Raw genomic sequence first — 72089 nt, forward strand, 5'->3', positions numbered from 1 at the left:
GAAGGAGGGGAGGAGGGGAGGAGGAGAGGAGGGAGGGAAGGAAGGAGGGAGGGAAGGAGGGAAGGAAGGAGGGAGGGAAGGAGGGAAGGAGGGAAGGAGGGAAGGAGGGAGGGAAGGAGGGAAGGAGGGAAGGAAGGAGGGAGGGAAGGAGGGAAGGAGGGAGGGAAGGAAGGAGGGAGGGAAGGAGGGAAGGAGGGAAGGAAGGAGGGAGGGAAGGAGGGAAGGAGGGAGGGAAGGAAGGAGGGAGGGAAGGAGGGAAGGAGGGAAGGAGGGAAGGAAGGAGGGAGGGAAGGAGGGAAGGAGGGAAGGAGGGAAGAAGAGAAGGAGGGAAGGAGGGAAGGAGGGAAGGAAGGAGGGAGGGAAGGAGGGAAGGAGGGAAGGAGGGAAGGAGGGAAGGAGGGAAGGAGGGAAGGAGGGAAGAAGAGAAGGAGGGAAGGAGGGGAGGAGGGAAGGAGGGAGGGAGGGCTCTGCGGCCTCCACACTGCAGCCACCCACACATGCTTATCCTCCCAGGGTGGCGCCTGCACTCCCCTCCCCACCCACACTAGACCCCAAGCACCTCCCCAACTCCAACCTACTTCTCAACACCCCTCACCAGCCCTGGGATCTGCACCTGGTCCTGTTTCCACCCACCCAGTTTCCAGGCACCTCCTTCTCTCACATCTGCTGGCAAGGCCTTGAGTCTCTGCCAAGCCCCCTGTTCTGACACTTGCTCACTGTCACCCCTCAATGTGGGCTCAGTCAGGTCTGATCTCAGAGAACCTTCTAGACCCGTGGTTTTCAACCTGTGGGTCGTGACCCCTTTGGGGGTCAAATGACCCTTTCACAGGGGTCACCTAAGACCATCGGAAAACACATATATAATGACATATTGTTTTTGTGATTAACCACTATGCTTTAATTATGTCCAATTTGTAACAATGAAATTGGGGGTCACCACAACATGAGGAACTGTATTAAAGGGTCGCGCATTAGGAAGGTTGAGAACCACTGTTCTAGATGGTGCCTGATACTGGCATTGAACCACTCCTGGGCAATTTCCCCTCAATGTGTATATCCAGATACATATGTTTTATTTCCCAACTGGGTTCAAACTCCTCTAGAGCAATGTTCTTTCTGCTGCTTCAGTTAAAATTCCTCACAAGACCTCAACTGTGCTGGGCAGAATGGACAAATGCTCTTTATGTGAATGGATAATTCTTTTTTCCCAAAGACAGGAAAGCTGGTCTTTATTGAAGCCTTAGAGACAAATCTCCACCATATTGCTGTCTATGAAAAGATACAAAACAGCAGCAGATGGCGGGGGCTGTATTTATACAACATGCAGACTTTGGGTTACTTTAACGGGCTGTTTTTTTGAAATTTCTCATCTTCACCACATAGCACTTTGACCCGGGGTGAGTGGGAGGCCCCTGGTGGAGGAGCCCCCTGCAGAGCGGCCCTGGGTCCGGCTCCGGGCGCCCAAACATCGGCTCAGAGGCAGAGCTGCTTGCGTTCCATGATGTAACTTCAGGGTGGAAAGGAGTCCCCACCTAAAATCCCCAGTCCCTCCCACCCAGCGGATCACACCCCTCCCCCAGGGCATCCACTGACTTTTAGAGGTTTTTCTCTTTAAAAACTTCTCTTTGAAACGCAAGCTCCCGTAGGAGCTGCAAGATCTTAGGTTGTTTTGAACAAGGGCCTGGCAGGCAGGGAACAGAGCTGGACTGGGGGTGGGTTATGTGTAGAGAAAGGGGGCCCTGATACATGGACTCAGCCTGACAGAGACAGACATCAGGGGTGACGGCAAGCCTTCCACTGGCTCCGGGAGTGAGGGGGAGAGACCGGGCTCCTCTCTGACAGACGAGGTGGTGAAGGAGCCACATGGACACACACAGTGCGCAGGCCCAGGAGACCGCTGGGGAAAGGGGAGGGGCTGTGGGCTTACACAGCCGCTTGAGAGACATATGGTGGTCCATGTACCACCAATGGGGCGAAGGGGCACCAGGAAAACCGCTGCTGCTGAATGGCTGGGGAAAAGATGCACAAAATGAATTACATGTTAAGGCAGGTGCTTTTTAAAGTAAGTCACAAATTAAAGGAGTAAGGGACACATAGTAGGGATGAATGTTTCATTTTATACACAGCTGAGCAGGCACCTCACTGATATCTTTACCTTCCAATCCCCTCTTCAACCTCATAAATATCACAGAAGGAACATAACCCTAGGACTCAAACAGACATTAATATTAATATATACAACATACACACGTAATATGTAACCTGTATGTATAAAATAATGTTTCCATAACACATCGCGTACATAAATGATCCACACACGCATATAACAGGACCAGGTACTATGTATAATGTACAAATATTATACATGTGTTATATGTATTATATATACCTCTAAGTAACATGTGTCCATAGTATATCATGTGCACATACAGTGCATAACACATGTGAATGTAACAAACAGCATTATAAAATATATAAACATTATATACACTACACAATGTACATGTGCAATATACATAATGTACACATAAAATAACTATATCCTTAATGCGCACACATAACACATACATGCAACATGCGTAGACGTGTATAGCACAAACATAACACATATGATGCAAATATGTGAGAATATGTAACATAAAATAGCATGCATACATGTGATACATAGTGTACAGGCATAACATGCACACAACGTAATGTACATACCTTTTGGCATTTCGTTGTTATACGCACATGCAAAACATTGAGGCTGCTTCCCGGACCACCTGGGACCAGCTACCCTGGCACACATACCTCCTGGCCCTGCTCATATGAGCTTCACTGAGTGGTGCACCCCCACCTCCAAACCTTCCTTGGGTCATTGTCCTGTGCCACTCGGTTTTCCAAGAGCCTGCCCTCCACCCCCGAGGGCCCCTCCCACACATGCTAGGGCGCCCGTCTTTTCTTTTGGAAACCACAAAGCCTTCTGTGGGAAGTTGAAGCAGGGCACTTACAGTCCCACCGTCATTAATGAATTACTCCTGTTAGCACTTGCAGCAAGTGTTCTGTATTGTGGCCAGGGAACATAATAAGTGTGCCGAAAAGGAAAATAGTTTTAATTAGAGCTGCTAAGAACAGGGCCAAGAAAACTGAAGCTGGAATAGGGTATGGGCTGAAGGCTTGCAGCCCACCTGCCTTCTGCCTCCCAGCTGGGGCGAATTGGTGTGGGGGCCCAGAGGACTTCTCGGCGGATGGGGGCTCAGGACCGCCGCAAAGCTGGACAGGAGGGGAGGGGCCATGCTCTCTCCTCCCTCCTGAGGCCCCGTAAAAGGGGTCAGAGAATAAGGCTCCATTATTGTGAATGTTTTTGTTCTCAATTTACTGCCAAAGGGTGTCTCATCCTCTCTCCCTAGTTCCCTCTTCAGTGCCTGAGTAAAGGGTGTGTTCTTAGTTGCTTGATTTCTGTTTCCTGAGCATTTCAGCGAAACCATTCCCTGTTGGCACACCCACCATGAAAAGACAACATTCTGAGTGCAAGTTCTCCCTCCTGCTCTTAAATCCTGGAGTCCCCTGGAGAGGGGGTGTGCACTGCAGGTGGCATTCAGGACCACAGGGCCCCAGGAAATCTTTGGTAGAGGCTGAACAGGCTTCCAGGCCTCCATGAAAGGCACGGGGGAGGGGATATTTATCAACATCAATCAATCACTTGCATGAGGCATTAACTAACGAGGCAATCAGGGGAGTAGGGAAAAGGGCCCTTTGGCGGTAGGATCAACCCTTCCGCGCTGAACGAGGAAGACATTGGTGTCCTGCTCATTGTGGTCCTAAGAACCCCCTGAAAAGTCAGCACCGCCTGGTGAGCTGGTTCCAACAGAGCGCTGCACAGCCCTTGTGTTCAAGATTCACTGAAAGCTAAAGTTCCACCAAAAACGTGTTTGATCTGGCTCATCAGACTCCAGGCTGCCTCTGGTGATTTTAGTTGCTCTAATTTAATTAACTTTAAAACACCCGGAGCATATTGGGAAAATACAGTCCCTGGTCACATCTACGAGATTGTTAGCAACCTACCCAATTACAGGAGGGGGTCCCGACCCCTCGCACCTGGTAATTAAAATTGCTAATCACCAGCAATTATCTGGCTCAGCTTTGGAGGCAGGAGAAGCAGTCTGACCCTTTGCCCACCGCAGGAACAATGTTTGCTGTCCATCGCCGGGCGCTTAGCAAAGCTGTCCGGCCCCTGCCTATTAAGTGCCACTAATAGGAAATCAACAAAAGAGCCGCGACATCTGCGGGGACGTCCGGGCCCCAGGTCTGAGCACACAGGTGCTGGCGTGAAGCTGCCAAAGAACTCGCCCCGAGCAGGAAAATTTACCAATAATTAAGCGCCTGTGCTCGCTGCAAAGTTGGCAGCTTGCACCCAGCAGCCGGCCTCCCAGCCCGTGATGAGGGCCTCACCCTCCTCGGGGAGTGAAACAAGAGGCGGCCTTTTGTCACCGAGGGCTGCCTGGTCAAAGGCATGGACGGGGATTTTTTTTTTTTTTATCTTCTTTTCTTTTTAATGAATCTTCTCCGTCCTTGAGCTGAAGTGAAAGATGTTGTGTAGCCTGTTCTGCTGGGAGGCTGGGCTTTTCAGCCATCATTCGCAGAAGACAGATGTTGTGTTTTCAAGTGCTGGGTTGTTGAAGGGGCACACACACGAGACTGGCTGTGATCTGCTGGTGGGACGAGGTTCTGAACTGACTTTGGCTCCTAAAAGGGGACTTCCAGAAGCTTCAGGGGGGTCAGCACCCCAGCACCAGGCTTCTGAAGTCCCCGCCTCTTCATCCTAATGCCATCTTCTGAAAAAACGCTCCCTCGCCCCATTCAGCAAGTTCACACGCACACTGCGCGCTCCTCCTTGTCATCTAAGGAGGACATGGTCCCAGAGAAAACCATGTAGTATCACCAAGGCCGCTTGTAGAAGAAATCGTGCTCTTGGTTCTGAGGTGGACAGCCGGAACATGCTGGAACTCTGGCTTTGAGCCGTTGGGCACTGAGAAATAAACAGCTAAAAACGGTTCCCTTTTTCTTAGAGCCAAGATGCTTGGTCTCAATGCCATGGAAAGGAGCGTCACATGTGGCTGAAATCAGGGCTTAAGAGTCAACTGTCAGAGAGGCTCCCACCTGAAGAGGTCATCTCCCACACCCCGTCCTCCTTCCCGCACTGCACATGCGCAAACCATTCCGGGGTGTCTAGAAAGAGAAATATCGGATGCTATGGGCCGAAATCTTCATCCCAAAGCCTCTAGCCGCCCCCTCCAAGACATTGCCCTTTCAATGGACAACTTACCCAGTGTATCCCCAACCACATGTCGCGTGGCCTTCTGATTTCTAAATGGCACCACTGTCCTTCCAATGACAGAGCGTAGGCACCTTAGGACCCCACTTACCCCTCCATCATCCTTTGTCCCCTTACCTACAAAGGTTTCTTTTTAAGTTGTGTAGATTTAGTTTCCATGATACCTTCCATCTGTTAAACCATTTCTCTCTAGTCCTACGACTTCCTTCCTGGCTAGGCCTGATCTCTCCCAGGCTTCACGATGGTCTCTCCCAACTGACCTGGGGGATTCATGGGGTCTCCCCGATTGAAGACACCCTTGCCAAGAGGCTAAATTCTAAACTCCTTGGTGTCTGGGACCTTTGAACTCACGAGTCCTTTCTCTAAGCCAATTGCCGGTCACTGTAGGCAGCCGGTGAGGCCAGGACCCCAGGTCCTCAGCCATGTATCCGAAGATGCCCACAACTCAAGGACCCAACGCCTCAGATCTGCTTACCTCCAAGAAGACCACGCCCTTAGCTGCCCACCTGCACGTCACAGGGAGGACAAGCCAGATGGAGAAACAGTCACGTCGATGTTCAGGCAGCACCAGCCACGCCCGGTGCGCACCAGGGAACGGCTGCTGAAGAACTCCCAGAGGCACGCAGGGCAGCCGCCCAAGACCCACGGCAGCATGGTCTTCTCCCGGCTGGCTTCCTCTGCCTTCGTAGAGCTACGGACCTCTGGCAAGTTGCTTCACCTCTCTGCAGCGTGGTTTCATCCTCATCTGTAAAATCTTTTTGCAGGATTATTGTGGAAATTAGAAATAATACATGTAAAGGAAATAACACAGTGCCTTGCTCTTCAAACGTGTTCAGTAAATGGTGGTTGTGGGCATATATCGGCTGGCCAAATAGTTCCCAGCCCGGTGGGTCCTCTGCGGCTACCAACCCCTGTGAGTACGTGCGGGGGGGGGGGGGGGGGTGGAGACAAATCGATAACTATATCTATACCTGAGATGGTTAATTTTATGTGTCAACTTGACTGGGCTAAGGGATGCCCAAACTGCCTTTAACGTTATTTCTATGAGGCTGTCTCTGGAGGAAATGGGCATTTGAATCTGTAGACTGAGCAAAGAAGATGGGCCTCACCAACGCGGTGGGCATCATCCAGTCTGTTGAGGGCTTGAATGGAACACAAAGGCGGAGGGAGGAAAATTTGCTCCCTGCTTGCACTGGGACACCCATCGTCTCCTGCCCGCTGACATCGGTGCTCCTGGTTCTCGGACATTTTGACTCCGACTGGGACTTACATCATTGGCCCCTGGTTCCCAGGCCTCCAAATTTGAACTGGAGCCAAACCACTGGCTTCCCCGGAAGAGGGGCCAGACTGGGCTCAGACCCACCGTGTACAGAAAAGAAGCTCGGGGGTGCTCCACGTGAGCGAGCTGCCGCGGGTGGGTCAGCCTCACATTGCGGATCCTGAAAGATAATAAACCGATGTTAAAGAACCACTGATGCCTCTCTTGACAGGCTCTAAAAGGAGCTCAGTGACCTTGTCTAATTAGCCCCGTAATAACCCAGAACTAAAATAGCTTCTTCCCACAGACTGGGTCTCAGCACCGTTCTCTTCCCCTGCCCGTGACGGAGATGCTGGGAAGAAATCAAACGCCTCTGGCCCTTGAGCAAATGGCTCAAGAAAAAAACTAAAATGCCTCCAACTTCTGATTAAGAAGATATATGTGAAAGTCTTGCCCCGCTGTCCCTAATGTGCGTCTCTCGCATCCTGACTTAGATTTTTCTATCAGGCCATCAACAAATGTGCTTTTTCTTTCTGGGGCGAGATTTGACACTAGTTCCTCGGGGACACAATGGACCAAGGGTTTAATGTAAAGCAGGAGTTTCCTACCCATCAGTCCACTGGATCCGTAGGCCTGCGTGTTTTCTGGAGAGTCGCTGTAATGGCATCACAATCACAATTTCATGACTTGGTGATCCAAGCTTTTTTCATTGTGGTAAACACACACACACACCACAAAATGTACCCTCTTAACGGTTTTGAAGTGTACGTTCCACTACACACACCATTGGGTATCAGATTTCTAGAACTTTTTCATCCTGCAAATCCAAAACTCCGCACTCCTTGCTCATCTCCCATTCCCTCCCCAGCCACTGGCAACCACATCAGGCTTCGGTTTTTAAATCAACAATAAGTATCTAATGAAAATATAGACAGAAATAAAGGTCTGACCAAAGGAATTGGGGCTGTGAAAAAGAACCAGGATCCTCCCTGGGAGGGAAGGCCCGGGAGACTGGGCGGCAAGCCCAGGCTAGTGTGCGCTGCGTCCTTGGACTTGAGAGCTTGTGCGCCCTGTAAGCTCATCTTTCATGGCTACTGCTGCTGGTCTCCTGCACAAGAGGTGACAAATACTTGTAAAGTCACACTTTCCATTAAATCAAGTCAGTGTCTTCCGAGTAATTCTGGAACATTCTAGAACAATTTTCTTCTATTGGTTGGATTGCTCCCACATCACTCACAGGCCCGAGTTGATACGATAACATTTGGAATTTGCATAACACAGGGTTCACCATCCCTTGGCCTGGGATCCTGTTGCTGAGTTCAAGGTGCATGCGCAGAAGGAGCAGGGACACAGCAGCAAGTGCCTCAGATGCTGGAAGTCCCGGCACAGGCTCGAACTTACACCACAGACTCGTTTCTATCTGGGGTATCGACTTTGAAGGCATTCTTTCCCCACAGCAAGAACTAAACAACCATATTCATGATGTAGTTCTTATATTGAACAGTTGATACTTCTCACCAAGAAATCCACAAGGTTAGCAGACATTTAGGCAAAATCGCTCCTCGAGGGAGAACACCGCAGCCAGGAGGGGGCGTTTTAGGTGGAGGCCCCAGCAATGCACTCAGGTCTTAGTGTCCCCAGCAGAGACCATTGCGTGCAACAGAAGAAGCAGCGGCGAAGTTCTTATTCAAATGGGGCAATGCAAAAGTAACACAAGGAAATTTGGAAATCTTATTGCTGAAGGAGAGTTCACCCCTGTCCCTCTCCCATCCAAACTGTGAAACGTGTGCAGACACCCTGTGACAGGGTGCAATCCCCCACCAGGGAGAAACATTTGGTGGAGCCAGGACACCCAGGCTATGCCACAGTGTGCCACCTGGACAGCACATGACCTTCCCAATCACCTTTGGTGGCTCCGAGGAGGCCAGCAGCACTGGGCCAGAGCAGACCAGGGCTCTCAGCTGGCCGGTTCCTGCTGGGGACGCTGGATCACGACGCCCTCCACTGGCTGAGCCGTCCTCTCATCACTCATCAGAGGCTGCAGAGAAATCACTTTGAACACTGAGGCGAGGCGCTGGAGGCAATTCCCTGTGATTGATAGCGCTAAATATGAAACCGCATGTACCTCATCCATGAAGCATGGAATCAGAGGCGTATTGTTAGTGGGGGAGATGAATGGAACTTGAGATAACCTTGGCAAATTAGGCATATGTTAGCGTTAAGCTTTGTCAGTAAGCAGGCTATAAATTACAGACATATTGTAACTCCATAAACTCTTCTAATGAATTGAATGACATTGGTAATTTAATATGGAACATGCCAGCTTAACCCTTTTAAGAAATTAGCCCGAGGTCTCTCCGATGCAACACGCCAAAACGCGTTTTCCAAGCTGGTGTTTAACATCTCTTGAGAGAATGTATGCAGCAAGATATAATATCTTCTTAAAAGTTTCTGCATATTAAAAACAAAAGTTCAAGACCTATAGGCAATTACATTATTTCATAGTGAATTCTTTCCTGAGTTTCTGCCCCACACACATAATCACCATAGCCCCCTTTCCCCTCTAAAACAGTCACACTAAATACATGGAAGCCATAAGCCCCAGCATGCAGTGCATTTCTGGGTGATTATTGAACACATCGGGGGGTATTTTGCACTCTGTGGCTAAAGGCTCAGAGACTTTAACCAGAAACGGAGGCAGTAATTCCATACAAATGCACTACCTGTGGTGTCTTGTTGCAATAATGAAGTGGAATTTATAAATAAAAATAAGGTGCCAAGAAATCCCCTATGCATTTCCCTGGCCATTACTGACAGGGGTATGACATCAGTGACAGCTAAACTGGGATTCTGAAGCTATTTCAGAATTTGCTGTATATTTTAGTAAAAGTTGCATGTAGAAATAACTGACAAATCAGTGTTGAGCAAAGGAAAACTTTACATTCAAATGGGAAAATTAAAGGTAATATGCCATTATTTAAAATGTATTGACATAGTAAAAAGCATTCTTTAGTTCTTATTCAAATGGAGTAATGCAAAACAGCACAGTGGATATAATTATTGTATAACAGCTACCACTCTGCTTCCTAATGTTACAAAACTAAGAATTTTTAAAATAAATTACCCCTATATAGGTGTATTTTCTGTCTTACAGAACACAGATATCTCTTACTATAGATGTTAAAGGGAAACTTGTTTCATTTTTCTTTTGTTGTGGAGTTAACATTTTTGCAGCCATTCCTTTCTGCATAGACCCATGGCACGCGATTCCAACCAGACATCCAATACCTTCAGATTTTACATAGCAGACCTGCAATATTATTTCCTCTGGCTCTAGTAGAAGGTGTTCATAGAACATTTCTCTTGAACGGAACCATATCATTTACCCTAATAAGAAAAAAATGAATAACAATTATAATCGTATTTTACATATTCAGTTGCACCTTTAATCTGGTGATCTTCAAGGACCTTGAGAAAAATATCATAATATTATCTTTCAGTAATGTATGAATTGTAATCATTAAAGAGTCTGAATTATTTACCTAAAAAAAAGTGTAATTCAGGGCATACAATCTATGTACCTGTTATCTGCCAATCAGGCAGAAAACAAGGAATAAAGTCTGAACTATAAAACGTCCATCACTGTTGTGGGGTTGGATACATTCTTTTGTTAAACGGGACTCTAAGTTTCTAAGCAATGTAAACAGACTTTATTTCAACCTTCTGACAAAATAGCGCCTGGCCTTTTCAGGGGCAGGTAGTCACGTGGGGTATTAACATGCAGAAAAATCCAGCTCTGCCCAGTTGCTGGCTCTTTCTGAATAGAGACAGAATTGAGAGGTGGGAAACAGTGGACTCTCCTTCTGGAACCCTCATGGAACTTGCTCCTGCCTACTATGCTGCTCTTCGCAGCCAGATGTGCCTGCAGGAACATAGGGGCAGATGCTCTGTGGTTCTGATGACAGAGACAAACACAACCACTGATGCTCAGACTTCATGAATCGTCTCAGTCCACAAGTGTGGCCGCAAGACCTGGGAGGGGCATTGGCTTGTTTTGTTTGGTTATAGAAGCTTGTACATGGTTGTGAATGGTTGTGGGTGATTGTAAATGGTAGTAGTAGGTGTTGATGGTTAAATATGGTTGCAGTCATTATGCCTGGTTGTAAATGATTCTAACAGTTCTTCTGGTGTGAGCAGGGTTCATCTTTGCTACTTCAGGTAAATGCGCCTCCACAAACACTGTATTTCCCGACATTGGCCATAATATTTATGCCAAGCCTTTATCACAAACCTTACACTCAGCGATCTAGTGCTACATGACCAACCATCCCAAAGGTCATGGCTTAAAATAACAACATACTGTTATTTCCAAGGTACGGGGGTTGATGGGCTCAATTGGAGGGTTTTGACTGGGGATGCCCCTCATGGTTGTTTTTTTTTTTTTTAATTAAATCTTTATTGTTCAGATTATTACATTTGTTCCTCTTTTTTTTCCCCCCCATAACTCCCCTCCTCCCAGTTCCTGCCCCACCCTCTGCCCTCACTCCCCACCCACTGTCCTCATCCATAGGTGCACGATTTTTGTCCAGTCTCTTCCCACATCTCCCACACCCCTTTCCCCCCCAAGAATAGTCAGTCCATTCCCTTTCTATGTCCCTGATTCTATTATAATCAACAGTTCATTCTGTTCATCAGATTATTTATTCACTTGATTCTTAGATTCACTTGTTGATAGATGCATATTTGTTGTTCATAATTTGTATCTTTACCTTTTTCTTCCTCTTCCTCTTCTTAAAGGATACCTTTCAGCATTTCATATAATCCTGGTTTGGTGGTGATGAACTCCTTTAGCTTTTCCTTATCTGTGAAGCTCTTTATCTGACCTTCAATTCTGAATGATAGCTTTGCTGGATAAAGTAATCTTGATTGTAGGTTCTTGGTATTCATCACTTTGAATATTTCTTGCCACTCCCTTCTGGCCTGCAAAGTTTCTGTTGAGAAATCAGCTGACAGTCGTATGGGTATTCCCTTGTAGGTAACTGAGTTTCTTTCTCTTGCTGTTTTTAAGATTCTCTCTTTATCTTTTGCTCTTGGCATTTTAATTATGATGTGTCTTGGTGTGGTCCTCTTTGGATTCCTTTTGTTTGGGGTTCTCCGAGCTTCTTGGACCTGTAAGTCCATTTCTTTCACCAGGTGGGGGAAGTTTTCTGTCATTATTTCTTCAAATAGGTTTTCAATATCTTGCTCTCTCTCATCTTCTGGCACCCCTATAATTCTGATGTTGGTACGCTTGAAGCTGTCCCAGAGGCTCCTTACACTATCCTCGCATTTTTGGATTCTTTTTTCATTTTGCTTTTCCGGTTGGATGTTTTTTGCTTCCTCACATTTCAAATCATTGACTTGATTCTTGCGCTCCTCTGGTCTGCTGTCGGGCGTCTGTATAATATTCGTTATTTCAGTCCGTGTATGCTTAATTTCTAGTTGGTTCCCCAATATAACATCGAGGGTCTCATTAGTTTTCGTGTAGATCTCATTAAGTTTATCGGCAGCTTCTAAACAGTTCTTGAGAGACCTTAAAAGTGTGGTTCTGAACTCTATATCTTCCATTGACAATTTTGTCCTGTTTCTTTGTCTCCGCATTTTGTTATGCTTCCTTGGTGCACCCCCTAGTGGTCTTTGTTCGCAGTCTTATAGTTAAATCTTGATTGTTGTAGCTAATTCCAGGGAGGGTTTGACCTCCAGGCCAAGTGGCTATGAGAATCAGCTGTGTCAGCAGTGAGAGAACTTCTGTCCTCTAGGGAGGTGCTAATCTAGCCTTTGCCTGAGGCTATCCGGCAAATGCCTCTGTGCAGGGCTTGGGCGGGGCGGGGCGGGTCGCACAGGATCAACAGGGTGGGCTGGAGAGAGCAGTTATGGCGGCTCTCAGTCCTGTCCCCAGGGGCTCTGCCTCTCTGAGTCCCAGCACCCGCTGCAAAGCTGGGAGAGAAAGCTGCACTCGCTCTGACCGAAGCCAGACAGTCCCGCTTCTCCCGTTTGAGTCTGGGTCCCCAAAGACTCGCCCGGATCTGGAGCTCAGAGTCTGCGACTCCCTCCCGCTTGAAAACGCCAACCGCGCCCTCCGCTGCCAGCCCGCTCCGCGCACTCCGCACCTCAGAATTTGACTTCAGCACTGCGCCTCCTCTGAGTGTCCGTGTGCGTTTCTCTTTCCTCCTAGTTGTAGGACTTCCACTCAGCCAGCGTTCCTGTGGTTCTGGGTGATGTCCCTTCCGTTTTTTGGTTTCACTTTTGAAGTAGTTGTTCAAAGCAGCAAACTCCAGCGTTAACCTATGCTGCCATCTTGGTTCTCCCCTCGCCCCTCATGGTTTAATCAGATGGTGGCTGATGCCAGAGTTGTCCACAGGCTGGAATGTATGTAAGGGCTGGGCCGTCTCTCTCTCCACCTACTCTCCCCCAATCTGTACATAACTGGTTTGGGCTTCCTTACCAGATAGCAGTCTCTGTACAGCCATTTCCAAGAGACCAGGTGAGAGTAGGACATTTCTCAGGACCTTATTCTATTGATGAGAAAAGTCACAGGCCAGCCCAGATTCATGGGGGTGGAGGAGTAGACTCCATGTTGTGAACACAGAGGAGGAAAGATAGATGGTAGCATCTTTGAGACACATCCACAATCAGATTTGAGGAAACAACATTGGCTACTTTTCCTAGTTCATGTCTAGAGCAAAATTAAAACTTTAACTGAGTCTGGAATGGAAGTTTGGGGTTCATGAAACAGTTTCTATATTTCTCTCTATTTTGAGGAGTTCCATTTCAACAGAAGACAGAAAGCATTTCTACACTGGTATGTAACTCAATAAAAGCTCCATCTCAGAGGGTCTGTGTCTGCCAGGTGGCAGAGATGTTGTGCACTCTTGTTCAATTTGAATAAAATAGGAGCTTTTGCTAAAAGGCTCTTGCTAGAGATGGTTTTTATATTGGATAATGTTGCCAACAACTGAGGGAAAATAAACAGGTTTGTAACGAACATGCATTGAGCACTTACCAGGGACTGGAACCACACTAAGCACTTTATTCAGATTCTCTCCTTTCATCCCCACAGCCCTGAGGGGAGGTAGGCGCTCTGAGGCTCGGAGATGCTACAGACAAGCTGCACTGCCAGTGAGAGAGGCACAACACGGCTTTGAAAGGTGGGCCTCTGGCTTCAGAGTGATGGTTTGAACCACTGGGCCCATGGCCTCCGGATGAAGATGCTTGGTCTACACTGGGCCTGGCCGCTGAGCCCCCGAGGAGCAGAGAAGGAAGGTCTACTGCTCGGGCCCCTCAAAGGCCGCGTTGCCTCAGTGTCTCCAGGGCTTCGTCTGCACGTCTGTGAAGCATTCTGAGTTGCTCAAGGTTTAAGGCATTATTTTTCAAAGATGTTATTAGAGCTCAAAAAAATCCACAAACTGAAAAATATTTTGGATGTGAGGTGCCTGCTGAGCTGGCGACAGCTTAGGGCCTCATGCTCCCAGGTCTGATCCCCTCCCAGGGAGAGGCTGTGGCCTTGAGTGCCCCACTGCACATTTCCATGTAGATCCGTTGGTGGGTGACAATTGGGATGATATCCAGCAAACCCGACCCTGAATTTTTCTACAAACACAAAATATTTGTTGCATGGTTTTTAGCATCAACTGGATTTTCCAGCAATGCAATGACGTTGTAAATCAAGGGGAGAGAGTACTTTATTTTATTCAGGTCTTTATCAAGAGTTGTTCACCAGTTTGGACAATCATGCCACAGATGGAAAATCCCACCATTGCTGATGCACTTGACACACCGGCAGATTGCATCTGTGTACCGTGTACATTCCTGGGGCACTCTGTGTGCGTAAGTATGTACATGATTACAAATCTATCCGTTAGCCCTGCAAATATCAAACAAAAGTGTTAACAACGGTCAGCTAACTATTGCTCTACTTCTCTTAAACTCAAATGGATTCATTTAAAGAAGGTAGAAGGGTTTGTCCACTTCCTTTTGCCCAAGGATTTACATTTTGAAATATATGCTATTATAAGTGAATGTCTTTTTATTAAACTTTATTTTTAGATTATTTTATTTTATTAAAGTTAACTGCAATACTGTGTTTCACGTGTGTTGGTTAGTCATATTAGCAATGACTTTCATTCCAGGCAAGGGGAAGTTACAACCTGCTTGTTATAAAAAATGGTGATATTGGTTTTCGATGGGGTTGGCATAATCTTGCTTTGTAACGCATCCAAATTACTAGCTAATAGATGTGTTCAATAAGGCAGCCCTCTATTCTCTCAGCAGAAAACACACATGCTTTCCATGAAAAATAAATAAGCCTTTGGATAAAGCGAGAGGCCATCTACAGCCAGCTAATGCCTACACTGAAGACCTGCTAGCTTAATGAAGCCATCAAAGTTTTGCGTTCTGACCTGAGCACACAAGGGCAGTAAATAGCAAGAATGTTGACTTTTAATACAAGCCGCAGCATTCTCAGAACAAGGAGCTCTCAGAGGCCTCAGAGCACAGCCAACCTCGTAGCTCTTGTCCTTGGAACCATGGCATCCGCCAGGCATTGGAGATGACAGCGTAGTAAGGACTGCTTGCTTTTTGAAAGAAGGCATCGATCTTGTTGCTTAACCCCCAAACATTCCTTGTTTTCAGCCAAACAACAGCAAAAATTATTTCAGAAATTCTTAGTAGCCTCACTTCTTGAGGATGCTTCACCTCAGAGACTACTATTGAGTTTCTCTCTCTCACCCTCTCACAAGGAGAGGTGGACCTTGCTCTGCTATCGGAACTTAACGGTACAATGTGGTGGATTCCAGGGCATGTTTTCAGAAGAGAAAATCTTAAAACACATTCAGAAGTCAAATCCGTGGGCAACAGATAGAAAAAAAAATGAGGGGGTAAAAAAGAGTGACAAGATTTGGTATAAAAGATGTTTTCAGTTAAATTTGAAAAAGAAAATGGAGAGGTTACCAAATATCAAAAAGTTGTTTGAAATACTCTCTGGAGGTGACCATTTCTATGCAACACAAGTAGAGCACGTCATCTCTCCAGAGACAGAATTCAGCCGTGGGCAATTCGGCCCGTTTGAAATGAATAAAACTATTGAAAAAAAAGACCGTACCCTTTTATGTAATGATGTTTACTTTGAATTTATATTAGTTCACACAAACACTCCATCCATGCTTTTGTTCCGGCCCTCCGGTCCAGTTTAAGAACCCATTGTGGCCCTCGAGTCAAAAAGTTTGCCCACCCCTGGATCAGATCCTGGAGGGCAGGTGGCATCCAGCCCTTCTAAAGCTCTAATCATTTCTTAAAATCCTTTAAAAGAGTGACCTGCCTCAGGGGCAGCAGGGAGCTCTGCCAGGAGAAGGTTGGACACCAACACCTGACTTGGTGACCTGAAGAAGCCCAGCCAGGCATCAGGGCGGCTCACTGAAGTCTAGTCAAAGAGCCAGCTTGGAGTCAGGTGAGGGTCAGGAAATTGTGTGGGGAGAGGAGGAGGGGATCGAAAAGACAGACCCTGACCCAAGAGCCCAATAAGGAGTACCATTCCCAAGCCCAGAGGGGCCTTGGTCAACCAGCTTTTGCTCATTGAGCTGCCAAAAATGGTATCTGGGAAGTAACCTGACCTCTGACTCCACCGCATGGCTACCCAGTAACAATACTTGAGCTGTCATTCTTCTAATCTGCACACCTACCAGGGGTATAGGTATCAGTGACCCCATTGTACAGATGGGTAAACTGAGGCATAAGGAGCCCAGGTCCTTGCCTGAGGTTGCAGGGGATTTGAACCTGGCTGTCTGGCTCCTAAACATCGCACCCCCTGCCTCTCTCATACACATAGATGCAGTGGGTGGTTGAAAGGGGGTGCAGGGAGCTGAGGGGGTACAGAGTGGGAGGAGGAGGAGGCAGGACTGCAGGAAAGGGAAGGTGGGGTGGTGTACCGGCCCACATCTGGGGCTGTGGGGCCTGATGTGTAGGCTTTCAAAGAAGCTGCAGGTGTTTTTACTTCAAAGCACCTGACCAGGTGTATTATTCAAGGTTAATGTTGTGATGAGGGAGATGTCATCATTGCCACCACCACTGGGACTCTGCCCCTATGACAGCCCAGTTCAATGGCGCCTGCTGAGCTAAGGAACCTTGGTTACTACCTCCTCTATCTCCTGCCCATCCAGTGCTCCTGTGCTTCCTGGTCTCCTTTGTGCCTCCTCTCCCTCTCTCCCTCTCTTCTACATACAGTCTGAGAGGGGAGCCCACTCCCAAAACAAGGAGTGTTTACTAGCCAGGAGGCAAGGCAGGCCCCACGTGAACTTGAGGCTGCCCTCCCATCCCAAAGTAGGCACGGCCACTTGAAGCTTCTCCAAAGCCAGTGGGGTCAGAAGCCGGCAGCCTTTGGCATGCATGGCCCAGCGGGTCCTCCAGGAGCACACACACCTGAGCTAGCCTCACCCCTGACAGCAAATCCTAGTGTGAAATTTGTAGTGCAGAGAAATACACCTGAAAACATAAGAAGACCAAACTTTCATGAGATTTCACTCCCTAAAGTGAAAACTTTCAAATCCCTCCTCCCCAGTAAAAAAAAAATCCTGTAAGATAATCTAGGTTTTTGGTCATGTAAATATTCACAACATTATGCTAAGTCAAGATTACCTTTCCTTTGGGGTCCAGCTATCCACAGAGTACTTCCATTGGCGATTGACAAAGAAAGACCCTGTACGCATGGCCTGGGCAACAGGTCTCCCTTCTCTACGAAGTTCTTTCTCCATATAAAGGAAATGACTTCCTGGGAGGCAGAGCAGTTATTGTGCGATTGTCAGATTTGTGTCCATCTGAGGAAATAGCATCTTTTTTAAAGATTAAGATTAATTTTTAAAATTGCACTCCATTATTTCAAATAAAAACTTGAAGAGACACACAAATGGAACAATCGGTGGTTGTTCAACTTGCAATAGGTAAGCACAGCGTTTTAGGCAGCAGACGCCCAATTCTATTTCCTGTTGTCCTCAGAATTTCATTTCCCAAGGTGTGCGTGTGCTGCATGAATAGAGATTCAGAGGGTGCATCTTTCTACTCATGCTCCAAACATCAGGTCCTTTATACTTCAGTGATGGCATTGGCCTGTGACCTGCTAAGCTTTTGGCACGAATTTGATCTCAGAATAAAATTAACCCTGATTCCCCCTCCTAGTGGAAATTGTATGATCTTCTCCCTCCACTTTCTTAATGGGCTCTTCACTACAAAGCCTCAATTGAATGACCATGTCGGCCATCTCCAAGATTTGGAATTAAATGTTCCTAGTGTAAATCAATAGAAAGGAAATCAAAACTAAAAGGCAGAGTTATTTTTTCAGATCTCTTTGTGCAAAACAACTTTGCATTGAACCTCTGGGCCACCTGGAAACCCCAGAGCAACTTTGCATTCCACTTTCAGGTACACTAATGCAATGCAGTAACTTTCATGAACAGACATTAACGATGAGATCTATTACAATGGAATTATGAGTCTTGCCCATTCACCTCCAAGAGCTACTGGATAACAAAATTAGAAAATTCCAAATCCTAAGTGTTCAGTCTCAAATGGAAAGAGAGGTCGCACCTGCAATAGTCTCAGCAGCCTTTCCTTGCTTCCTGACTGAAATTACCATAGAATTTCATGTTCAGATGAATTTTAAATGCTCTACATTCTCAATTAAACAAGGGGAGATATAAGAAAATCCTACAGTCACATTTAGAATTGAGTGGAAGGGGTCTTTAGGAAGCCAGCCTTTCCTCCCTCCAAGACATCCACTCCAAGAGCTCTAGATTGTCCTCCAGCAGAGCACACCAGGTAAGGACCTTCACCCATCTTTACTCTTCCACCCTAATCCTATGCCTTCAGACTTTCCAACTCGTTACTGCATTCGGGAAGCCATTTTCTAAGTTAGGTAGCTCTTCGGTATCAATGGTTGGTAAATTATTTCTATCCCTTCCAAAAGTATTTAATCTTGAAATGGTACCCTCAATGCTATAATACTTTAAGCAAAGGAAAAACTCTCTAATGGTAAAAATTCAGGCACTGAGCCAGTAAGACTAGTTGTGCCGTCATGGGTTTAAGGAGCTGCGTACTGTGTCGCCATCTATGGTTGGTTCAGTGAACTGCAGAGTCCCTGTTGAATTTCTGTAGTGGTTACTGGGAGTCCATAAATGATATAGCAAAACTACTATTCTGTTCTGAACATTTATAAGTCGAAAGATACACATTTTACTTCCACCCTTCCTTGGAGTTCCAAAGTACATAGGCTTTTATTTATGCTGTATTGTTTTAAGAAACATGAATTCTTACTTGCAATGAAGCATAAGCTTTGGTGAGTGGGTGCTGGGGATGTGTAATTTCAGTGGGAAAGGAAGCAGTAGACTCAGGGATTCTTTCAAGGCTGTGGGTGTCCTCCTCAGGAAGTCAGCAAATGAGAAAAATATTTTTCACTCAATCATTGCCATATTGACAGCCATCAGAATGAACGTCTTTGCAAAGTTGATCTCATCTGTAGAACATTAGAATGACAGAAAGATCTTTGAAATTTTTTTAACTGACCAATTCTACCTCTTTTTTGGAATCTCTGAGACCTAGAATGCACTTACCTAAATGAAGAACAGAAAAGAGAACTTCTATGGGAAAACACAAAAGAATGGAAACAAATGAAGTGGTGATTTTAAAAAGTGTATGTGTATATGTGTATACGTGTGTGTGCATATGAATATGTGTGTATATGCATATATGTGTATATACATGTATATATAACAGACACATACGTGATTGGATCTGCAGGTTTTGAAATAGAACTCCTTAATTCCATTTCAAAAGTGATGTTCATTTTGTGCCCAAAGGGTAGTAATTTATTTCCCAGCAATTTTAATAATCCCCCAAGGACGACTTCAGGTTAAAAATATATTTCATGTTAAGGTAGAGGTCTTACCAAATGTAAAGTAAAATTTTACTGCCAGTTCACACATTCAACCAAAAATTCTTTTAAGTTAATTATACATTATCCGAACAGGTATATATACGTTCAGTCTCTTCATATCTGTACACATTCTCTAGCACTTTTGTTCAGATTTTTTTAAAACCTTGATTAATTCACTTTAGCATGAAGCTAACCCTACACCATAGGGCTAAAGTATAAAACAAGTGACATTCTCAAATGGATGACAAAAATGAGCAGACTGGAGATCATTAAGTGCTCATTAGCTGCATGTTGTCACGTTAACTATGGGGTGTAGCACCAATTTTCTCTTCTTTGTCATGAGGCAACACTATCCCCTTTTTATGGAACAAAACTCTGGGTGAGATGGTACCCATAGCGTGCCCTGATTCTGCTCTGTTCACTTAGGGTTCTCTGAGCTTTATTTCCATTGCCACAATTTTAGAAGTTCACCAAGAGAAGGCTATTGGTAACAGCAATGAGTAATTGAAATGATCAAGTATCAGAAAAGAAATTCTTTCATACCATTCAGTATACACAGCTGTTAGAGCCATGGGTGTGAACAGTCGTTCTATTTCAAGTCATGATTTTAGAATCTTAAAGATGGTCATGTGGCCTAAACATTTAGGATTCCCTGTTTTAATTCTTAGTCACCCTTAGTCCCAATAGGACTGATAACTGTGAATTTATGAATTCACTCCACAAAGAATGCCAAGATATTTAACCATAATCTGCTTTCAGCAGTGACTGGGAAAACAGTGTTTAGGCGTAAGCACATGTTTTAGTCAGGGGTTGCTGCTAAGCGTCTTTAAGGTTTCTTTGCCCTGTTTATGTACTTATTCCCTCCAGTTTATGGTGGTCTTAGAAAGAAAGAGAGAGAGAGAGAGAGAGAGAGAGAGAGAGAGAGAGAGAGAGAGAGAGAGAGAGAAAGGGAGGGAGGGAGGGAGGAAGGAAGGAAGGAAGGAAGGAAGGAAGGAAGGAAGGAAGGAAGGAAGGAAAGAAAGAAAGAAAGAAAGAAAGAAAGAAAGAAAGAAAGAAAGAAAGAAAGAAAGAAAGAAAGAAAGAAGGAAGGAAACCTGCATTTAAGCACAGCTAACAGAGGTCCTACTCCATAGCATTATGTTTTGCAAGGATTAGGTATAGATAAATGTTTCTAGTATGATTTTATGTCTAACCCCTGATCAATTTTTCTCCTAATTTTCCAGTTAATACTTAATCCTATGCAGGCAACTTTTTCCCTTGAATTTTAAGGTGATTCCATCTTACATCAATGCATTTTGTTTCTTATATCCCATTTTGACAAAATTATTTCTTAAAGCAATATTGGAATCTTAATTGGAATTGAAGAGACTATATAAAATAGAACCCAAAAATATGGAACTGGTCCCAGTGAACACATCTTGAGGAGCTCACAGTTGGGCATCTAAACTGACCAGCCATCGCAGAGGGATTGGATTTTATTGCATGTAGCAATGTACAACCAATCTGATTTCCTGTAACAGAAATACTGAAACAGGATCCTCCCAGAAAACACACTTCATAAAAAGACAAAGAAGATGAATGAATAAATGAATGAATGAATGAATGAATGAATGTTTTAAGGGATTTCCTTACTCGGGCAAACCTTCCCCTGTTGCTTCCTCAGAAGAGGCAGCCCCTCCCTTTGGCTTTTCACTTTTGTTGCTGACCCCTGGAATTCCCAGTAGGGGGATCTCAGGAATGTGAAGTTATTACAGCCCATTGAGGTCAAGGGTGGTGTTTGCAAGCGTAAGTAGAAAGGGCCACTGGTGGCCACCCCGTAGTGGCCTCCATGCTAGACCCAGGTCCCATTCCGCCTTTTAAAGCATCAGCATAGCAAGTCTGTAATTAATCTGTAAAGCACCAGAACTTTGTGATCTGACACAGTTAATCGTTCCCAGTTCCTCTATTTAAAGCTTTCTGAAGACAAAAGTAAAAAGACAATTATACAGATTGCAGAGACCAGAGAAAGAGGAGCAAGAGAAAGAGAAGCTCAGAGAGCCAACAACAATATAACATAAACAGCTCAGTAGATAATAGTGCAGCGTCCCAGCTAACAGAACGGTTTAACACCTGAATACATTCACACGCCTGATTAAACACTGACAACATACACCATAAAGGAAGATTATAAGTTGTAATATGTCTTTGCAAGAAGCAGCATATTAACCACTGTTTGTATACTTCTCCAATTACATTCCTTTAATTCTTTCGCTTAGAAAACAGTTTACATTATAATAGCCAGCATCACTTCTGTTTTTGAAACAATTGATTATATGTATATTGCCAAATTATGGGTCTCCAGGGTATTTTCATAAGCAAAAACAACCACAAACGTGCTTTGAAAACAATCTTTAATTGGGGCATCTGGTCACCTCTTCCTACTACCCCAAGGCCTCCCAGTCCGTCAGAGCACTCCATCTTTTCCTCTCAAGTTTTCTCAAAGCAGATTTGCTTTATGGACTCAGAAACCTGAAAAATGTGCATCTGCTGCAGCTCCCTCCCTGGCCTCTGGGTTCTCTCCCCAGACCCCAGCCCTTCCAGGCTGTCAGATCTCACTGAAGGAAGGACCGTGAGCTGGTGATCCATGGGTTTCTTCTGTGGCCAAAAGTGCCTCAGAATCTTCCATACCAGAACCCCCAAATCCTGCCAACTGCATCCGGCCAGCAGAGAATCTTCCCTTGGACTTAAACATGTCAGAAGTCAAGACATAGCAGCAAAGAGCAGAGGCCCAGAGACAAAGCACCTATGAGGATCCCTGTGGACAGGCAAGGGCACAGCCAGGGGGAGACAGAAATGACCCCAGGGGGCTGGACTCAGCCCAGCAAGCTGGCACCTGAGGCTGGCTACCCTCAGGGGATTATGCGGAAGCTAACACTCAGAGGGTAAATCCACAGCTAGTAGGTGGCTAAGCTAGGAAGTAAGTCAGCCTACTGGTATGTGCCTCCAGCTGACCTCTTAACCACAGTGTGCGTTGCCTCTCCAAAGCTTACCCGAGCTGACACGTGCCTCCAAATGCTTTTAAGAGAGCATGCACGAACTTCTACTTTGGTAAAATTGAAGCAGGTGTGATTTTCCCTACACCTCTGGTTAAGCGCAACAAAAGCCCCAGGCATAACATACAAAACACATGTGAGAAGTCTCCAGAAGGTACAGAGAAGGCAGATGGACCCCAGCACCCAAGGAATAGCACAGCAGGGAGTCCCTGGGTTCTTGGTTTGCCTCATGAACTTGAACAGGGTGCTGGAGAAGCTGGCAACCTGGAAATACCCATACACCCAGACAAGAAAAGCCTGCTCTCACCAGCCAAAGAACCCGAGACCAACAGAAAATGTCTACACAGTAACAGCTCTTCTCCAGCCAAACACCACCGGAAACAATGAGGTCCTGCCCCAGCTGGCCAGCAGAAGTTGAGTGAGGAGCCTAGATTGTGTTGTACCATCACTGGGCTGTAACAATTCCCTCCAACCCACCCTTTTTGGTAATGGTAGAGTAGACTCTCTCTCCAATTGACAGGAATATCATGGCACCAGAGTGACATCAGAGCCTGCTGAAGGGCAGTTCTAAAGGAGATCCAGAGTCTCATTACATACACAGTGTCCAGGTTTCCATTGAAAACCATCCATCACACCAAGAACGAGGAAAATAGCAAATGGAACAAGAAAAGACAATCAGCAGATGCCAAGATTGAAATAACAGAGATGTTAGGATTATCTGATAAGGGTTTTAAAGCAGTAATCATAAAAATGTTTCAACAAGCATTAACAATCATGCTTGAAACAAATGAAAAAAATATATAGCCTCAACAAAGACACAGAAAGTTTCAGCAAATAAATAGAAAATATAAAGATAAAGCAAATGGATATTTTAGAACTAAAATATTCTGTATTTGAAATATTTTAAGACTTAGAAAATGGACTCAATAGCAGAATAAATACAGAAATGAATCAGTAAAAAAAAAGGGGGGGGGGTAAAACAATAGAAATGCCTTAATGTAATTGACCATATTAGTGTGCTAATGAAGAAAGTACATTACACACACACATGCACACATAATTTAACAATTCTCCCCAAATTGATGTACAGGTTTGACACAATTCCCATCAAAGTCCCAGCAGTTTTTTTTGTATAGCTCCAATAATCAGGATAGTGTAATATTGGTGAAGGCATAACACATAGATCAATGAAACAGAAGAAAAAGAATAGAGAACCCAGAAATAGCCCCACACAATTACAGCCAACTGATTTTTGACAAAAAGGCAAAAGCAATTCAATGGAAGAAAAATAAACATTCCAGAAAATAGTGTGGAGCAATTGTAAACATAAAGGCAAAAATAAATAAATAAATAAACTTTGAACTAAACCCCACACTTTATCTAAATCAATCATAGATTTAAATGTAAAATTATAAACTTTTAGTAGATAGGAAAAATCTTCAAGACCTAAGGTTTGGTGCAGAATTCTTAAACATGACTCCAAAAACATAATCTACTAAAAAAATCAATATCCTAGACATCATAAAAAAATAAAAACAATTTTTTTTCTACCAAAGACCTTGTAAAGAGGAAGAAAAGACAAGCTACAGACTGGAATAAATTTTTTGCAAGTCACATATCTAACAAAGTATTTACATTTAGAATATATAAAGAACTCTCAAAATGCAACAGTAAAAAAAAATCTAATTGGAAAATGGACAAAAGACATTGTTGTCTGCAAAATAATGATACCCCCAAAATGTCTATGCCCTTAGGTCTATAATCCCAAGAACCTGTGAATATTTTGAGCTATATGGCAAAGGGTACCTAATGTTGCAGATGGAATTAAGATTGCTAATCATCTGAATTTGAGATAGGAAGATTATTCTGGATTATTCATGCCTGTACTAGTCAGGTTTCTCCAGAGAAACAGAGCCGTGTGTGTGTGTGTGTGCGCGCGCGCGCGCGTGTGTAATAGATTAGATAGATAGATAGATAGATAGATAGATAGATAGATAGATAATTATAGATAGAAGATAGATAGATAGATAGATAGATAGATAGATAGATAGATAGATAGATGATAGATAGATAGATAGATAGATAGATAGATAGATAGATAGATAGATAGATAATTTATTTGAAAGAATTGGTTCACTTGATTAAGCACTCTGGCAAGTCCAAAATCTATAGGGTAGGCTGGTAGGCTGGCAGGTTGGAGACCCATTGAAGAGCCACTATTGCAATTCAAGTCTGAAGACCATCTGCTGGCAGAAGTCCCTCTTGCTCGGGGGAAGTCAGGCCTTCAACTGATTAGATGAGGCCCTCTCACAATATGGAGAGTAATCTGTTGTACTCAAAGTCTATCAATTTAAACATAAATCTCATCAAAAAACACTCTCACAGAAACATCCAAAGTAATATTTGACCATATGTCTAGGCAGATATGACCCAGCCAAGTTGACCCATAAAATTAACCATCACGGAGCCAGTGTTATCACAATGGTCTATGTAAATGGCTGAGGAAGGCAGAAAGAAGAGAGGGAATCAGAGACGGCACAGACTTTGAAGATGGAGGAGGGGGGCAGAGTCTAAGGAATGTGCTGGGCTCTGAAAGCTGGATGAGCAAGGAAACAGATTCCATAGAGCTCCCTGAAGGCACTCAACACTGTGGCACCATGATTTTGGCCCAAAGAGACCTAATTTAGACTTGTGGCTTCCAGAACAGGCAAGATAGTAAATGCAGGCTGTTTTACATGGCTATTTAAGACACACCTGCCCAGGGTCGATCTCTCTGGCTCTGCTTCCTATTCCCTTACAGGGAAAGGCCCAGAGCTTCCTTCCACTTGCACCCCAGCTTTCTCTGGTTGGGCCTAAGTTGAAATTGGAGGTAACAATTAGAAAAGTTATCAGTGATTGGACAGGTTTAGACCGTTTGGGGCCAATTGTTGCAGGGGTTGTAGTTTAACTACCTGGATGGCTACTGCAAATAGCTGTACTTCTTGGTCTAGTTCCTTGGTCTATGGATAGAACATTCACTTCCTGGGTGGTTTCTGTAGATGCTAGTTTTATCTCCTGGACTGGTTACTGTGGATATGAAAGGGTTCCGATCAGGTTCACCAAGGTGTGCTCTTTTAACATGGGGCTTATCAGCACAATTCACCACAGCTAAGATTTGGAAACAGTCTAAGTGCCCATCAGCAGATGAGTGGATTAAAAAACTGTAGTACAATCTACACAATGGAATACTATGTGCTGTAAAAAAGAAGGAATGCTTATCATTTGCAGTAGCATGGATGGACCTGGAGAGCAGTATGCTAAGTAAAATAAGCCAGTTGGAAAAAGATAAATTTTATCACATAATTTCACTCATTTGTGGAATATAATGAACAACAAACTGATGAACAAAAACAGAGCCAAAGGAAAAAAAATATTTTAGAATATAATAGAAGTAATCCTGTTATTTGCAGATTTTTAATATTTCCTACAACTTTTGTGATATTATACTATGTTAGTACAGTTTTGGTAATATTATTATATTTAAAATCTTTTTCTTGAAATAGTAATGTTTATTGCATGTAAGTGGTTATTTTGTATCTACAATCCGGTAATAGATTTATTTTGTGTATTGTAAATAAATAAATAAATAAAACACGGGGTTTATTTTAAGCTGAAGGAAATCAAGGCATTGCATGTTTAAGAAAACACTTTTATCTCTCCCTTCAAGAATTTAAAAGGGGGCCTTGCCCATTATTAGAGTTATTACCAGAAATAGCTTTTTATGACCTAGATAAATAGCAGGGAAAACATCTAATTATTGAACATCTCTTCTTATCATCCTATGAATTACCCTCATCCGCTCTGAAGCCTCACGCACCTTACCTCACTCCTTAGCTTAGAACATCATATATACCTCACTTTACCGTTCTGTCCCTGAACCTCTTATGTATGTGGGGTCTCTGACTCTCTCCTATATGTAGGATTACTCTATGAACATATGTAATTAAATTTAGTTATCTTTCTCTTGTCGATCTCATGTATATTTAATTATTAGACCAGCTGAAAGACCCTAGAAGAGTAGAGGAAAATTCTTCCTCCCCCACAGACGGTAGTTTCACTTCCTGGACTGGTTACTATAGATGATAGTTTCACTTCCTGGACTGGTTACCAAGGAATATAAGTTCACCACCTGGACTGCTTACTGTGGATGGTAGTTTCATTTACTGAGTGGTCACGGCAGTAGGATCAGAGTTCTACTTTCATTCATGGTGCCATTGTTTGTGTGTATTTTCACTGTCTTGACTCTAGAAATTTCTTTTGAGAGCTAAAGCTGCTGGTCAAAGGATCACACTTGAATTACAAGAGTCCAGGCCACTGGTCGGTATGTCATCAGACCATTAACTCAAGTGGGACATGGAACCCATCATGCTCAATATGCCAAATGGACACTGCACACATTTGTATTGTGCTCCATGATCATCCCCTGAGGTAGACTGGATTCTACTACATCTATTAGGAAGAAACTTAAATAAAAATCTGCAGTGGTTCCCCACATCAGCAATAAAAAACAAAAAATTAAAAAGCCAAAAGATCCCTGGTGGGCCAGTTGTCTTTAGGGTCCTTACCTGATTGTAGAGAATGCTGTTGTTCTTGTGCACTCCCTGTGATCGGGGCTGTCCACCTGAAACCCCCCTCAGCCCACAGAAGAGCCTTGACCTGGGTGGACCAGGTACCCCACTGTGAGCTCCATACATAGAAATTGGTGCTGGGATTGGATGTGATCCAGGTGAGCTAACCATAATGCTTTCTTTGGGGCTTTTTCACTGTGCTTTTGAAGAAAACTCTAGAATCTCTAGGGAATGGAGCAGTATGATATCATGGGACATGCAGTCATGGTCATTTCTTGTGATGAAAGTCTACCACCAGGGAGAGATTGGGGCTGATGCTGAGAAAAAGGGGGAGGAGAGTATGGGAAGCCACCACATGCCAACACTGTCATGAGAGTGCACCAAGGAACACGGGAGGCCGATGGACCTTGAGCGTTAGCAGGGATTACACTAGGCATCGATTGTTCGTGTGGAGCTAGCAGTGGCTGGAAGCAATCTCCTGACCTGATAGCCTCCAAGTAAATGTTTACTGGACCTTACTGATCTTTACTGACCTTTGAGACTGTCTGCTACTTGTTTGCCGTGCTTTACTGAGGGCAAGATGTGTATCTACAACTGAATAAAAAGTGGACAAGGCCAGGACTCGGTGTGTCTCTTCAAGAAAGAGACTCCACCTGGCCCCACCCCTTAATAATTCTTATTTTTGTCTAGCATTTTAATTTGTGCATCAACCCCTCCTTCAGATTCTGAACCTCACCGTGCAGGTTGTGGCAACAGAGTAGCCTGAGGAGAGAATGGGAAGGCCTAGGGCAGTGGTTGGCAAACTCATTAGTCAACAGAGACAAATATCAATAGTACAACGATTGAAAATTTCTTTTGAGAGCCAAATTTTCTAAACTTAAACTATATAGATAGGTACATTATTATTAACTTAATTAGGGTACTCCTGAGGCTTAGGAAGAGCCACACTCAAGGGGCCAAAGAGCCACATGTGACTCGTGAGCCACAGTTTGCCGACCACGGGCCTAGGGTATCAGCCATTGCTCTTCAAGGACACCTGGAACTAATGCTTCCAGCATTTGTCTTGTAACTCAGTTAGCTCTCTGCCCTCCTTCTGATACATCTCTTTTCACCTCAGCAGATTTTGTTTGGTTGTGCCACTTGCACTTAGAGCCCTGGTTAATATCCCACCCCTTCACCTCACGGTCTGCATAACTGAGGAAGGCACCAGACTAGCCAACTGAAACAAGTAGAGGAGATCTTCATTACCCAAGGGCCCCCACCAGACTCTCCACTTCTTCCCAGTCAAAGACACTGGGCACGACCCTCCCCACACACAGGACAAGACCCGGCCCACTTCCTGCTGTGATGTCACAGGTCCCTAAACATTCCACAGTATCCCGGAGACTAAGGTGAGGGGCGCTGAGGAGCCTTCAGGAGGAGGTCCTCCTCCTTCAGCTGAGGGAACATGGCAGCGAATAGAGGAGCGACCCTCTTTGTCCTGCTGCTGTGCTGCTGTCACAAAGCTGAGCAGCCGGTTAACACGTCTTCAGGTACAGTCGCAGTGGATCGTGTGGCAGGTAGGAAACACGCTCCTTCCTCCCTGGGGCCTTCATCAGGCAGGTGGTGGCTTTCTGCCACAGGTCCCTTCTCCCCCATCTCCCCACATTTACCACTTATTCCCGGGGGAACGGAGTAAGTTCAAGCCCTTTTTAAAATCTGGAACTCCATGGGAGAGTAGCATACATTATGTATGCTAACTTTTTATTATGTAAATTTGTGTGTGTGTGTGTGTGTGTGTGTGTGTGTGTGTGTGTGTTTAAAAGATATTTTTATTGATTTCAGGGAGGAAGGAAGAGGGAGAGAGAGATAGAAACATCAATGATGAGAGAGAATCATTGATTGGCTGCCTCCTGCACACCCCACACTGGGCATCGAGCTTGTAACCCAGTCATGTGCCCTGACCAGGAATTTATACCATGACCTCCTGGTTCATAGGTCAATGCTCAACCACTGAGCCATGCCAGCTGGGCTATTATGGGAATTTTGTACTTACCCCAAAGTAGAGAAATAGTATAAATAACCTCCATTATCCAGTTTCAATTATATACATTTTGCCATCTTTTTTTTCCACACACACACACACACACACACACACACGTATACATTTGTTGTTACTGGTAATATTTTAGCCTCTCCAAGATGTCTTAACATTTCATGAAAATGTTTTCTTGCTAAGATAAGGGCCTTTTTCTTTTACATATCTGCAATGTCTTTACTAGTAAACACTGAAAAGAGTAACAAAAAATTCTATAAAGGACTGAATATGGGCTCATACCTGACCCATATTCAAATCTCTCCCATGGTCTCAGAATGTCCTTTTGCAGGTGATTGGTTCCAATCACACACAAGCAGCACCCATATGCCTTTGGCTTTGACCCTTTTGTCCTGACCACTTAACGTATTGAGAAATGGGACAGTGGAACAGTGGATGGGGGATGGCCTTCTGGGAATATGACTCAATGGTAGAGAGGTCAGAAGGCAGCAGAAAGGGGGAACTTCCATGACCCCCATTTCTGCCCAAGAAATTACATGTTCAGACCACCTACTCCCTCTCCCCCTTCCACCTCCCACAGAGGTCACCAAAGATGGGAGCTCAAGAAAAGAGGCCTGAGAGGGTCCCCCAGCCCCAGGTCCCAAGGTTGGGTGAGCAACACAAGAGTCACCCTGAGCAGCTCTCCTGAGAGCAGGACACGTGGGTCCTGGCCCGGAGCCCAGTGGTGCATGCTCCCTCCCACCCACACCGGCCTGGGGGACAGTCCAGCCTGGCCTTGGTCTGGGTGAGAAGGCAGGGGGTCACCTGGGCCTGACAATGTCATGAAGGAAGCTAACATTTCCAGCTTTCTTTTCCTAAGGACACTTGTTTTGCGGCACTTACCAAGAACAGTGTCCTCTGAGGTGCCGGGGTGCTGAAGGGTCGAACAGGTGAGGGATGTGTGGTCACTCCAGGCCGTTGTCATCCCTCCAGCCAGTTCAGTCCTATTTATGCCTTTCTGGCTCCCAGTTCCACACCCAGGGATTAAGTGGACGCTCCTGCTGCAGCCCTAACCCAGCCTCTCGCCTCCCCAGATCTGGTCTCCTTGTCAGACACTGAAAACCTTAGGTTCCCTCCAAGGTCTGCCCCAGCTTGAAAGACCAACTAGGGGAGGTTTCTAAATCGTTTTCTCAAAAGAACATTGGTTGTCTTTACTCTGCTGCTGGGATCTTTCTGCCTCGGTGGGCACTGAGGCCATTGGCCACACAGTTGGCCTAACCACGCGGAGAGGAAGGGGAGCAGAAGCCATGGGCCTCGTGATGGAGGAAGTTACAGCCTCGATTTCTTCAAATTAACCGGCTCACAGCCACAGAACTCAACAGTGAGCCCTTCCTCATGGCCAGGATGGGCGCCATGCAAATATGGAGAAAGAATAGTCAAGTCTCATGATAACATGGGTGCTGGGCCGGTTTAAAAGTGAGAGACTGTCAGTAAGAGGTGACGACAAGCAAAATCCGATACAGCAGCTACACTTGACAATACACTTTAGAAACCGTGCAGATATTACAAAACATAAATATTTTTCTGCATACGCTTACTGGCTGACTTGCACAATACTTCCATTATAATTACGGGACAGACACAAAATGAAAAGAATATTTTTAACAAAGTGCTTGCGCGATGCAGCTGTACCCATTCTTAATGACGCATTAATGTCTTCTCCAAAGAGAACTGTACTTTTGTTTGCTTCATTTACCGAAGGTCAGCACACTGGGAAGCGATTGTCATCGCAGCACAGACCTTTTTACATCGTTTTCCTGTATTGTTCTAAGCCCTCCGTGCGCAGATGAGTCAATTGGTATGCAGATTGTCCATCATTAAACCCATTTGAAAATCAGCCTTGTCATTGGTTTAGAGTTGGAACTTCAGCGTCTGCAGACGCCACTTAAATGCTCTGAGCTGCAGCAAGGGGAAGGTGGCCCTGCCTAGCCAGCCCTTGGGTGCTGTCTCCTCTCTCATCAGCCTGCCACTGTTGGGGGGGGTGGGGACAGCATCAGGTATTAGACCCATGGGGTCAAACAGGACCTGGGTTCAACAACCTTGGTACTTGAGTTCTGGCTAGGAAATTATTCAGAGCCAAGACTCAAACGATAAGAGGACGTCTATAATAATAAAAGTGTAATATGCTAATTAGACCAGACATCCTTCCAGATGTCCTTCCTTTCAGACAAAGCCACAGCGGGCAGGGGCCGAGGGAGAGGCGGCAGAGGCCCATGATAGGAGCAGCCAGGGGCCAGGGCCAAGGCCCTTTGCACAAATTTCATGCATCAGGCCTCTAGTTTGTTTAGAAAATCACAGACGTAGAAGTAGTAATTTGTAGAAGAAATGGGCTTAGGAAAGAAGTTATAGAGGCAAAGGAAGGGCCCTTGGAGCTTCGAAGTGAGGAAGGTGAAGGGACACGCATGGGAGAATAGGGAGGGGGAAGGGAAAAGCTAGGGGTGCTCCCAGGAGAGAGAACACACTGGGCACTCCCTCCTAAGGGTTCTAAGGGTGGAGATTTTAGGGGCGATTCCAGGGGAAGATTTCAAAACAATATTCTACAACTTTCCAGGGGTATCCTTTCAGGGTCAGGGTCTCCTCTGATTGATTGGTCATTGCCAGGGCAGGGGGTCATTATTCATGTAGCTGGTTGTGAGGTCAGCATGGTGTCTTGTCTCGTTTTGCTGCTTTTCAGGGCCTGGAGCTGAAATGCAATTGAGGCCTAGATATTATCTCTAGGGAGGAAAGCTCTGGGGTCTAAACCACATCCAGTGATACGAACGGTTGAGACCAAACCACATGAACAGCTCTATGCTAAGGGAGGAAAGGTTATTCTAGGGTGAGGTCCCAGGCTACAACTGTCCATTGCTAGGTACCCAGGGCTTTCTGCCTGGTGACCTGCTGTACCAGGCCCACCATCCTAGCTCTGCTCATGTCTGTCTACCTGCCTACTACAAAAGGATGTGCATGTCCCTTTCATTTGCTCTCCTCAGAGCACTTGCACAAGCACAGTCATCCTTGGAGCAAGGACAGTGTTTACTCTTCTAGAGGGATGGTGCCAGTGGGCACTGCAAGTATCAGCTCAGAGCACACGGGCAAAAGTGTCATTCCATCCTCAAAGCCACCTTGCCCTCCACTTTCCAGAGGAGAACCCAGACCCAGGAACTCTGTGCAGGGTTCTGCAAAACAGAGTCTATTTAGAAAGAAGTTAGTGCAAATTCAACGAACATTGTTAAACTATTCGGGTTTTTATTACCCCAATAGGTCCAGCTACTGAAATGTCACCCAGATCAAAATCTCAGGAGCATATGCCTGGATTAGTTGGTAAGGAGCCTCCTATTATCAAACATCTGGCCCATATTTGGACGGGCTTGGGTGATTGTCAATGTGTGTTTCCCAATAACCTGAGGCAAATTGCACAAGGTAGCGGAGATTTGGTTAGAGGCTAGAATCATATCCCCATGTCCCATAGCTTGAGTGCTTACATCTAAGAGTCAAACTCCCAAGAAAGATGTAGAATTTTAGGCCATTAGACCTAAGAAAGGTGAGGTGCATGGACCAGCAGCGCCTGCATACCTAGGGAACTTGTTGGAAATCCCTGGTATCCAGCCCCACCTGGAAGCATGGACAGGTTGAGAATCATTAACCTCACCCAGGGCTGTCAAAAAGAAATACAGCGCAAGCCACAGATGTCATTTTAAATTTTCTCCTGGCCATTGTTTTCCAAAAAAATAAAAACAACTGATATTAATTTAATAATATTTTATTTCGTGACATTTCAACATATAACCAATATAAAATTATTATTGAGATATTTTAAGTCTTTATCTCACTGAGTCATCAAAACCCAGGTGTCCTTCACACTTAAAAGAGATATCAGTTGGACTAGCCTTATTCCATGTGTGTTTGTGTGGCCAGAGCGACAAGGCCCACAGTTCTGTTCCAACCAACTATTTTATATTTAAAGAAATTGAGGCTAGAGAAGTCCTCTGAGCATGGGACTCAGAGCATGGAGTCCTGACCCCCAGCTAATGTCAGGAAATTTATGCCCACTGCTGCCTGTTCATGGGATCTGGAGTAAGGATTTTGGTTCACCCAGAGTCTGAGAGATAGCCCAAGGGAAGTGTGACACTGGCATTGCTCTTGAGGCTTAGAAGTCTCAAGACACCATCAAGTATAACAACATTCACATCATAAGGGTGCACAAGGGAGAAGAATGAGAGCAAGGGATTGAGTACCTATTTAAAGAAATAATGACAAAATCTTCCCTAAACTAGTGAAGAAAAAGGGCATATAAGACTGGGACCTGCAGAGAGTTCCAAACCAGATGAACTCAAAATGGCCCACACCAAGACACATCATAATTAAAATAGCAAAGATTAAAGACAAAGAATCTTGAGAGAACCAAGATGGCGGCATAGGTTAACGCCGGAGTTTGCTGCTTTGAACAACTACTTCAAAAGTGAAACTAAAACACGGAACGGACATCACCCAGAACCACAGGAACGCTGGCTGAGTGGAAGTCCCACAACTAGGAGGAAAGAGAAATGCATACGGACACTCAGAGGAGGCGCAGTGCTGAAGTCAAATTCTGAGGTGCGGAGTGTGCGGAGCGGGCTGGCGGCGGAGGGCGCGGTTGGCGTTTTCAATCGGGAGGGAGTCGCAGACTCTGAGCTCCAGATCCGGGCGAGTCTTTAGGGACCCAGACTCAAACGGGAGAAGTGGGACTGTCTGGCTTCGGTCAGCGCGAGTGCAGCTTTCTCTCCGAGCTTTGCAGCGGGTGCTGGGACTCAGAGAGGCAGAGCCCCTGGGGACAGGACTGAGAGCCGCCATAACAGCTCTCTCTGGCCCACCCTGTTGATCCTGTGCGACCCGCCCTGCCCACGCCCTGCACAGAGGCATTTGCCGGATAGCCTCAGGCAAAGGCTAGATTAGCACCTCCCTAGAGGACAGAAGTTCTCTCACTGCTGACACAGCTGATTCTCATAGCCACTTGGCCTGGAGGTCTAACCCTCCCTGGAATTAGCTACAACAATCAAGATTTATCTATAAGACTGCGAACAAAGACCACTAGGGGGTGCACCAAGGAAGCATAACAAAATGCGGAGACAAAGAAACAGGACAAGATTGTCAATGGAAGAAATAGAGTTCAGAACCACACTTTTAAGGTCTCTCAAGAACTGTTTAGAAGCTGCTGATAAACTTAATGAGATCTACACGAAAACTAATAAGACCCTCGATCTTATATTGGGGAAACAACTAGAAATTAATCACACACAGACTGAAATAACGAATATTATACAGACGCCCGACAGCAGACCAGAGGAGCGCAAGAATCAAGTCAATGATTTGAAATGCGAGGAAGCAAAAAACATCCAACCGGAAAAGCAAAATGAAAAAAGAATCCAAAAATGCGAGGATAGTGTAAGGAGCCTCTGGGACAGCTTCAAGCGTACCAACATCAGAATTATAGGGGTGCCAGAAGATGAGAGAGAGCAAGATATTGAAAACCTATTTGAAGAAATAATGACAGAAAACTTCCCCCACCTGGTGAAAGAAATGGACTTACAGGTCCAAGAAGCGCGGAGAACCCCAAACAAAAGGAATCCAAAGAGGACCACACCAAGACACATCATCATTAAAATGCCAAGAGCAAAAGACAAAGAGAGAATCTTAAAAACAGCAAGAGAAAGAAACTCAGTTACCTACAAGGGAATACCCATACGACTGTCAGCTGATTTCTCAACAGAAACTTTACAGGCCAGAAGGGAGTGGCAAGAAATATTCAAAGTGATGAATACCAAGAACCTACAACCACGATTACTTTATCCAGCAAAGCTATCATTCAGAATTGAAGGTCAGATAAAGAGCTTCACAGATAAGGAAAAGCTAAAGGAGTTCATCACCACCAAACCAGGATTATATGAAATGCTGAAAGGTATCCTTTAAGAAGAGGAACAGGAAGAAAAAGGTAAAGATACAAATTATGAACAACAAATATGCATCTATCAACAAGTGAATCTAAGAATCAAGTGAATAAATAATCTGATGAAAAGAATGAACTCTTGATTATAATAGAATCAGGGATATAGAAAGGGAATGGACTGACTATTCTTGGGGGGGAAAGGGGTGTGGGAGATGTGGGAAGAGACTGGACAAAAATCGTGCACCTATGGATGAGGACAGTGGGTGGGGAGTGAGGGCGGAGGGTGGGGCAGGAACTGGGAGGAGGGGAGTTATGGGGGGGAAAAAAAGGGAACAAATGTAATAATCTGAACAATAAAGATTTAATTAAAAAAAAAAAAGACAAAGAATCTTAAAAGCAATAAGAGAAAGATAGTTACCGTCAGCTTATTTCTCAGCAGAATCTTTTCAGGACAGAAGGGGGTAGCATGATATATTTAAAGTGATGGAAAGCAAGGACCTACAGCCAAAACTACTCTACGGAGCAAGGCTATCATTTAAAATGAAAGGAGAGACTGAGTGCTTTCCAGACAAGAAAAAGCTAAAGAAGTTCATCACCATTAAACCAGTATTACAAGAAATGTTAAAGAGACTTCTTTAAGAAGAAGTAGAGAGGAAAAGGAGCATAAATATGAATAATAGAATGGCAATAGCTATGTACCTATCAGTAATCACTTTAAATGTAAATGGTTAAATGCTTCAATCAAAAGATGTGGGATAGCTGAATGGTATGCAAACAAGACCCCTATATACACTGTCTATAAGAGACCTACCTCAGAGCGAATGATACACACAGACTGAAAATAAAGGGATGGAAAAGGAATGAAAATGGGATGGGGGAAAAAAAGGTGGCTTAGCAATACTTATATCAGATAAAATAAAGTTTAAAACAAAGACTATAATAATAGACAAAGAAAGACATTGCATAAGGATAAATAGATCAATATTTTTAGATGCTTCAACATAGGAGCACCTAAATATATAAAGCAAATATTGATGGGCATAAGGGAGAGATCAACAGTACTACAGTCATAGCAGGGGACTTTAACACCCCATTGACATCAATGGATAGATCTTCCAGGCAAAAAATCAATAAGAAAACAGCAGCCTTAAATTACAATTACTGGTAGACCAGATGGATTTAATTGATATTTTTAGGGCATTTCATCCCAAAGCAATAGGATATCCTTTTTCTTTTTTCAAGTGCACATGGAAAATTTTCCAGGATAGGACACAAGACAAGTCTTAATAAATTTAAGAAGATTGAAATCATATCAAGCATCCTCTCTATTATAATGGTATGAAACTAGAAATTAATTACAGTAATAAAAATAAACAACACAAACATATGGGGGTGAAATAACATGTTACTAAACAATGGATGTGCTAACAATGAGATCAAGGAAGAAATCAAGATACCTTGAGACAAATGAAAATAAAAACACAACTATGGGACATAGCAAAAGCAGTTTTAGAGGGAAATTCATAGTAATACGGGCCTAGCTCAAGAAACAAGAAAAATCTTACATAAACAATTTAAGCTTACACCTGAAGGAACTAGAAAAAAACCAATAAACAAATCCCAAAGTGAGTAGAAGGAAAGAAATAATAAAGATCACAGTGGAAATAAATGAAACAGAGTCTAAAAAAGAACCACAATATGTAAGATCAATGAAACCAAGAGCTGGTTCTTTGAAAAGATAAACTAAATTGATATATACACCTTTAACCAGACATCAAGAAAAAAAGAGAGAGGATCCAAATAAATATAATCAGAAATGAAAGAGAAGTGATAACTGACATCAGAGAAATTCAAAGGGTTATAAGAAAATAATATGAACAATTTTATGCCAATGAATTGGACAATCTGGAATAAATTGATAAATTCCTAGAAATATGTAATCTTTCAAGACTAAAACAAGAAGAAACAGAAAATCTTGACTGACAATTTACTACCAATGAAAGCAAATTAATAATAAAAAAAAATCCCAACAAACAAACGTCCTGGACTGGAAGGCTTCACAGGTGAACTTTAGCAAACACCCAACGAACAATTAACATCTATCCTTCTCAAACTATTCCAAAAACTCAAGAGGAGGGAAGGCTCCCAAGCTCATTTTAAGAGGCCACCATTTTCCTCACTTCAAAACCAGACAAAGACATTACAATAAAATTATAAGCCAACATCCCTGGTGAACATAAATGCAAAAATCCTCAACAAAATATTAGCAAACCAAATTCAGTAATATGTTAAAAAGATCAAGTGGAGCCCAGCTGGTGTGGCTCAATGGTTGAGCGTTGACCTATGAACCAGGAGGTCATGTTTCAGTTCCTGGTCAGGGCACATACCCCAGTTTCGGGCTCAGTCCTCAGTAGGGGCCATGCAGGAGGCATCTGATCAATGATTCTCTCTCATCATTGCTGTTTCTCTCTCTCTCCCTCTCCCTTCCTCTTTGAAATCAGTAAAAAGATATTTTTTTAAAAAGATCAAGTGGCATTTATTCCAGTGATGCAAGGTTAGTTAAATATCCACAAACCAATTAACATGCTACACCACATAAATAAAATGAAGGATAAAAATTATGTGATCATATCAATAGATACAGAAAAAGCATTTGATAAAATCCAGCATTCATTTATGATTTTAAAAAAAACCTCTCAGCAAAGTGGGAATAGAGGCAACATACCTCAACGTAATAAAGACCACTATTATGACACCATATATGACAAACCACTGCTAACATCATACTGAACAGGGAAAAGCTAAAAATGTGACCATTGTGTTGCAGAGAATATAAATCACATCTGCCATTTATATATTCAGCCTCCACCACAGTTCAGGAGCATATTTCCTACATTCACTGCTTTATTTGAACCTCATAAAAAGCCCAATGAAATACAGACCCCATTTTACAGAAGAGAAAACTGAAGATGGGAGAGACAACATGTCTAAGATCACATTCCGATAAGAGTAGAACCAGAATGTGGCTCAGCTCTGTTTGGCACAAAGCCCTGGATTCTTAGGTTATAATCTCCTAGGAGGAGCCAGAAGGATGTAAAGGAGAAAACCATGCTGTATGATGTAGACATCAGGAACACTGTTCGCGCCTACAAGAGGACAGCTTAGGGAAAGACTCGGAAAGAACAGGATGACGACAGGATCAGAAAGAATTATGATCCACTAGTGACCTGGTGCACGGATTCGTGCACATTGAAAGGAAATTAATTAGAAGGTGGCTGGCAGGGCAGGACTGGGCGAGATGGGCCAGAAATGCCCTGGAGCCAACCTCCTCTGGTCCCTCCTCGGCCAGCTGCACCTGGGGCCGCACTGTGGTGGAGTGAGCAGGGTCTTTCTGGCAGGTGGGGTCCCATGGACTGGCCTGCAGGGATCGGGCCGAAACCAGCTCTCTGACATGCAAGAGGGCAAGAGGGCACTCTGCAAAGTTGCTGTCGTACAGGGTGTGGAATGCAAATGCAAGTGTGCAGTAAAGCAGATTCAGGGGAACAGTACCCTAGCAACAACATAACCCATGGCCGAAGGTGGAATTGCGCTGCCTGATAAGGAATCGGGCTCCCTGCTCTCTGGTTTCGAGGTGTGTCACCTGAGAACCGCCACTGTCAAGTCACTGCAGCTTGGCAGCTCCAGCATTGAGCATCTGCCCCCTGGTGGTCAGTGAGCATCATAGCGACCAGTGGGATGGTGAAAGGGACACTTAAAAATTAGCCTTTTATATATATATAGATGTGGGGCCAGGTTTCCAGCCTCGTATCTTTGGGAGTCAATGTTTATTGTCCAAGGAATCTGGATGGTTTCAGGTTTCCAGAAATTACTTAGAAAGACAGTGGTCTCCCCACCGCAGACAAGATTCTTTAGGCAGCCAACTCCCGTGTCCATGGAGTCCCTGGCTTCCTGTTGCCAGTCACTACATTCACAGACTGCCTTGGGTCTGTTTAGAGAGCCAAAGGGTGTGGGTTCTGCATCACTGGCTTTAACGTGTCCTGTGTGCTTTTCCCAAGATGAAATTCTAGTCCAAGAGATATTGAATCCGAATAAATCATCCGGGGCGGAAACACCCAGGACAGCAACAACACCACCACAAGCATTGTTCAAGGGGGAAAAAAGCAAGTATATGTTTTTTAACCCTATAATTACATTTGTTCCTAGGGGCCTATGGTATTAAATGCACAATCCCATCATCTTCACATTCTTAAGGCCAGGTTCTTCTGGGGCAAAAGCAAATGGAGATGTGAAAGAGGCGGTTGTCCCAAACCATTTCCATAACCTGCCGGAGACTGGGAAGGTCAAAGCTAGACCGACAGAGACAAGTTCCCTTCATTTTGAGGTGTTCTCTGGGGTGCATGTGCACAAGAGGGGCTCCATCACTGCGGACACAGGGGGCACAGGAAAATGGGAACTTCCCATAAGCCAGCATGTGTGATGCTCACCTAAGCTTCGTAGAGAGCAGGGCAGTGACCATGACCCCATTTGATGGGATCAAACTAAGGTCTGAAAAAGGACATGCCCAAGGCCACACACTGCTGAGAATAAAAGCAAAGAACATACTTTTCCAAAAATACAGCTTCATGTTGTTCAAAATGAACATAATAAAGTAGCGCACTGAGAACCAAGATAGAATATTTGGTTGACACCTGCTAAGGAGAAAGCCGGGCACCAGAAATCTACACACAGAGCGTGAAAATGCACAAAGCAGCTGGGAAGTCCAGCTTTTTCTTGAAAGTTTGCATCCAGGCATAAATTCTAAGTCCTGGCACTAGCTCACCAACATCCGCCCAGACCCAACTGCTGGTTCAAGGCACTCAGGTGATGCCTGACTCTCTGGTTACACATTAACTTTCCAACACACATTTCCAATGGAAACTCTATTAGCATTCCACCCTAACGTTTTAAAATAAATTATGGGCCAAAATGTTTATAAGTGTGTAATCAAGAAAACATTTCCTCATTTTTTTCCATGTTCTTCTTCAAAGATACGGACACTGATGAGGATGAGCCAGTTGGTGCTGAACCGCCAGATAATGCACAATTCTCTCCTAGCAACGAGGACAAAATTCCCAATAATGGTAAATGCAACCCGGTAACTCCCTTGCCTGAGTTCAGAGCTTAGTGGGGAGCCCAGAGGGGCCCGACAGAGGCAGATGGAGACGGCTCCTTTTTGGAGGGTGAAAAGCGGGGTTGCAGAGCATGGCTGTTTCACCAGGTCAGACAGATTTTCAGTCTCTGTCAAGGCCCAGAGACCACCAGCCTCCCTCCCATCCCTGTCCAAGGATCTGGCCCTGGAAAAAGTACACCTAGAGGAGCAGGCAGGAATGTTGTCCCTGCAGGCAGGTGGATGCCAGAGGGCAAGGAAGGCGCTGTCACACTGCCCATCCCCTCCCAACGTTTCAGTTAAGTCACTGCTCCTCCCCTGGGGTCAGGAAATGGAGAGTGCCCTCCCAGGTTACCCCCCCCCCTCCCCTCCTCCACCAGAAGTGGAGGAAATGCATCCCTCCAGCAGACAATTTGCTGAAATGAAAACCAGTGTCATTGTTTTCTTGTCCAAATTATCCCATATTTGCCTTGCATGTCCCTTGCATTTTGTTCCTCTGTCCTTTTAACATGCCCCGTCCTTTCTGAGCACATCCTCACTTTCTGGCACCATGAGGTGTTCTAGGGCCTGTTGTACCATCCCTGTCTCAGTCCTGGAGTCTGGCTTCTTTTACCGAAGAGCTGCACTTAAAAGCCAAGAACTGGGTGCTGAGTAAATCCAGTAGAATGGCATTGCTTCCAGGCTTTCCCAGCAGACGGAGCTGGAAACATATGAGCACACAGAGACGCACGCACAGACACAGAGGCACACACAGATGCGTGCACACAGACACACACAGGCATACACAGATGCATGCACACACAGACCACACAGATGCACACACAGATACACACAGGCATACACAGATGCATGCACACACAGATGTACACACAGATGCACACACACACACACAGGCATACACAGATGCGTGCACACACAGACCACACAGATGTACACACAGATACATCATACTGAGTTCTCTGCCTCTCTCCTTCCCTCCTTCCTTTCTCTGAAACCACTTGCTACCTCTGATCCCACCCCAGCAGCGCAGGGTTCTCTCAGGGTTCCTTCTAGTCCTTCTTTGTTAGAAACCTGGCTTCCGTTTTCCACAATATATTTAACCATTTGCTTAGTCGTAGAGCTCAAGGATTGTTATCCCACACTCCCAAGAAAATCAGATTTACCAACAGGAGAACAGTGTTTGTGGGTAGTTTTTCATCTTTAGTCTCACAGTCTATAGTAACATACTGTTTTCCGAAGCTACCCACAGTGGTTCTTTGCTTCCTTGCCTGTTCATTCATTGTGCGTTACTCATTCTAATAAAGTCAGGGTCATTTGTTACTGATTCATCTCTTTTTGGTTTCCACATCCTGTTGATTTTAAATGTTGATTTATATTGGAATACATGAAGCATTACCATGGTTTTTAAAGTCACAATTATAGGAAAAAAGTATCCTATATAATAAAAGGGTAATATGCAAAATGTAATGGAGGAACATCCAGCACGACCGCTCGACCAGTCACTATGAGGTGCACTGACCACCTCTCTGTCCCTTTCCCCAGCCAGCAGGCTCCCATCACCCGATGGCGAACGGGGAACTGGGGGTAGGTGGCGGGGGACACGGGTGGTGCCAGGCCAAGACCCCCGCCCCATCAGTCGCCCCACACATAGAGGACAACCCGCTGGGGGGCCCAGGGCCAGTGAGCAAGTGGGAACGGCTGACCTCATTGTTCCTTCCCCTGGTCATTGGGCTTCAATTGCCTGATGGCAAACAGGGAACTGGGGTGGGTGGCGGTGAGGGGCAGATAGCCCTGATCGCATGCCAGGCCTAGGGACCATACATGTGCACAAATACTGGGCCTCTAGTATATATATAAAATTACCACTGGCCCATCACCCAATCAATTCCATAGGTGACCTATCTCATTCATTCTGTTCTACCCTTCCTGTATTTTCTTTTGCACAGATGAGGAGATACATGCATATTCATATACCCCTACTTTGTTACATGAGGGGTACACACCCTTCACTCTCTTGATTTAACACTGTAAAGTGGAAATCACTCAATATCACCTGATAGAGATCTTCCTCTTTTTTTTACAACTGCAAAGTATACCACCGTGTATATGAACCGTAGTTGGAGCCCCTATTATCGGTGTGTGATCTTTTCACATGTTTTAATTTTCTGCAATGACAAATAGTGCTGCAATAACTAGTCCGGTGTAGAGCCCAGAGCTGGGAGAGAAGAGCGGTGAGAGATGAAGTTAAATGAGAGCAGGGACAGGTCATGACCCGTGGATCATATTGAGTACTTTGGACTCTATTCTAAAGGCAACCAGAAGTCTGCATAGGCTTTTAAACAAAGAAAAGATCAGATTAGATCAGATAAGATCAGAATTGAGCAACCTGTACCCTGTCTGTTGCACAATTGCTGAACGGGGAATAAGTGAGACCAAAGATGATCTTCCAAGTAAGTTCTATATAATAAAAGCTTAATATGCAAATAGGCCGAACAGCAGAATGAGCGGTCGCTATCATGCGCACTGACCACCAGGGGCAGATGCTCAATGCTGGCAAGCACAGCGGCGGTGGTGGGAGCCTCTCCCGCCTCCACGGCAGTGCTAAGGATGTCTGACCGACGGCTTAGGCAGGGCTGAGGGATGCCCCCACCTCCCCTCCCTGCCCCCAAGTGCATGAATTTTGTGCACTGGGCCTCTAGTCATAAATAAAGCAAAAAACTAGTATAACCAATAAGTAAACTCCCAAGAGTCATGAACAGCATTTGTAAATTCCCTATTCTTAGGCATTCAGGCCATTTCAGAGAGTTGTCCCTTGGAATGCCAAATCTGCTGGTTTTCTCCATGTTGGATTGTGGTGTGCCATCTGCCTGTCCCTTAATCATCTCCCAGGAACATACAAGCAGCATTCTAATCAATGGCCTGCACTGACTCATCTTGGCTCTTCCAAGGGTCTCTCAGCAGAGTGTCTCTGCTCATTAGAGGGAATGTTACTGCATCATAACAGTAATGCTTTGCACGTACCCAGCACATTGCCCAGGGGTGTCTCAAAGCATTTTGCACATAGTTAATTAAGTTAGTCTAGTAAGTGCAGGGGAGTCTCCAGCCTCTCAGCACCAAGAGGTCTGGGTGGGAGGGAGTGATGGGAGTGAAGTGCAAGGCCTACCTCCAGCTGGGCTCTGGGACACAGGGGCTCCTGGGGAGACGTGTAGGAGACTGCGGCCTCTGTGTCAATAGGGAGAAGCATTCACATATGCAAATAAAGAAATAACCTGGTGCATCTGTATTTTCTTATTGTTGGAGATGACCTCCAGGGTAAATTCTTAGAATTGGGATAGCTGGGTCAAAAAATGAATGACTAATAGTCATAGGGTACCTAACTTCATATTTACATAACTTTCCAAAACACATTTTCTAATAAAACGTAAAAAACAATATTAACTTTCAACTTAACCTTTTATTTTTTTAATTTATTTATCTTTGTTGTTGAAAGTATTACAGATGTCCCCCTATTTTTCCCTGTTCATGTCCTCCTCCCCACTCCTGCACCCTCCCCAGGCCTTCACTGAACTACTGTCTGTGTCCATGGGTTATGCATATATGCATATAAATTCTTTGGTTACTCTTTTCCCACCTCCCCCTTCTTTAACCTTTACAATGAAGTACGGGCCAAGATGTTCATAAGTGTGTAATCAAGAATGTGTCTCTCCTTTCCCCCATGTTTTCCTTCGAAGAGTCCAGTGCTAACGACAGTTACCAAGTCGGTGGTCCCGAGGATCACGGTGAGTCACATCTCTCTTCCAGCAGAGAGGACAGAATTTTCAATAGTAGTAAATGCACACTGGTGATCACTCCTGCCTGCACTCTGCAGGAAGTGGGAGAGACAGAGGACAGGAAAGTCTTCCCCCCAGCCTTCCCAATGGTGTGTTCTCATACTGCTAAACTTTCAGCAGACTTATGAGTGAAGAGTGATATTTAAGTGTTCTTTTAATCTGAAATTCTATAATTATTAGTGAGTTTGACTAACATATATTTAATGGCTTTTTATATCATGTTTGTTCATTGTGTTCATTTTTTTTTCATATTCGTTTTTATATAATTTTTGTGAATTTTCTGTTCATTATGTTTATTTTTCCACTAAGTTTTTGGTCTTTTATCCTCAATGTCGAGTACTTTATATGTTAAGAATACTACACCTTTGTCTGAGATATATGTGACAAATTTTGGGGGGGGTTGTTAGTTGTCTTGTAACTGTTTCTGAATTTTTCATGCAAAAAATATTTCAATATTTTTGTAGTTAAAATTATTCATCTTTAATTACCTTTAGCTCTTGAGCTGTAGTATAGTTAGTGGGCATCATTGCCTTGCTCATGATTTTGGTAGAAATGCCTCTGGTATTTACCCAATAAGTAAAATTCTGGCTGTAAGAGAGATTTATGTATATTCACATGTAAAGAAAGTATCCATAAATTCCTTTACATTTTGTCAAAGTCTTTTTCATCATCTTTGGAGATAACCTCGTTTTTAGTTCTATTAATATGATGTAGCAAGATTTTATTTTATTTTATTTTTTGATTAATTAAATCTTTATTGTTCAGATTATTACAGTTGTTCCTCTTTTTTCCCCACATAACTCCCCTCAACCCAGTTCCCACCCCACACTCCTCTCTCACTCCCAACCCACTGTCTGCATCCATGGGTGTACGATTTTTGTCCAGTCTCTTCCCGCATCCCCCTCTCCCTTCCCCCCCCCCCACAAGAATAGTCAGTCCACTCCCTTTCTATGCCCCTGATTCTATTATAATCACCAGTTCATTCTGTTCATCAGATTATTTATTCACTTGATTTTCAGATTCACTTGTTGATAGATGTGTATTTGTTGTTCATAATTTGTATCTTTACCTTTTTCTTCTTCTTCCTCTTCTTAAAGAGGTTTGGTGGTGATGAGCTCCTCTAGCTTTTTCATATCTGTGAAGCTCTTTATCTGACCTTCAATTCTGAATGATAGCTTTGCTGGATAAAGTAATCTTGGTTGTAGGTTCTTGGCATTCATCACTTTAAATATTTCTTGCCACTCCCTTCTGGCCTGCAAAGTTTCTGTTGAGAAATCAGCTGACAGTCGTATGGGTACTCCCTTGTAGGTAACTGATTTTCTTTCTCTTGCTGCTTTTAAGATTCTCTCTTTGTCTTTTGCTCTTGGCATTTTAATTATGATGTGTCTTGGTGTGGTCCTCTTTGGATTCCTTTTGTTTGGGGTTCTCTGCACTTCCTGGACTTGTAAGTCTATTTCTTTCACCAGGTAGGGGAAGTTTTCTGTCATTATTTCTTCAAATAGGTTTTCAATATCTTGCTCTCTCTCTTCTTCTGGCACCCCTATAATTCGGATGTTGGTACATTTGAAGCTGTCCCAGAGGCTCCTTACACTATCTTCGTATTTTTGGATTCTTTTTTCATTTTGCTTTTCCAGTTGGGTGTTTTTTGCTTCTTCGTATTTCAAATCTTTGCCTTGATTCTTGTGATCCTCTAGTCTGCTGTTGGGAGTCTGTATAATATTCTTTATTTCAGTCAGTGTATGCTTAATTTCTAGTTGGTCCTTCATCACAACCTCGAGGGTCTCATTAGATTTCTTGTAGGTCTCATTAAGTTTATCTGCGGTTTCTAGAAAATTCTTGAAAAACCTTAAAAGTGTGGTTTTGAACTCTATATCCAGTAGTTTGCTTTCCTCCATTTCTGTCATTTGTGTCCTTTTTCTTTGTCTCCACATTTTTTATGCTTCCCTGTGTTGATAAAGTGGTTTTCTGTGCTAAGTGTCCTCTAGGGCCCAGTGGTTCAGCCTCCCCAGTTACCTGAGGAGGACACTCTTGGTGCACCCCCTTGTGGTCTTTGTGCACAGTCTTGTTGTAGTTAAGCCTTGATTGTTGTAGGTATCACTGGGAGGAATTGACCTCCAGGCCAATTGGCAGTGAGAATCAGCTGTGTCTGCAGTGGGGCAAGACTTGCTTCAGTGGGGCTTTGGTGCTCACTGAGTCTGCCCCCTGAGTGTGTCCTTTATGGTTCCACGGAGCTGCAAACTGGATGGTCCCACTCTGACCTCTGGGTACCCTAGCTCCTGGATCTCTAGGGAGGTGCTAATCTAGCCTCTGCCTTAGGCTATCCAGCAAAAGCTTCCCTGCAGGGCTTGGGCAGGGCGGGTCCCATGGGATCAACAGGGCGGGGCTAGCAGTTCTGGCTGCTCTCAGAGGCCCCGCTTCCCAGTGTCTCTGCAATCACTGCAAGCCCCTCTGAGAGAAAGCTGCCCTCAAGTTCCAACCGATGCCAGACAGTCCTGCTTCTCCCGTATGAGTCTGGAGACTTGCCCGGAACTGGAGCTCAGAGCCTGAGACTCCCTCCCGATTGAAAATGACAACTGCGCCCTCAGCCACCAGCCCGCTCCGTGTGCGCCTCTGTACCTTAGTATTTTACTTCCGCACTGCACCTCCTCTGAGTCTCGGTATGCTTTTCTCTTTCTTTCTAGTTGTAGAATTTCCACTCAGTCAGCCTTCCTGTGGTTCTGGATGATGTCCATTCCATTTTTTAGTTGTATTCTTGAATTGTTGTTCAAGGCAGCAAACTCTGGTGTTTACCTATGCCACCATCTTGGTTTCTCTCCCAAAATTTTCTAATATTGAACCCACCTTGCGTTTCACCACTGGGTCATGTTGATTATTTTCTTAAAATGGTATTTCATTCTGCTTAATACTTTATTTAGGATTGTTGCACCTAAATACACAAGTCACAAGTCACATTTGTCTGTAGTTTTATTGTACAATCTTTATCAGGTTGAAGTGTCAGTGTTATACCTGCTTTATAATATAGAATTAAAAGGTGTTTTTTTTTCCTTTTTGATTCTCTTAGAAATTTTCTAGAGCATTGGAACCATCTGGTCTTTTCAGATTTGTTAGAAATGCCCTGTGAATCCATCTTATCTTGTTATTTTTCCCCTAGGGTACTTACTTAGAATGTTTTATATTTTTTCCTAGGATAAGTGATTAATTTCAGCTTTCTTAATCAAATGGGGTCAATTTTAGCAATCGATATATTTCCCGAGAAAATTATCTATTTCTTATATGTTTCAAATGTATTTGCATGGAGATCTTCAAATTGTCTTGTGAATTTTAAAATGCCATTTGTTTCCATTGCTATTTCCCTCTTGTTATTTCTTATTTTTTAAACTTATGCTTTTTTTCCTCCATGATCACTTAAGCTAGTAGTTGTTCTGGTTTATAAATTTTTCCAAAATCCAGGGTTTTAACAAATTAACTCCACTACATTTCCATTCTGCACCTCTTTAATTTCTGTCTTTATCATTAATTCTTCCTTCTTTATGCTCTCTTACAGTTCACTTTGTTGCCCTCATTCTAGGTTTTAGAGCTGAGTAATTTTTTATTTTACCAATAAGTGTTTGGTGCTCTGCTCCTTTAAACATATCCCATAGATTTTTATACATAGTATTTTAATTAACACTAGAGGCCCGTTGCATGAAGAGATTCGTGCAATAGGCCTTCCCTTCCCCTGGCTGCCGGCTCCAGTTTTCCTCTGGCACCCAGGACCCAGGCCTTCACTCCGGAGCCTTCAGTCTTCACGGCTCTAGATGGAGCCTTCAGTCTTCACTCTGCCACTTTGTGCCTACTATGCAAATTAACCACCATCTTTGTTGGGTTAATTTGCATACTCTCCTGATTGGCTGGTGAGTGTAGCAGAGGGATGGTCAATTTCCATGTTTGTCCATTATTAGGTAAGATTATTTTTTCAGAAATTCTATAGGTTTAGTTTGTACTTCCTTTTTATCTAAAAGTTGTCTAATAAAAATGTTTTCTAATTTCCTAGGGCATTTTCTCTTTGTTTCTATTAATAATTTCTACTTTTATTGTACTGTGATCAGAGAATATTCTTTTTAATAGCTCTACTTTGAAATTGGCTTACATTTTCTTTTGACCTAATATAAAACCAATTATGTGAATATTCCATGAGCATTTGAGAAGATATATTCTCTACTATTGAGATGTAAAGGGTATTTAGTGTACATTTATAATATCTATCTTATTGATTATGTTGTTTAAGTGTCCTCTCTCCTTATATTTATCACCTTAATCTTTTATTGAGAACAGTGTACAAAAGTTTCCTATTATAAATATGTTTCTGTATATGTATTCTTGCATTTTCTGCAGCTTTTGCTTTATAAGTCTGATTCTTGTGCTATTTTCTGCATAGATTTTCATGATTGTTATATTTCATTGTGAACTCTAGCTTACTCTAGCTTTTAGTATTAAAAAGAGCAGTTCTTTGTCATGTTTAGTGCTTTAGGCTTGATTTTACTGTCTGATAAAAAGATTACTGCGATCTGCTTTCTTATTGTTTCAATTTACTAACATATCTTTGTCTATTTCTTTACTAGGTTTCATTTTTTTAAAAAGCTTTATTGTTGAAAGTATTGTGTATGTCCCCTTTTTTCCTCATTGACCCCTTCTAGCCCACCCCTGCCTCTCCACCCCCTACCCCAGGCTTTCACCACACTATTGTCTGTGTCCATGGGTTATGCATATATGCATACAAGTTCTTTGGTTGATCTCTTCCCATCCACCCACTCTCCCCGCCTTTAATCATTCAGCATCACTTTAAGTATACAGACTATTCTTGGATCTCGTTCCCTAAAAAGAATTGCCAAAAAAAAATTTAATGGATAACTTAAGCTCATTTACATTACTGATGTGACTGACATTTGCTAGAAAAATGTGAGAGTTACACATTGATAGGAGTTTATTAAAATTTCATCAAGGATTTAATGCAGGAGGACTGGAGAAGTAGGATGTAAGAAGCAATAGTGAACCCAAAAAGTCCTGTTAACTAGGGGGGTAAATCCAAAGATTTCCTGAGTAAAACAATAATAGCGAAGCAATTTCTACCTCATTGCAATTTGTTTGACATACCATGAGTGCTGGTTTTCCCATCATTTCAAACAGGTGTTTCTGCATGCTGGCCAAATAGACTGGGCAAGTTTAAGTGTGTCTGCACGGTGAGAAGTTGGAAAGTTCTCCCCTCATAGCCACCGCCACCATTTTCAGATTAGTATGATGATATTTTTCATTACACTAATACAATGTTTCCTACTTCCTAGTCAGACATTGATTCCCTCTCCTTTTGCTCTGCAACAGTCTATTTTGGATTTGTGATGCACTTAGGATAACAGAATACCAGAGCCAGATGATTGCCCAGAACAAGTTAGTTGTCAGAGGTGAATGGAACGGCAGAGTGGCACACAAGCCCACGGACAGCTAGTGACATTGCGTTACAGGCTTATCCCTTTTAATGGAAAGAAAACTGCAACATGAAATCTCAACCTCCCCAACAGGGGGAGGGGTCACAGAAACTGAGTCCGAGCCTTGGCAAAAGCCATCCTGGGAGCCTTATCTGCAATTCGTGCTTTGCTTCCTCTTATTTCCTCCTCAGCCTGAGTCAGACCTTTTAATTTTTAGAAAAAGCTAAATGGATGTGTTAAGACAGCTCCCAATTTAGCTTGGTTCCTAAAAATTAAGGGAAAGATGTAAGGTGTAGCTGGTGGGACCGTGGTTTCCTGAGGGAATAGCACTTTTGTGCTTGGTATCAGCGCCGACCACACTGGGTTTGCGTGTCCACTGCCACCCCCAGTAGAATGTGGCCTCCTGGGGGAAATACTGTGTCCTCCATGCCACCCAGCATTTTGTAGAGAGCAGGTGTCTGTTGACTGAATGAATGAATGGGTGAATGAATAAATGAATGAAGTGTCACAACCTTGAGATTCGTTTGAGCAAAGGACTGGCAAAGATGTTTCTATGAAAATGTGTGGCAATAATGTAGATTCATGAACATGGAGAAAAGGCTAAATTCCATAATATTCTACTAACTATACAAGCAACTCAAACACAATTTGACAGTGTTGCACTGTTTTGCAAAAGGTCCTGGGTTCTGAGGTCCTCACCTGCCAAAGACAAACTTTGGCAGAAACAGAGAAGAGATCAGACCAGGAAATGGCTGCAACTAGAGAGAAGTCCATTCTTTTCCTGGGAAATAGGGCACCAGCTGGTTTCCCCTCAGCCTGACCTGGTTCGTTAGACCCCTTTGCAAAGAAAGGAGGGGCACCTCCAAGCCAGTGGCTTTCACACTGGGGTGGTTACCCATGAGTGGGTTATCAAATCAATGTATTGGGTTGGCACCAACCTTTAAAACAGAAGAAGAGTAAAAACAGAGTGCATGTGTTGATGGAACTTTTGTTGAATGAGAGAGAAAACTTGGTCATGATATAATGCCGTTTTCTTCCCGTTGGTGGAGAGCTAACGTATAAGCAGCTGCTGCTTCAGGTGACGCCCTCATCCCTGAAAGTCCTGAGATCTGGAGATAAGTTTGCTGCACGTTGCTTGTGTGTGTAGTGGGTCTCATTGTGCTGGAGCTGGAGCGGGGCCGACTTCTTGGAGGGCACACTCAGCGGTGTTCTACCTACGCAGAAGGGCTCTCTTCCTTGCCAGATGACAAGGCTCCCAAGGAACTGCTAGCTTTCAGCAAATGTAAGACCCATCACCCGCAGTGGTAACCAGTTTCTCCATCTGTGTTTGTTTCCTGGGGCTGCCATAACAAAGAACCTCAGCCTGGGTGGTTTGAACAATAGGAATCAATTGCTTCTCAGTTCTGTCAAGGGCAGGTTGGTTCCTTCAAGGCTGTGAGGGAGAATCTGTCCCATGTTGTCCTTGGCTTCTGAGGCTTTCCCATAGTCTTTGATGTTCCTTGGTTTGTAGGTGCATCATCTGATGTCTGCCCCTGTCATCATGTGGCGTCTCCCTGTGTATATCTGCCTCTGTGTCTAAATTCCCCCTCTAATAAGGACACCAGCCATATTGGATTATGACTACCCTACTCCAGTATGATCTCATCTTAATTAGTTACATCTGCAATTACCTTATTTCCAAATTAGGTGGCATTCGGAGGTAGCGGGAGGCAGGACTTCACCGTGAACTTTAGGGTGACCCAAAACACCATTTGCCTGCAAAGATCTTCAAGCCAGCAGTGCCTGGGAAATAGTCAGGTGCTTCCCCACGGAATGTTGGCTACATTTGTTAAAACCCTCCGAGGATATGTTTAGAGAGAGGAAGGGAGAGAGAGAAAGAGAGTGAGGGAGTGAGAGAAACATCTATCTGTTGCCTCCCATACACATTCCCACTGGCAATTGAACCCCAAACCTAGGTATGTGCCCTGACTGAGAATCAAATCAGCAACCTTTTACTATACAGGACAATGCTCTAACCAACTAAGCCACCAGGCCAGGGTTTGACTGCCTTAAAAAAAAAAATAAAAGTAAATATTTTGCCATTTTATTTTAATTAAGAAATAAAGTGAGGCTCAGGATAGCCTTATTTTTTCTGTGTTGTTTCTTCTTGTGGTCAGATGTGGCCCCTGACCCCCAGGCCCTGAACAGTGAGGGTGGTGCCCATGTTTTTGAGGAGACTGAAAACATGGTTCCCATGGCGGTGGTGGCGGCAGCTGCTGCCACAGGAAAGACCCACCTCGTCGGTCAGAAGGTTGTTTTTGAGTGATCAGTATCCAGAACCCACTAGAATATCAAATTTATCATTTGAGCCTATCTCTGAAGAGGCTGTGGTCTGGGAGATAAAGTGACATTTCAGACTCTTCTCACTTGTGAGCCAAGATTGATGTCTGTTCAATTTTGTCAGGTTGCCTCCATGCTGTAACACCAGAGCACTCCGTTTTCTCATTCATGGGCTGAAATCTATGAATTTTTTGCCTTGAATCTAATTGTTCTAGACAGGAAAATGTATATAGAAATTTAAGTAGCACCTTGTTGCAAGTAATAGTAATAACAATAATAATGATAATAATGCTGTCTCAAAGCACCTTTCAGTGCCTTGTATTAAGAGAAACAAATCCAAGGATCTGTGACTACCCTTGGGCCACATGTGGCTGAATACCGTGATGACAATGATAATAATGAACTTGTGCATAGGCCTGACACTGTCACATGCTATCTTTTATGCTACCTTCCCAACAAGCTCACGAGATAGACCCTGTGTATGCTTTTTATTGAACAGAAAGTGGTTTAAGGAACAGACTGGGATAGCAGCCCTTACCACTCGGGTCAGAAACCACCGCACTGTCTTCTCCATTCTAGAAAAGTACAGATTTTGCATCCACACCAGAATCACTGAGAGAACAGCCATCTCCCAGAGGGTGACTCCTCCGAGAGAACTCAGAAACTCAGATTACAATGAGCATGGCTCCTTGTAGGAGACCCACAAAGCCCACACTCCCCAGAGGTCTGAAGCACCATAGGTAGGACCCAAGATAGGCACTGCTCAGAAAGGTGCTGTGCTGGGCCCAGACAGAAAGCACCCCATAAAGTCTTCCCAAGTGAGTGGGTAAAAGTCAATGATTATAAAACTAATGTCTGTCAAGTTTCCTACCTTCTCTCAAGGAGCTATGCAAATATACCCCTCTCCAAAGAACTGGCAGATAATATTAAGCAATCCACGAGCTAAATTTATGTGCCATTTATCTAGATAGATAGATGATAGAGATAGATGATAGAGATAGGTCGGTTGGTAGATAGATAATAGACATACAGATAGATATAGAGTTAATAGATAATAGCTATAGATATAGATTTAATTTGGGGGGAAAGAAAGCTTATTATCTAGGTTTTTTTTTTATTTTCTTGAAAAGCTATTTCTTCAAGAAAGTAATTTTGACTCTTCTTTTGGGAGGAACCAGAGTAGCCTGTGGTTGCTTTCAACTGAGCCACCAGGCCAAGGTTTGACTGCATTTTTTAAAAAGTAAAAGTAAATACAGTGGGGCCTTGACTTACGAATCTAATTCGTTCTAAGACCGAGCTGGTTAAGGAGCTCATTAAGGAGCTCGTTAACTCAAATTACTCGGTCAACTCAAAGCAAAAAATCGGCCGAGAGACAGCTGGTATCTCAAAAAACTCCTTAGTCGGGACACTGGTAAGTCAAGGCTCCATTGTACTTGAAAGGTAAAATACCACTGCACTGTTCTACAGAGGCAACATTTCTAGCAAATTAACAGTCCAGATGGAATCCTCCCTGAGAAAGACAGGAAGGGTGGTGGGGGGGGGGGGGTGGCATTGGAGTTAAAGCAAGGACCAGTTCTCAGAGCTGCTCATTCCCTGGGTATCTCCAGGGAACCCTGTGGTGCAGGATCCTCCACGTGTCCTTGAAAGGGGCATTAGTCACACAGTTTCTCACAGGTCCCTAGGCTCCCACCCCAGGGCTCACTAGGGGTGAATTACTCTCTCTCTGCCTCAGATCCTGCATCTGTAAAATAGGCATAGGATTGCTGAGGGGTCCAAGGGGATAATTCAAACACAACAGTTCTGGGCACATAGGGAGAGTGCCAAGGTGCTAACATCATCATTATAGTAATGGTGACTTCTATTACAGAGGAACAACTAGTCAGTATTCTTCCCAAGTATGCATTATTGATAACTCACTTACTTAATAGACATTTGCCAGCAACTACTGTGTGCCAGATAAAAGCTTCAAGGTCTGAGGGGTAACATTAAGTTCATTCTTCCTGGTGCCTGTCCTGGAGAGGCTTGCGGTCTGGTGATTACGTCACAGATTTTAAGTGTTGCTATTTGTTTTATGTCCACTTCTACTTATGTACGTGGAGGAGGATTAAGGGCAAATATAGAGGGGGAAATGGACAACCTAAGCTCGAGGATGCTCTGATTGCCAAAACAGCCAATTTCCCCTGTGTGGTTCCCAGCATATCTGAGAAGTCCTCATGGTCCATAACACCATTCCTGAAATCTTGACTTTGTCTAAACTTTAGTTTAAGACTTTGGGATTGCCCTAGCCTATTTGGCTCAGTAGATAGAGTGTCGGACTGTGGACCAAAGGTTTGATTTGGATCAAGGGCATGTATCTCAGTTGCAGGCTCCTCCCCTGCCCAAGCCCTGGTAAGGGCGCATGTAGGAGGCAACCAATAGATGTGTTTCTCTCACATTGATGTTTCTTTCTGCCTTTCCTTCTCTCTTCCACTGTCTTTAAAAATCAATGGAAAAATATCCTTGGGTGAGGATTATAAAAAAACAACAACTTTGGGCTCTGTTAAAAATTAAGTGTCCCATGAAGCATATGTAATTTTATGCCATAATCATTAATTTCCTATTAATATTAGCTTTAACAAAAGATTCACTCACTCAATAGTGACTGAGCGTCTCAGTGCTGATAGATAAACAAGGGGTTGTTCTACCCCAAGAACCCACAGGCCAATGGAAGACCCGACTAGTTATTATTCATGTGTTCAACAACTATAAATGTGCTAAACTTAAAGGTTTTTCTTAAGTGTTCCAAGGAGTTTTGGGAAAACTAAAGGGAGGTGGATCTTCTTGATACCCTTTGAGAGTAGAAGGGTAAGGAAGGAGAAGGAGCATGCGCTGCAGGGCACAGTGAAGGTCATGCCCAAAGGAGGAGTGACTCTGACTCTAAGGTGAGCCCACCTCCACCCTGACTCTGTCGGACTGGAGTTGGCCCTCGGACCAGGCACATGCAGAGTCCCTCCCAGCCCTGTGCAACCCCACACTGTTCCTCTTCCCCAGCAACAGGACCAGTCCACACAATTACTGGTAGAAAGGGCTTGACAGAAGGCAGGGCAGGAAGTCACCCACTTGTGAGCTGTGTCCAGGTCCAAGGACAGGTCCAATCACTCAGGAGCATTAGCTCCATAGGAGGAAATGGCGCTCAATACGAGGAACGAGGGCCCTTCCTACACCCAAGTGACAGAGTAGTTTCTCGCTAGTACATCCTCTGAGCGTAGAGAGAAAGTATGAAGGTGTACGCTTCCACCCAGGCTTGAGCACAAGCCACACGTTCTCGGTTCTGGGCTCAAGGAAGGAAAGGATGTTTTGAGGGCCTCGCGTGAGGCTATGCAACCATCACGACGCTGTGCACAGGATGCTGCTTCCTCAGTTTTAAAGAAAAGACTTTTGGAATTATGCCTTAATTACTTACCAAAGCTTAATCATTGTATTTATTTTTTTTCCCCACAGACAAAAAGAACTCAAAAAATGATCCCTATGAAAGTTTATCAGTTCTGGACAAAATCCTCAAAAAAATTGGAAAATTTTCAGGTAAACTGGAATAATAGATAAGTGGATCCCAGTTCTGGGATTATCTTACTATGAAGAAAAGTAAAACATCCACTCAAGAGATGCACAGGCCTTGTGAACAGCTCTCTGAAAGAGCAGGTGACACAGTTCCTGGGTAGACTAGCTGTGAGCCCCACAGGAGTTTCCTGGTGGTTGTCAATGCAGGGACACCCTGGTCTATCAAGTCCAGATTTGAGGCGTCATGGGCCACATATGGGTATTTCCTCTCCTTCTCAACCTAACTGAGCAAGAGGCTGTCCCTCCTTCTCAGGAATAACTAGGGCAGGTGAAGCTGCTGTCAAACATATACATTGTGGCTGTTGCTGTCCCTTGTGACCAGACCCAAGAAGGTCCAAACCACCAGTCACACCTGCCCCTCACTGCAGGCAGCCTCCCACCTAGGGCTGAGCCTCATATCTCTGAGGGTCCCTTATCTGCTGCCCTTCCCACTGCCTTTTCTGATATGACTTCCTAACTGCTAAATTGGTCCACACATATTCGCCATGGCTTCTGTTCTTGGCCCCATGCTCTCCCAGGAACTTTCCAGATCATCTCTGAGCCTTTTATCCAGGCCAGTCCTCCCCCTGTCCTCCCAGCATCTCTGAGTTAGACTTTGTAGTCACATTGATGATTCATTATCTCCAGCATTCTACATCCCACACATCTGTCCACACAGCTTAAGACTGCCCCCAACTGGCCTCATTCCCCCACCCAGGACGACTCCTTCTCACCATCTCCTTCCAGTTCACACAGCACCAGGGATGCTTGAAGCTGGTTTCAGGCTTCCTTACTAGTAGTGTCTGTAGCTGTGGGTCCTCCATGACAGACTCTGAACTGCATGCTCTTGGAAATAAGTGGAACACCTCAAATTTCTCAAGAAAATCTCATTTCTCCAAACAGGAAATCTTTCCAGTAAATTGAAGAGGACAAGCAAACCTCAAAGAGCAGAGAGTGGTCAGCATGGCCATCAGCTCCGAGAGATCTCTGTAAAGAATGAAATCCTGACTGAATGAGAACGCATCCATCCACCCCATTCTTAGGAATAAAGAACATATGTATACACATATGTATGTATGGTTAACCATTTGGTAGAAGGAAAGTTCTTTTATTCATGTATTCCCAAGTAGAATTCATTTATTTAAACATTAAGCTAGAGGGTATGTGTTTCTTTTTATTTGTGTAGGCTTTTAAAACTATATATTTTTATTGATTTCAGAGAGGAATGGAGAGGGAGAGATAGAAACATCATTGATGAAAAAGAATCATTGATCAGCTGCCTCCTGAATGCCCTCTACTGGGGATCAAGCCCGTAACCTGGGCATGTGCCCTTCACCAGAATTAAACCTGGGACCCTTCAATCCGTAGGCTGACACTCTGAGCCAAACCAGCTAGGGCTGTGTAGATTTTTTTTTTTAAAAAGGAAACAAGAACTAAAAAAATTTATTGAGTCTGAAAAGAAGAGCATTGAAAGCTTCCTCTTTTTAAATAGGATAAGGTTTAAGGAAACTTAATCTCAGATAGTCTGAGAATTCTGTCCATGAAGCCTGATAGTCAGCCCTCCCACATCTCCCTGCCTCTACAGCACCTGCAAAGCATACACACACATGTACAAAACACACAGAATTGTATTGCACCATAATGCTTACTAGGCTTGGGAAAACAAATATTGGGTCTCGATAATATGGGAGGTAAAAGTATGTTCCAAATGGGGTATCCAACCTACAGCATTTTCAGAGGGAGGGGAGAGACCAAAACACATTCTCAGCAAGTTTTTTTTAATCCAAACTCATTCAGATTGTGGACAGGTTATTCCTCTGCTTGACTCATGAGGTTACCAGGTTGGAAAGAATTACTGAGAACAAAATGTGGTTGTCCCGTTTTTTGTTTTTTGTTTTTTTTCAGAAAGGCAGATCTGGAGAAGTTCATGAAGCATCTGGTAGATATGTTATTGGGTTTTTCTTTGTCTAAAAATACCTATTTTATTTTTGAAATATATTTTTACTAAGTATAGAATTCTAGGTTAGCAGTTATTGTCTTTGTTTAAAGATGAGTTTCTATTGTCTTCTGACTTTCATCATTTCCATAGAGAAGTCTGCTGTCACTGTCAGTGTTCCTGTTATTCCTTTGACAGTAAAAGTCCTTTTCTCCTCTGGCACTTTTAAGAATTTCTCTTTGTCTTTTGATTTCAGCAGATTTACAGTGATGTACCTGGATGTATTTTCATTGCACCTGTTACACCTGGGGTTTATAGTGATATTTGAATCTGTGGCTTAATTTATTTTCTAAATTTTGGAAAATTCTAGGTCCTCTCTTCAAATATTGATTCTGTACCATTATTTCTCTTCCCCCTTCCCCGATTATACATCTCAGATCTTCTACTGTGTCCTATATGTTTCTTATAATTCATTTTATTTTTCATTCTTTGTTTTCTTTGGCTTTTATCCAGATATTTTCTCCTGACCTAATTCCAGATAACTTACTCTCTTCAGCTATTGTTATTCCTCTGTTTTGTACTAAATTTCAATCATTGTGCTTTTTAATCCTAAATTTTCCATTTGATTCTATTTTATGGATTCCACTTTTCTGTGAACTCACCATCTTGTCATCTGTTTTATTGAATTGTATTAGTTGTAGTTTGTTTGGTTTTTTTTTTAGCTGTATTCAATAACTCCACTATCTGGAGTACCTCAGAATCTGTCTGGCCATCGGTGTGATTGTTGCTTTTGACTGAATGCTGGACACTAAATTATGAAAAACTGCAGAAACCCCAGGGAGTCTATAGTTCTGTCATCCAATTCGAATAAGGGAAGATCATATTGAATTATTTTGACACCAGGTTTCAGTCTTTGTAAAATCTATTTTCAGCTTCTTTTATTTTTTATTTCTAAAAAAGTTCCTATTTAAATCTCATAAAGTTTACCTGGGCCCTTAAATTTCATTTTTATTTTTACACCATTAGACTGTTTGAAAACTCTCTTTAAGCTGCTTAGCCAAGGTCATATGGCTACCACATTTTGCTCATCTTATCTAAGCCTGCACATTACGAACTTAGAGAATGCTTTGAGGGGACAAGCAGATCAGAAGGTTAGACTCACTATAACTCACATGCCTTCTCTCTGGCACCTCAAGTCCTGGCTGTTTCAGAAACCCTGAACTCATAATTTTGTCTTCCCAGTCCTGGGAAATTACTGAAAACCTTCTGAGTATCTGCTTTATGCTATTTTTCTCACCCTCCCTGTGATTGCATAAGAATTAACAAATGCCATAAGGGGATGATGGGCTTAAAGTACAAAGCTTACATCAATGAATCTACCATCTTTCTAGAATCCTGACCCCTTGTGTTCATGGTAGCTTTTTAATGTACACATTTGTCTTTTATCTAGGTTTTCTAGTTATTTTCAGTGGGATCATTGGTCTGCTACAAACTAGTTCACCACTTACAGAAGTGAAACTCTGAGAAACACTAATCTATCCTGGGCAGTAAGAATAGGTAATGAAAGGAAAAATATTATGGGGAGTGTTTATAAGACTTGTCTATTTTAATATTTAGAAAAAGAGCACAAAACAGTATTCCCTCTTTGTATTTTCTGATCTAAAAATGATGCCATAGCCCTAACTGGTTTTTCTCAGTGGTTAGAGCATTGGCCCACAGATTAAAGGATTGTGGGTTTGATTCCAGTCAAGGGCGTGTATCTTGATTTCAGGATTGGCCTCCACTCCAGTCAGAGTGCATGAAGGAGGAAACCAATCAATGTGTCCTTCTCACATTGATATTTCCCTCTCTGTGTGTCTCCCCATCCCTCCCACTCTCTCTAAAAATCAATGGAAAAAATAACCTTAGATGAGGATTAACAAAAATAAATAAATATAAATAAAAATGATGCTATTGGCTATCATGAGGGAATGCTTGAATTATTTCCCAGAATAGGGGAGAGATTTCCCCTTCATCATCCACTGTCCCCTATTAACCATAGATCAGTCTGTTCAAGAACCCTTTGTCAGACTGGGCATCATCCCTTAAGAGTTTGAAAGTTGTATAATTGTTAGACTCTAATCCAAATGTGTGTCAGTGTCTGCTCAAGCATGTGTCCCAAAGAAACGAGTAAAGGCTGTCAACTTTGCTATGTGCCAAGTAAAGATGTGAAGAAGATTGAAAAGAGAGGAATCCTATATAATAAAAGGCTAATATGCAAATTGTCCCCTCAACTAGGAGTTCAACTGGGAGCTCGACCAGGGGGCGGGGCCGACTGGCCAACCACCCATGGCCCATCCCCCTGGCCAGCCCTGCCCCCCGGTTGGCCCTGAATTTGTACACCAGGCCTCTATTAAAACAATTAAAAAATAAAGACATTAAATATCTATTTTAATTTTATATACAAAAATATATTGTTATCTAAGCAACATTCCCTAAGAATTATAAAGGGAACTATGAGGAAACAGGTAAGGAGCCTTTTGTCTCCTGTTATGTGAAAATATAAGTGGATCCCCAGGAACATCTGATCAAAATGCAATGTCACATAATTTTACACTGAAGTATCTATTTTTAGTAGTATGGGAATGGATTCTAAATAAGCTCTTTATAAGTACAACAAAACGACTGAGAAACCCAAATGAAAGAATGAACAATGTGTAGTTTACTAGGTAACTTAACCCATAAACACCAAAGAAAAAAATTCAGATAATATACCAGTACAAATATGTGTGATTCTGTTATTAAGTTCCAATTCCTCCCCATTGGGGAAGCCTTTAGCCAGTAGTTCTTTCATGCACATATGCACTCATGCACCACATACATATCAAGAAGTTTCTTTCTGCAAATACCTTGCCAAGGTTATTTGGGTACTAGTCTTGTCCTGGTCTTGAGCCTGCTCTCTCACTTCTTCCATGACCCAGCTCTATTGTTCTCTTCCTGGCACATGTGCTTCTAGTAATTGACTGGTATTGGTGCAACAAATGAACACTCATCCCTTTAGCTACACAGAGTTCAAAATATGGCTAATCATTACTCTTGCTATTTTGGCTCCTAGTTGGCACCATGCAGTGTCAGACCCGTGGATGGTGAGACAGTGAAGTGTAAGTCCCCACCAGTGTGCTGGAATGGCCGCAAATGCCTCTGAGCCACCTCTGCTCTTCCTGAGGTTGTTGCGTACTCCTTGCCATGCGCAAACACATTCCCCTTTGAGTTTGTTCTTATCTATATCCTCCCTAGCTCCAAATGCAGAAGCTCTGGATTTGTTTTCTGAAAAACCCTGCCTCCTCTGCAGGTGTCAGGATGTAGCTTGCAGCTCTGTCTCTCAGATTGGTGGCTCTCAAAATAAGGTTCCTGGATGAGTAGCATCCACAACTCCAGAGAACTTGTTAGAAGCAAAATTACTAGGGCCCTGCTCTGCAACATTACTCCAAGCGATTCTGGCGCCTGCATAAGTTGAGAGCTACTGTCTCTGGCTGTTATATTCTAAACAAAGCATGTTAAACTCAAAGGCTAACATGGGCCACGAAAATGAGGCATGCGGCCCATAGGCCGCGAGTTTGACATGCTTGTTCTAAATCGTAAAACAAGCGGAAATGTTGATGAACAGTCATACATTTGAACTTTCCCCCGACATCTCCCCTACTTTTCACTTTAATTCCAAATAAAGTTACCTACATCAATAAGTCAGCACCACAAGCCAATGGTTGTGCTTAAAAGAACTGATTTCATACATATCTATCAACAAGTAAATCTAAAAATCAAGTGAATAAATAATCTGATGAACAGAATAAACTGGTGAATATGATAGAATCAGGGGCATAGAAAGGGAGTGGACTGACAATTCTCGGGGGGAAAAGGGTGGCGGGGGTGCGGGAAGAGACTGGACAAAAATCATACACCTATGGATGAGGACAGTGAGGGGGTAAGGGCAGAGGGTGGGGTAGGAACCGGGTGGAGGGGAGCTATAGGGGGGGAAAGGGGGAACAATGGTAATAATCTGAACAATAAAGATTTAATTAAAAAAAAAAAAGAACTGATTTCAATCCTGCATCTTCTGAGGCCAAGGGACCCAAAGTATCTTCCCACCTGTCGTGATATTACCGAGAAACTTAAAACTCCAAATGAAAAAAACAAAACAAAACTAGAAAAGGTAAGTAGTTCAAGTAGTCATTTAAAGAATGACTTACATGTAGTTGACTCTAGAGTCTCTGTTTTCACTAGTATTTTAACTGGATATCCATCAGCACACCCCTGTAATGTATTCACAAAAGCATATGCTCTGCAGCTAAGCCCGCTCCAGGAATTTCACTCATTCTTACAAAAGATGCTGCTTTTGTGTAATTCCCATACCAGAGCCTTGCAGGACCCAGTTGCTGCTTGTGAACTCCTCGGTATACCCCTCACGAACGCTTTCTTGCAAGGAGGAGGATTGAATGCGATGGTCCACCTTGTCTCTCACTGGCCTGGCAGCTTCTCTCTCCAGTCCAGCCTCCAAGCGACTAACACAAGCCTTTCACTGCCCCATGTTGGCCCCAAGCCACGCATGTCTCTGTGTGTCTCCATTGGTCTGGAGGACTTTGCTATCAGCGTTGGGCACTATCATCATCACTTTGATTCTAAGAGTCAGCTTTCTCTTCTTCCAGAGATTGTGCTGCTACAGGGAACTGCATTTTCTAGAAGCAGCCCTGCAGAGAGAAATACGTCTCCTGGTGTGATCGGGAATAAAGTGTTTCTTTCCCCAGGGGGCGGGGGGGGGGGCAGGAGGGGGTAGTGAGCCAGCAGGCCTATTATTCCCACAGTCTCTCTGAAAAATAATCTGGTGGCCTTTTCCTTATTTAAAAAAAAAGTGTGTGTGTGTGTGGGGGGGGAGTAGTTTCTGCTCTGTGTGGTCCTCTCTCTTGTTGTGCCTTGGAAATGCAAAGTGTCAGACAGCCCCATGGCCATCATCCACAGAAGCATTGCTTACAAGCTGGCTGGATGCATACCCCATAACACGCACACACATGTGCGCTCATGCACACATTCACATCACATGTGTGCACACGTGCATGCACACATGAGGCCATGTGTCCTTACACCTACCACTCAGCAATTCTGTGGCATGTGCTGGAGCTGCTGTGCACAGAAACCATCATGTCCCTGCCTGGCACGTCTTGGACCTGTCCACTCAGTTGTACCACAGGCGAGGCCAGTGCTCATGAGCTCCATGTGGCCAGCGTAAGGCAGGCCATCACGCCACCCTCACAGATGTGCCCAGTTTGACCTCAAATCTGTGGTCTAGAGCAGGCTCAGCAATCACTTTCTTTAAAGGGCCAGATAGAAAATACTTTAGGCTTTGCAGGTCATATGCTCTCTGCTGCAACTCAACTCAGAAACAGTAGTGCAAAAGCAGCTAGACAGTCCATAAAAGTGGGTGTGGCTGTGTCCCAATAAATCTTTATTCACAAAAACAGGCAGGGAGCTGGATTTGGCCCATGGGCACAGCTGGCCTGCTCAGAGCAGCTCCGTCCAGCAGAATTTCTCAGTGAAGAAAATGCTCTGTGGGCACTACCCAGTGCAGGAACCACCAGCGGCTTGGGGCCCAGGAGCACTCAAAATGTAGCTTGTGTGACTGAAGAGCTGAATTTTAAAGCGTATCTAACGTGAAGTAACTTAAATGTAAATGGCCAATGTGGCTGCTGGCTCCTCCCGGCACAGCCCAGCTCCGAGCGAGGCTCTGAGATTCCCGTGACTGAAATCTGCTTTGGGAGTTCAGAGCTCTTCTGACTTCCATTAGAACCCTTTCTGTGTGTGCACAGGGGCTCTTTCACCAGCATTACCCCTTCTATCCTTAATCACCCCTTTAAGACCCAGAAAAGGTTTGCTTCTTGTGGCAGGCTAAATTGCTGCATAGTTTTATATGAAAAAGGAAAAATTTCATTTGAACCTTTAAGAGGCTAAAAGTGGCAAGCCCAAACACTCTTGAAGAAATACATTACTTTTTAAGTGGCCAACTAGACTTTAGAAATATTTGTTAGAAAATGTGTTTCAGCTAAAGATCCCACATGATGTTTTTCAACTGAGAACGCACTTTACCTGCTTGATTCTAAATCGCTGATAATAGAGCTCCATAAAGGCAGTCTGACAGCCCTGCACAGCAGAGGCCTGGCAGGCAGCACCCGGCAGGGAAGCCTGCAACCGCGTCGGGCCGCCCAGAGGGACGAACAGCTGGATGAACCTAACTCCATCTGGACCACCCATGTCCTTAGCAACACCACATCCCCAGGGTTGATACCAAGTGTTGTTTTTTAATATGTTTTTATTGATTTTTCGAGAGAGTCAAAAGAGAGAGGGATAGAGAAATAGAAACACTGATGAGAGAGGAACATCATCGATCAGCTGCCTCCTGCATGCCCCCTTACTGGGGATCAAGCCCGCAACCAGGGTATGTGCCTTAGCTCAGAATTGAGCCAAGACCTCTTGGTTTCTGGGTCTATGATCAACCATTGAGCCACACCAGCTGGGCTGATGCCAGGTTTTTTAACTCAAAATAGGAAACAGTGGCACTCAGCTCATGGGTGGTTCTAAGATTAATTTAGGCCCTATGAAAAATGAAAAAAACAAGTTTGAGAAAATAACAGTCCTCATTAACAAGAAAAGTGACTCTCCTCTGGCCACCATCAAGAACTAACTACGTGCCAGGCCCTGTCAGAAGGGTCTTTATTTAGATTAGCACATTCCATCCAACAGACCTCCCGGCACACACTCCCATCAGCTACTACCATCACCCACTGTCATTGCCCCCTGCCATCACCCTCTGGCCATAACCTACTGCCATCACCCACTGTCATCACCACCCTGCCATCACCCATTCCTCTCTGTAGCCCTGAAAGCGAAAGACACTATCACACTCTCATTAACTGATTTAGTCAGGATTCTCCAGAGAAAAAGAATCAATAGGATATGTGTGTGCTTGAGAGAGAGAGAGAAAGATTTAAGAAATTGTCTCACCCAGTTGAGGGGCTGGTGAGTTTGGTGAAACCCAGGAAGAGGGTGGAACATTCCATTCTGAAACCCATCTGGAGGCAGAATCCTATGCAGGACATTCAGTGTCTTTCTTAAGGGTTCAGTGAAAGGCTGCAGCCCACCCACATCATGGAGAGCGACCTGCTTTACTTGGATCCTACTGAGCTAAGTGTTATTCTCATGTGAGAAAAATGCCTTCACAGTGACATCCCAACTAGCGTTTGACCAAGCATGTGGGCCCATGGCCTGACTGAGATGACATGTAAAATCAACTGCCCCACGCCTCACTGGCTCACTCCATGATCAACTGGGGTCTGGAGGTGCAGAGGCGCAGGCTGAGGAAGGATGGGGCCAGAGGCAGAGCCTGGGCTTGGCTCCCGGGTCCAGAGCCTCCAGCACCGTCCTACTCTGCCTCTCCATGGCTCATCCAAGAATAACAACCATCATGGTTGGCCCTTGGGAAAGTTCAGGCTAGATTATTAGGTGTCACCTCTAGCTTCCAACTTGGTCACATAGTGGATAATGGTGGTCAAGGGCTCGTCCCAGACATGCATCTGCCACTTGAGAGCCCGCACCCCCAGCAACCCTCCACCTCCACTGGAAAATGAGACTTCTCAGACCACTGTGGCCTCCTCCCCAAGGGTGGGACCAAGGAGGAGACCTCTTTATACATGGGTGTGTCAGTCTGGACAATCAGCCCTCCAGGCACCAAGACACTAGGTTGCACCAGAGTGGCAGGTACACCAGGCAGAGCTCACCCTGAGGGTCTGGGGAGACTGGCGGTGGTTTGATGCAGTGACAAAGCCCCTGGGGTTGGAGTCAGATAGACTAGGCTGTGAGACCCTGCCCCAACCCTTGGGATCCAAGTGACCATACACAAGGTGATTTCCCTACCCAAGCCTTGTGCTCCTAACCTGCAAAATGGGCAAGCAATAGGATTGCTGGGAAAGTTGAGTCAATGAATTTAAAGCCTTTGCATGTGATTGGAGCTCAGAAAACATGCTCAGCAAATGAGAGCTATTATTCATGATTCTGGACTCTGATGCTGTCAGTCAAGATATAACAGTCATAAGGCAGAGCATTAGAAACTCTGAAAAAACAAACAAACCCTCATGTGCCCTCACCTCTATTCATGCCCTCCCCTCTCTCCAGCCACGCCAGTCCTATCCTTCCAAACCCAGTCTGATCCAGTCTCCCCCACACTTAGTTAAACCTCACTCCTCTGAAGCTTTATTTCACTTTGAGTCACTTGGCTGTTATCATCTACTCCTCCTCATTACAATTATTGCTCACGCTTGCCATCTCTTCAGTTAGGTTGAAGTCCTGCCCATCTGGGACTAGGTCTAAGTCATCTTTGTACCCCCAACAAGCCCAGATTGAGACCTGAATTTGAATTTTGGATAGTTTTGTGATTTGAGGGTTAAGTTATTAAATGTCTGCAAGCTTCAGTTTCTTTGTATGCAAAATAAAATTCTGAAAGTGAACATTTGTAGTTATAACAATAGATACTGTCAATGTGTTGGTTAAAGGTGGTGGGTTTTCTCAAAAGCGATTCTGCGCTAGTACCTCGGAAAAGGCCACCTATCCCAAAGCCCCTTCAAGCTCCCTATTGTTTCTGATCCCTGCCTTTAGTCGTGTTTAGCCAATCCCATCTGCACTGACTTCCACCTTGTCTCCAGATATGGAGTAATTCAGTGAGCATGAGCTCATCACAGTGTTTTAGGGGAGCCATCTGTGTGTTTTTCTCTCTCTCAAGTGTCTTAGTTTCCATGGACAGGTACATCATCCTGGCCAAGATGTGTCCAACAGGCTCCATCCTTGAACTCTGCCTGGAGCCTCACTACATAAATAAGTATTTCTGTTTCCTCTCACAAATGTGAAAAAACAACAACACAATAACAGCAGATTTCAGCTTTTGAATAAAGAAAAGGGTAACTATTTTACCATCTTATTTCCTTTGCTATTCTATTCCTCCCAATGCAGACTCTTTCTGTCAGGAGCCCTTCTGTAGGTTTTTATGAGAAATGAACTGAAATACAGGGACATATTAAGGAGGTTAAATTGAATTCTACCAGCAACGCCAGGCAGTCTGATCTACGTTTTGCTGCCATTTAATACTCGACTAGTATACTGACGTACTAAGCGTTTGCAATCCTCAATCTATTTTTAAACCCTTGATTTATGCCTTTCAGTTGGATCTTATTCAACTAAAAATGTACTGTGTGTTCAGCTGAGAGAGAGTAAACATTTTTCCACGGCAATGGCAATATGTTTGCATAGACCTCAATTACAAAATTAACAGGGCAGATTTTGTTGTCTTTGTTGAGCTGAAGAGAAGACAATAAAAACCTCTAATGAAGGGAGATATGAGTAATAAGACCTAAAGACAATACTAAAAGAGAATGGTTGATTTATTTGCTAAGTTTGATTTACCAATCAGCTGTGTGGCTTCAGATTTAGCATTCAACAAGCAAGAACATCCTATTTAAATTGCAGCAAACCTCCTAAACCCTGGATGAAAGCAAAGTGTGTGCAGGTCGAGGAGGAGGTGAAAATAAAAATAAGAGCAGCAGCCATCAGACCATGCCTGCCCTGGCCTGTCATAATACGGCAACCCAAACGGAAGGAGGGAGGTGGGGAAGAGCCACCTAAGGCAGAAAGGTCCACAAGGTCTGGACTGACAGGGCGACCACAGGATGCTAAATTATCCCATCAGAGCCCCAGAGCTGCTTGATGCACCCCTAGAAACGGCACAGATGCCCAGAGAGAAGGAGGATGAAAACCAGGCCTTATATTTCTCCCTGTTCCCTGGCACGCCAGTAACTTTTGCTGGCATGCGAAACCCTCTCTTATAATCTTTCATTTACAATTTTTTTCTTAATATCGACTTTTTTATTTTTCAGATAAATTCAGTGTAGGTGCATCTTAGATAAGTAAATAATTTTACATAACATGTATACATTAAAAATAAATGTATTTTTCATCATCATGTACTGTGTTTTTGTCGCTCAAATGAATTTTATTATTTCTTCAAGGTTCTTAACCCCTGAAGAAGACTGGCCAATGGAAGAAGCAATGGGAGGCCATCTGGTGGAATGGTTGGGTGGGCGTCCTGATGTGGAGACAAGGGAAAGTACAGCTAAGAGTAAGAGGATGTGGCCATTGGGGCTGCCTCTGTTGTCAGGTCACCACCTCCCTGAGCCTCCCTAGCCTCACAGCCCTAGCCACCCTAGACCACCCCCAGGCCCCAACCTCCTCTGTGAAAATAACAGAGGTGCTCATGCCTCGCATGGCTATTTTCATTGGTCAATGTGAGGGCTCAGGCGTAGAGCAGCCACCAAATCAAATGGCACAGAAGTCATGTGCTGTAATCACAGCTGGAAACTATGCAGCTCTTCCTGCTCTCCACCCTTGGGCACACGCACTCTTGGAGGCAGGCAGAAGGGAAGCTCCCCTCACAACCCTCAGAACCTGGAGTTGACTTGACATTGTACCCAGCTTGTCTACAAATGGACAGACGTGTACAACAAGGGTTGGAGTGCCCACTACCCACCCACAAACACCTCTGGCTTGGGCACTGCAGGATTTAGATGCCACTAGGGGAGTGGCTTTGCTGTCGCTTCCAGTACAAGGGCTGGCCCTCTCTCCTCTGAGGCAGGGAGAGTTTGAACCTTGAAAGGGCGGAATAGACAAAGAGACTTTCAAAGCAAGTTGCTCTGGACCGCTAGCATCTTTACAGGTGCTCGCAGCCTCACGTGGTTCTGAAGAATTGCCTGACCACCCTCATCACCAGAGAGCTCCAACACCGCCATGGAAGCCAGGCAGAGTGAATGGGCAGCCGCAGCTCATGCCAGCCTTCCCACAGGACTAGGACAAATCAATCAAAGATTTCCTATTTCATGTATCAGTTAATGCTGTGGCAGTTTTTATTCACCACCTAGAACAGTGATGGCGAACCTATGACACGCGTGTCAGAGGTGACATATGAACTCATTTTTTTTTATTTTTCTTGGTTAAATGGCATTTAAATATATAAAATAAATATCAAAAATATACATCTTTGTTTTACTATGGTTGCAAATATCAAAAAATTTCTGTATGTGACACAGCACCAGAGTTAATTTAGGGTTTTTCAAAATGCTGACATGCCAAGCTCAAAAGGTTCACCATCACTGACCTAGAATCATGGTTAAAATAAAAGAAAGGAAGAAAAGATGCAACTGAGTCTAGAACAGGGGTGGGCAACCTTTTTGTGAGTGCATGCCAAAACCAGCAAAATCTCTGACTCAAAATTCTTCTGCGTACCAACCCTAATTTTTTGAGAACATGTTACACCTACTTGAGATCTCTTAAGGTGTACGTATGTGAAGAACCTTGAAGAAATAAAATTCATTTGAGCGACAAAAACACAGTACATGATGATGAAAAATACATTTATTTTTAATGTATACATGTTATGTAAAATTATTTACTTATCTAAGATGCACCTACACTGAATTTATCTGAAAAATAAAAAAGTCGATATTAAGAAAAAAATTGTAAATGAAAGATTATAAGAGAGGGTTTCGCATGCCAGCAAAAGTTACTGGCGTGCCAGGGGTTGCCCACCCTGGTCTAGAATTACATTCAGTGTGTCCGGAAGTCTAGATGCCATTTAATCTTGAGTGGTCAAGATAGTTGAACCTGTCGGGACCACATCAGGAAATAGAAAGTGGGAATCCAATGTGGGTACCCAAGAGTGAGATGACAGGGGGCCACAGAGGCCAGATTGGAAAGCAACAGGGATGGAGAAGCACCCTTCAGTGAGGGACAGGGACCAGGGCAGGACCCGGATGGCTCCAGATGCCAGTGAAGACACCTGGGAGAAGGTGTGGCCATGGTGGAGAACCACCATCCACAGGGAGACACTTGGTAGGAAGCAGGTACAAGTCTGTTAATGTGACTGATTCATCGAGGTTAGTGTTCCTGGGTCGGGGCTGCTGGACAAGTGTGGACAGCGTGTCTGGAGAGGCAAACAGAAGATATTCAGTAGAGTCCATTTCTTCTGTCCCTCAGCACTCACTCAGTCCTTCAACGGACAAGAACTGTGTGTCTCCATGTCAGGGTCCTGGGGCTGCCATAATAAATGATCACAAAGGAGCCCTAACCAGTTTGGCTCAGTGAATAGAGTGTCAGCCTGCGGACTGAAAGGTCCCAGGTTCGATTCTGGTCAAGGGCATGTACCTTGGTTGCGGGCACATCCCCAGTAGGAGATGTGCAGGAGGCAGCTGATCGATGTTTCTCTCCCATCGATATTTCTAACTCTCTATCCCTCTCCCTTCCTCTCTGTAAAAAATCAATAAAATATATTTTTTAAAAATGATCACAAAGGAGCACTTTACTCTCTCACTGTTCTGGAGACCAGGAGTTTGAAATCCAGGTGTCTCAGGGTATGCTCCCTCTGGAGGCTCTTGGAGAGGATCCTTCCTGCCCCTTCCAGCTTCTGGTGGCCCCAGGCATTCGTTGGCTTGTGGCTGCATCACCACAATTTCTGCCTCTGTGTTCACATGGCCTCCACTTCCTCCATTGTGGGTCTGTCAGGAGGACACTACTAGATTCAGGCCACGCCCTGATAATCCATAATGACTTCATCTCAGGACCTCAACTTAATGACATCTTCAGAGACCTTTTTTCCAAATAAGGTAACACTGACAGGTTCTAGGGATTTTCTGCAGATATATCTTTTGGGGGGCTACCGTTCAACCCACCACAATCCCAACATAAAGGACATACAAATTCCCATCAGTTAGGGCACCATTGCCAGGTGATGTCAACTCGATCCTACTCCCACCTGCAGCATTGAACTATAAGCAGTAGCCGCCTCTTTGAGCTCAGTGTGCAGGGAGGAGCAGACAAGGAGACCACCATCCACGAGAAGAACCAGCCTGGACTGCAGAGGAGGCAGGGCTGTGGGAGGAGCATGTGGGACCCAACGGCCCACGGTGGGTGCCCCTAGAGCAGTTGGAATGGACAGGGACAGCAGCCTGAGAAGGATGTGGGTAGCTGGGCCTCAGCCCCTCAGGAATGTGGGTTTGCATCACACCACCAGGTAAGCTGCCAGATCCAGCAAAGGCGATGCTGAGAGGAGGGTTTAGGAAGGATGCTGCAGGACAGAGATGAGGACCAGCGTGGTGCCAGGACTACCTGCTTGGACAGGCCTGGTTCCTCCCACTCCCTTCTCTGCAGGTGTTCCTTGCATTGTATGGGGTAGAGTACCCCGAAGCAGCCATGGCTTCAGCTCTCAGTGCCTTCATATCAGCCTGAGCTGTTAGGATGACCTGTCACTGATCAAGCAAGGTGATGGCACAGAGCCTGGCCCTTTCTTCCTGATGCCAGATTCACCAACAAGCAGGCTTGACCAGAGCTCTCCACGGGGCTGCTCCTGGTCCAGCCCTGCACCTGCCCAGTTCTCTCCCAGCCTCTCCCCTAAATGCAATGTTTGCCCTCCTGGGTCAGCATGTTTTCCAGAGAATCCAGCTCATGGCCATCGAAGACAAGCACACGGAGGCCCCGAATAATGAGCCCACAGCAGTGAGCAAGAAAGAGTAGGAGCCAGCAACCTACTCAGTGCTGACCTCCCTTCTTGGCCAGGTGGCTGGTTACGAGCAGGTCACTTAACCAATGTCTCCGGTTGTCAACATCTATAAACTGCTGAGAAGTAACAACATCAACAATGAGTTTCCGGGGACATAATGAATGGATATTTCAGAGCCGCCTGGATCCTGGCACAAAAGGCCACAGAGTGACATGAAATATTAAGCAAGGACATGCAGACAAAGCAGGCAAGCTAATGATATGGTTGATAACACATCAGCTTGGGCAAGGCAGGAGCTCTATCCTTCCTTGGAAGTGAGGCAAGGTTTCCCTTCCTTCTTCAGAGGAAATTAATAAAAATATTTGCAGATTATTATAAAAATATATATTAGCTCCTGGAGTGATGATTTAAAATGTTATGTGTGAGAACTCAGTTGACACAGCACATCCAGATGGAGCTGCCCCTGATGCTGATGGGGACCTGGGCGGAGGGGCGGCAGGGGAGCCCCGATGAGACAGTCAGCACATATCACAGTTCTGCATTCATCCCAAATGGTGACACAAAGGGGCAGGCTACGGGCAGCTTAACTTGAGGAGTAAACTTGCCTTATCCTGTCACCTAATCTTTAAATTAAAAAAAAACTAAAACAAAAATGGGCTCTTGAGGGATAGAATGTTAGTCTAAAGTTATGTGTGTATGCTGTTGGGCCCCAATTTGTGCTCATGACCATCACCAGATCCTGCAGAGCTGGGTGGAGCTCTGGGTGCCACGCTGAGAACCCCAAGGAGCAGCTGAGCCTCAGCTGTGACCTTCTGTCATCACGTGGCCCCAGACGAGCCCAGGCAGCAGTGCCTGCCGACCCCAGTCCACAATGCAATTTGATACTAGGTTTTAATGACTGTCATGTCTGAAAAAAGATTCCTCATGAGGACACACAGACCCAATGAGAAGTGTGTCACTGGTGACCAAGACACGCTGCTGTTCTGTGGCCTTTCCTTCACGTCTTGAATCCCAGAAATAAAATCATGCAAAAGCTGACAGAGACACAAAG

General features: G+C 44.2%; 1 protein-coding gene across 1 annotated transcript; it reads left to right on the forward strand.

Moving 5' to 3' along the window:
• Positions 1–28619: 28619 nt before the first annotated feature.
• On the forward strand, positions 28620–56500 carry SPACA7 (sperm acrosome associated 7). The gene is made up of 6 exons (XM_059681089.1): positions 28620–28731; positions 39207–39311; positions 40179–40271; positions 44029–44076; positions 55389–55469; positions 56388–56500. The coding sequence occupies exons 1-6, from the start codon at positions 28620–28622 to the stop codon at positions 56498–56500; spliced, it is 552 nt and encodes a 183-aa protein (XP_059537072.1).
• The last annotated feature ends 15589 nt before the right edge of the window (positions 56501–72089 follow it).

This window comes from Myotis daubentonii, chromosome 2 (genome assembly GCF_963259705.1).
Source record: "Myotis daubentonii chromosome 2, mMyoDau2.1, whole genome shotgun sequence".
In the NCBI taxonomy this organism is placed as follows: Eukaryota; Metazoa; Chordata; class Mammalia; order Chiroptera; family Vespertilionidae; genus Myotis; species Myotis daubentonii.

Bases quoted from the DNA above. Each gene is read 5' to 3' on its own strand.
- SPACA7 (XM_059681089.1), top strand. From the start codon at position 28,620: ATGGCAGCGAATAGAGGAGCGACCCTCTTTGTCCTGCTGCTGTGCTGC. The intron at 40,272-44,028 runs GTAAATGCAACC...TTTCCTTCGAAG, and splicing joins GGACAAAATTCCCAATAATG to AGTCCAGTGCTAACGACAGT. The intron at 44,077-55,388 runs GTGAGTCACATC...TTTTCCCCACAG, and splicing joins CGGTGGTCCCGAGGATCACG to ACAAAAAGAACTCAAAAAAT.